Source organism: Mobula birostris, chromosome 2 (assembly GCF_030028105.1).
Source record: "Mobula birostris isolate sMobBir1 chromosome 2, sMobBir1.hap1, whole genome shotgun sequence".
NCBI lineage: Eukaryota > Metazoa > Chordata > Chondrichthyes > Myliobatiformes > Myliobatidae > Mobula > Mobula birostris.
In genome coordinates this window covers 7,380,302-7,442,644 of record NC_092371.1, presented here as the reverse complement: position 1 = coordinate 7,442,644, position 62,343 = coordinate 7,380,302, and the positions used below count along the sequence as shown (strand labels likewise).

General features: G+C 47.3%; 1 protein-coding gene across 1 annotated transcript; it reads left to right on the top strand.

The window, feature by feature from the left end:
* The first annotated feature begins 5,685 nt into the window (after positions 1 to 5,685).
* Positions 5,686 to 48,295, top strand: LOC140194190 (one cut domain family member 2-like). Its single transcript, XM_072251697.1, has 3 exons — positions 5,686 to 6,529; positions 27,818 to 28,075; positions 47,920 to 48,295. Exons 1-3 carry the CDS (start codon positions 5,686 to 5,688, stop codon positions 47,976 to 47,978), a joined length of 1,161 nt encoding a protein of 386 aa, XP_072107798.1. The 3' UTR covers positions 47,979 to 48,295.
* The last annotated feature ends 14,048 nt before the right edge of the window (positions 48,296 to 62,343 follow it).

Here is a 62,343-nt window from a genome sequence, read left to right as displayed (position 1 = left end):
TAAACGTAGTCTGGTGAGTAGATTGTATGTACATTTGTTTTCATGTTTTTCATACATGCAAACAAGGTCAAAGTAATTTATTATCAAAGTACGTGTACGTCATCATACACTACCCTGTGTCATGGTCCGGTCCGTAAAGTCCACTTTCCGGTTCACGGTCCGGTCCGTGGACTCCAGACTCCGAGTCTTCCGGCTGTCCCTTGTTTCAGTTGGGCTTAATCATAGGCACCTGATGCTCGTCTTGGGGCTGGGAATATAAGTGGCCCTGGGTTCGAGTGTGGGTGCTGGTTCGTCTCGTCAGTATCCTGTCCTCACCTCCATGGGGTAAGTCAGGCCGTCTTTGCCGTTACCCTGCGGTTGGATCTGTCTCTTCCCTTCCCCTTCCTTCTGAAGCCTTGCCTGCAACCTATGTCTGGAGCCTTGCCCTCAACCTGTGTCTGGAGCCTTGCCGTGTCAAGATATGAAACTGTCTATCGTTGAGTAAGAACTGTCTCTGTGTCCACGCCCTCGCTAGGTAGGTCCGGCCGTTTGCCGCTACCTAGTGTTGAGAACCGTCTCGTCGTGTTCAGCATTCTGTGTATGAGTCCAGGCCCTACGTCCTGTTCCCAAGGAGGCGTCCAGGCTCTGTGTTCCATGTTCCTGTCTCTCCTTCGACCAAGGCTCTGTTTTCCATGTTCCTATCTTTCAAGACCAAAGCTCTGTGTTCTGCGTTCCTGTCGTCCCAAGTCCAAGGTTCTGAGGTTCCTGTAGTCCCAAGTCCAAGGCTCGGCTGTTCCTGAATACCAAGTCAAGGCTTTGTGTTCTAGTCCTGTCCATGTGCTTAGTCCTGTGCTGGAGTTCCCTCGTCTTGTCCAGGAGTCTCTTGTTCTGTCCTGTAGCCTCGCCTAGTCCTGTCTCCCAAGACCACGTCATGTCTTCGCCTAGTTCTGGGGTCCGAGCCTGAGTCAAGACCCAGGTTCTGGGTTCTTATCCAGTCTCTGGCTCGGAGTCTAGTTCCCAGTTCCTAGTCCTGGTCCCGCTTGCCTCGCCAGTGTCCTAGCCCAAGTCTGTGTTCTTGTCCCAGCTGCTAGCCTGCATCCAGTCACGTCCCTAACTCTAGTCCTGTCCTGTTCCTAGTACCTCAGTGTCCGTATCTTGTTTTTGGGTCCTCTCCCAGCGCCCCCCGTTATGACACCCTGAGATTCATTTACTTGCAGGCATTCATAGAAATACACTAGACTCAATTAAAATTATTTACAGATTGACAATCATCGAATATGAAAAAAATGACAATGTGCAAATAAAATCAGTAGTTACTGTAGTAGTAATAATAATCTTGCTTGGGTTATCAACAAGTTAAAATAAATCATAGTGCAGTAAAGGGAAAACTTTTGACGAAATTTACTTCAAGGTTTCAGAAAATCTGCCAAACAGTGCTCAACAGTGAAAATATAACAAAGGTAATAAGCACTTTTGCTACACCCATATTAACATATTATTTTGACATAATATCTTGGTACAAAACCGATCTAGAAAGTTTACCCACAAAAAAATAAGACCTACATGGCAAATTTTAGAAAACACCATGTACTCTCGAACACGCTTAGATGAACATTGCCTAGGATAGAAGGAGGAAGATCTGAGAAGGCGAGATATTGACAAGGAAGCGTCAAATGCCTGGCTCAGCGTTGGAGATCTCTTCCTAAGGCAGTCAGGTTCCTTGTGGCAATACAGGACCAGGTGGTTAACACAAAAAATGATCAAAAACACATAATACAAGACCAACAAAATAAAGATGATAGCTGTAGAAAGTGACAAGAGAAACCAGAACAATCCAACGCATTACAGGATCACCTAAGTTACAGAGAAAGGTTGAACAAGTTGGGTCTTTATTCTTTGGAACATAGAAGGTTGAGGGGGGATTTGATAGAGGTATTTAAAATTATGAGGGGGATTGATAGAGTTGACGTGGATAGGCTTTTTCCATTGAGAGTGGGGGAGATTCAAACAAGAGGACATGAGTTGAGAGTTAAAGGGCAAAAGTTTAGGGGTAACATGAGGGGGAACTTCTTTACTCAGAGAGTGGTAGCTGCGTGGAACGAGCTTCCAGCAGAAGTGGTTGAGGCAGGTTTGATGTTGTCATTTAAAGTTAAATTGGATAGCTATATGGACAGGAAAGGAATGGAGGGTTATGGGCTGAGTGCAGGTCGGTGGGACTAGGTGAGAGTAAGAGTTCGGCACGGACTAGAAGGGCCGAAATGGCCTGTTTCCATGCTATAATTGTTATATGGTTATATGGTTATAGGATCCTGTCGCAGTTTAACACAATCTGATTACTTACACAGGCACAATGAATTAGCAAATATCATTCACCAAAATCTTGCTTTAAAGTACAAACTTATAAAAGACAAGATACATCAACATAAATACAATCCTGATCCAGTTTTAGAGTCAGGGTCCTGTAATTTATATTATGACTTATCCATTATTACAGATAGGACAACCCATAATAACCACCCAGAACTAATATTAAAAGATAAACAAGCATAAACAACTTACTCAATAGATATAGCCATTCCAAACACACATAACATACAGAAATCAATAAGTGAAAAACACCAGAAATATGCTGAATTAAAAGAGGAAATTGAAAGACAATGGAACATGAATGGAGTATTCGTTGTCCCAATAGTAATATTGTACAAATGGTATCATCCCAAAGTCACTACAAATAGCATTAAACAATTAGGCCTACAGAACAATATTCATATAAATCTTCAGAAAGACACAATACTAAACACCGCTAGAATACTCTAAAGGTTCCTAGTAATTGAGAAATGAGCCTACTTGGCTCTGCCCGTACTTCAGGTTTTACCAGCTTGAGCTGAAACAAAATAGAGGGGTTGATGATAAATGGATTAGCACCGAGAACATGAGTTGTAGAGTCTTTCAAAGTTAGTCCACAGGTTGTGAAATCAGTTCAGAGTTGAGGTGAGTGAAGTTAGCACGCCGGTTCAGGTTGAAGGGTGATTGCTGGTCCCGCACGTAGTGGCGTGGCTCCTGTCCCTCCTTCCCTGTAGCGGCAGGACCCGGCTGGATGTTGGGGATCCCTGGCTAGTTTCTTGTGGCAGCGTTTCTAAATGTACGTACGCATATAGTTGTATATATGTCTGTTTATATAGTGTGCATGGACATTTCTGAATGTGCACATCTGCAAGTGTACATGCATGTTTTAAGCACGTGTGCATGATTACGTGTGCGTGCATACGCATACATGTGTATGTTTATGTGTGTGTACTACACACCTGTATGCGTCAGGGGAATATCTTGGGATCCAAGTCTACAGGCCCTCAGCGATGCCGCGCAAGTTTTGATAAGGTGGTTAAGAAAGCGTCTGAAGTATTTTGTCTTCATCAGCCGGGGGTCAAATCAAGAACCGCGAGGTGATCTTGCACCTCGTGTACAAGATGATAAAAGGCAGAGATCGAGAGGACAGTCAGAGGCTCCCCCTCCCCAGCCCCCGGGCGGAAATGGTTAAAACTGTAACCAACTCTTTGAGGCGACTGGTGGAAATTATAGAATGAATGTCAGAGGTAGGTTTTTACTCAGAGAGGGCCGGGCGCGTGGAAGCGCTACCAAAGGTAGTTTTAGAGACAGATACATTACGAAATTTTAAGAAACTCTTAGATAGGCACGTGAATGAAAGGGAAATGAAGGGCAATGTGGGAGGGGAGGGTTAGATTGATCTTAGAGTAGGTTAAAGGGCAAGCACAACACCGTGGGCCGAAGGGTCTGTACTCTTCAGTTTTCTATGTGTGTAAACATGTTTGTGTGTGGGTTTGTATGAGACAGAATTAGCGCACGAGATACTGACTGATACTAGGGCCGATCTGTGGATCGCGAACCCCGCAGAGACAGGGATGACAGACTGCCGACACAGAGTCCGTGAGAGACTGGTCTGCCGGAGAGAAGCTATCGATCCGCAGAGCATTACATTGCCTTTCACCAACTACAAGGATATATTTGTGGTATTCCTGAAGTATGGGGTAGCTGTGGTTTATTTAAATACAAGGATAAAATTCTGAAGTATTATCGAGAGGGACAACAACCGGCGTCTTAGATCTGGCTTGTGTATCTGTGTGTGTATGTCCGTCTGATTGTCTGTGCGAGCGTGTGCACGTGTATCTGTGTGTGTGGCTGCGTGTGTGTGCGCCCGTGTGTCTGTGCCCATGAGCGTGTGTGTATTTTTGTGTGTACGTGTTTGTCTGTCCATCTGTGCACGCGCATGTATGTGTATGTCTCTATGTCTGTCGGTGCATGTGTGTGCATGTCTTTCTGTTTATGTGTTCGTGTGTGTGTGTGTGTGTGAGTGTGTGTGTGTGTGTGTGTGTGTGTGTGTGTTTCTTCTTGAATGTGTGTGTTCCTCTGTGCGTATCTGTGTGTACACGTGTCTGTCTGTCTGTGTGTTCGTTTGTATGTCCACGCGGGTATATCTCTGTGTGCGTGTCTGTGTGCGCGTATGTGTGTGTATGTGTCTGTCAGTTTGTCTGTGCGCGTGTGTAAGTCTTTGCGTGAGCTGGCGCGCGTATATAACCGTGCGTATGTTTGCGCGTGAACTTGTGTGTGTGTGTGTGTGTGTGTGTGCCTATGTGTGAGCAAGCGTGCGGTGTTTGTGTGTATATAGGTGTGTGTGTGTCCGTGCGCGTGTATGTATGTTTCTGCGTGTATATTTGTGTGTGCGTGTCTCTGTGTGTATGGCTATACGTGTCCGCGCATGTGTGTGAGCGCGCGCGCGCGTGTGTGAGTGCGTACCTGTATTTTGCGCGCGCGCTTGTATGTGCAAAATTAAGAACAAAATTTATTCGCCATATATGTGTTCTTTCGTATTCTACACTTACACGCGCATTACCAGGATTTGTTGTGTTGTGTTGCTCGGGGCGCTCATGCAACAAAACCAACATCCAACAAATATAAAGAATAAAGAATTATACAAAATAAAGTGAGAGGTTAAGGTACGGATACGGAATAAAATGTGCAAAAATTCGGAAAAAACAGCAGATGTCTGTGTGTGTGTGTGTGTGAGAGAGAGAAAGAGTGTGTTGTCTGTGTGTGTGAGAGAGAGAGAGGGAGAGAAAGGGTGTGTTGTGTGTGTATGTGTGTGTGTGCGCGCACGCACGTGTGTCTGAGTGTGTTTGTGTGTGTGTGTGCGCGTGTGCACCCGTGTGTCTGAGTGTGTGTGTGTTTGTGTGTGTGTAGCTGTGTGTCTGAGTGTGTTTGTGTTTGTGTGTGTTTGTGTGTGTCTGAGTGTGCTTGTGTGTGTGTGTGTGTGTGTGTGTGTGTGTGTGTGTGTGCACCCGTGTGCCTGAGTGCGTCTTTGTGCGTTTGTCTGTGTGTGTAGCCGGCCTGACAAGTACCCTTCCTGTTGCTTTAATCGCCAAAATGACGGATTTTCAGAGGCCTGGCATTCAAAAACCCGGAAGTTAACCAGCACTGTCCTCTGTAGAAATCGATGCTCTAGTATCGAGACCTGCGCAGAGAAGGGAGAGCAGGGAGAGAGAGAGACAGACAGACGAGGAGAGGAGAGGGAGGGGACGGGGGGAGGGCAGGGAGAGAGAGAGAGGGAGTACAGAGGAAAGAGACTCAAACCATGAGGAGAGAGGCTCCGATCCAATTAAACCCCCTCTGAAGGCGGTTCTGGTTCTTACAATGGAGACACAGTTGGGTCTGAACGTTGTCAGCGAACCGGCGAGTCGCCAGCATCTTATCCACGCCAGGGAAGTGCTCTGTCCTCCCGACCCGCCTCAGCCGGTGACCGGAGTGGCCTCGGTGTTGGATCCTTGCAACTACCGGCCGGACCTGCCGCTGATGGGGGTGAACTGCGAACCTCCCGGAGCCAACTACGCCCCCTTGACCCCCTCTCTTCAGCCCGCAGGCAGACACCGAGCCCAGAGTCTGCCCGCCAACAATGTTTTCGGCAGCTTCGCCTTCATGCGGGAGGATAGGAGCTTCAATAACTTTTTCGGCTCTTACCCCAAGGATCTGGGTATGGGGCAGTCCCTCTCCCCCATGACCGGCCAGGGTCTTGGCGCCTACGGATTCTGCGCTGGTCCCCTGGGCGTCGAGAAGATCTCCCCTATCTCCTCCGGCGGGTTACCTTCAACCTTCCTGCGCGGAGATCAGGATGCGTTGCCCCAGACGGTCACTTCTGGAGCGGTGCCGCTGAACCCCCAAGAAGGGGGAGCTCATCCCCGACGACTCCCTCCCCGCCGCTCGCCCCAGGGGAGGTCCCAGCCCGAAGCCCCGGGACATTCGGAAGAGATCAACACCAAGGAAGTGGCCCACAGCGTCATGGCGGAGCTAAAGAGATACAGCATCCCGCAGGCTGTTTTCGCCCAGCGAGTCCTCTGCCGCTCCCAGGGCACCCTGTCCGATCTCCTGAGGAACCCCAAGCCCTGGGCGAAGCTCAAGTCGGGGCGGGAGACTTTCAGGAGGATGTGGAAGTGGCTCCAGGAACCCGAGCACCAGAGGATGTCTCTCCTGAGATTGGAAGGTAGGACTCTATCCAGGGGAAGTTATCTGTCCCTTCGCCCGCCCCCACTTTGACCCTCTAATGAGGAGACTAGTATTCGGCTCCATCTAACCACAGCTGGACTTTCTTGTCCTATCCCTCCCTCCCTTCCTACCCGTCTCTTTATCTAACGGCCTTTTGAACCAAACCCCCTGTTTCCACTACTGTCCCAGGTACCCAGCACTCTCTGCATTAAAAGAAAGCTTGCTTCGCGCGTCGCCTTTAAACTATCCTCCCCCTAACCTTAAAAGCATGTTTTCTAGTATTGATCATTTTTACCCCGGGAAAAGATTCTGGCTGTCTACCCAATCTAAGCTTCTTATGGTCTCACTTCAGCTTCCAACACCAGGTTCGTTCAGCCTCTCACAAAAACTCGTATCTAATATTTAACATTTAATACCCATCCCTCTCTATCTATCTATCTATCTGTCTGTCTTTCTATCTATCCATCCATCTCTACCTATCTGTCTGTCTATCTATCCATCTGTATCTATCTACCTATCTGTCCATCCATATATCTATCCACTGATCAATCGATTGATCGATCCACCCATACTGTTATGTCGCCCGTTAATTATATCTTCCTCTTCCACCTAGCCATCCGTCTATTAATCTCTATCTTAATCTTTTTTTACATTTCTATTTGTCTTTGTACTGGCACCTCATCCTCTTTTACATATACTTATGTTGATTTGAAAACGACCGAAGTCTATAACTGAAAAGTAATACTTTAGTGAGGTGAATATTATTTTAATCCAGTTGAAAGACTTTTGAATAGTATGTAAATATAGGAGAGTATATTTTACCCAAGGCTACTTGGCCTCTTCCAGGCATACGTTCCCGAGACCCTCATCAATAGCCCGGAGCCAGGCTAATCGCCCCATCGCGCCGATGCTTTCACCACGGGAGAGCCATTTACCCCAAACCCTTGCAAAAGAATAAAAAATCTGTAATTTCTGAATCACTAGAAGTTGGCGAACTTAACAGTTCACCGTTTGGAAATGAGGGGCCTTGTGCTTTTCCGCTTGCGCCGATTGGGCGGGTTTGCAGCCATTCGGCCATACGCTCTGTACTACTACCCCACTATTTCCCCCTCGTTTTGCACTACATATTTACTGTAATATATACTATATATACTTATTGTAATTTATAGAATTTTATTATTATATACAGTGATGCACTACTGCCCCAAAACAACGAATTTCACTCTGTCTGTCCTTCTGTCTCTCTCTCTCCCTGTCTCCCTTTCTCCCTCTCCCTCTCCAAACCTCAACGCGCCTTGCCTTGCTCACTGCGTTTCGGGATTTATGCTGGCTACGACCTAATCTGGAATCCAGAGTGGCCTGCTGATGGGTTCGGAGAGCGAGGGAAGCCGAGAGGCGGGGATGGACCGGTGCTCAGTTTATCTAAAGGCCGAATTACTTCTCTCCGGTTGACATCAGCGCAGTCCACTTTTAAACTGTTTTCATAGAATATTGATTAGATTTCATTTTAACCCCGAATTTAATGAAACAGCTCTCTTTAACTCTGGAGGCGTACCATTTAATTTAAAGAAATTAAGACCGCCATGTGCATATGCCTTGGTGTGAATTTATCCGCAATCTACTCCAACCTTAACTTAATTTGAGGCCTTGTTCGGTAAAGTGTAAAAGTCCCAGTAAATATCCTTTAATCTCATTTCCAATGCTTGGAATTCATTTCGTTCCAGGCTCCACAGCTTTTGCAGTCCCCCGAAGCTCGTCAAATGCCCTCAGTGGGAAGAGGAAGGATTGTGTTCTAATCAGCATTTACTGCGGGAATTTTCTTTTTTTTTACTGAATAGTTATCTCCCACTCCACCCCGCCACACACACAACAAATGAGGGGAAAATAAACTCATCCATTTTCGATTTTGCATCTAGTGGCGAGACGTCTTAGTGAACTCGCCCACGGCGGCTGTCCCAGCCGGCGAAAGTCGCTACAGAGCGGCAGCGGCCGGATCGCCTCTCGCTCTCCGCCGCCTCGCCTCGGCCAGTTACTTCTCTTTCTGGAGTGTTCTGGGATAAATATTTCCTGATCGTTTCAGTTGTAGTATTGTAATACCGAGTGGAATAGTTGTACACACAAACATACACACACACACACACACACACACACACACATTTACACACACTCACAGACACATACACATATACACACACACTCAGAGACAGACAGACAGACAGACACACACACACACACACACACACACACACACATCTTTATTTTCTCGGGATAAAAATCATTTACGCAAGGACGCAGCGGAGATTGTATAAATGCTTGAAACCTTGAGCAGCGCACACACAAAAATAGGAGGAACTCAGCAGGACAGGCAGCATCTACGGAGGGGAATAAACAGTCGGCGTTCCGGGCTGAGTCCCTTCATCAGGACAAGGGGGTGGAGGTCAGTGTATCACTGAGTGTGCATGTTGCGTGTGTGTGCGTGTGTGTGTGTGTGTGTGTGTGTGTGTGTGTGTTTGTGTGTATGTGTGTTTGTATGTGTGTGTGTGTGTGTGTGTGTGTGTGTGTGTGTGTGTGTGAGAGAGAGAGAGAGAGAGAGAGAGAGAGAGAGAGCGATTGACGAAGTCTCTGATCTATAGATGAATGCCCTCCGATCTTTTCACGTCCCACTACGAAATACAAAGCAGAGAGGTGGTCCTGGTCCACGAGGGCGATAGTAGCATTTAAGAAACATTTAAGCAGACACATGAAGAGACGTGGAGCAGGGAGATAAAGATCGTGTGCGGGTAGGTGGGTTTAGTTGAATTTGCCATCCTGGTCAGCACGGGCATTCTGGGCCGAAGGGACTGTTTCTGTTTTGTACTGCGCTACGTTCTATGGTCGGCAGCGAGTTTATGCAATTTCAATTAAGTTCGAATTAAGTTTTTGTTTCCTAACTTTTCAAGGTATTTAATCATTACTAATACCCCTTTGACACAGGAGATTCTGCAGAAGCTGGAGATCTTGAGTGACACAACATGCTGGAGGAACTCAGCAGGTCAGGCAGCATCTATCGAGAGGAAGAAACAGTCTACGTTTCGGGCCGAGACGCGCTGTTTATTCCTCTCTACAGATGCCGAAAGCCTTGCCTAGTATAATTTTAACCATTCTTGAGATCCTTTTAAGAGACTTGCAATGATTTTTTTTTGTGTGTGAAATGGTTTATTCTCCCACTAGAGGAGTTCGTTATTGACCATTTCCACTCTTCTCAAACTAAAGGCGCGCAATTCGATAGATGTTCAATGTCACAGCAAAGATGTAACTTTCCCTTAAGCTGGGGGCCTTGTTCAATAACTCCTGCCTTATCCCGATCACGAGTGGAAGCAGGGCTACTTTGGAAAGATCGCGCGAACGAATCAACACCTCCATTAAAAATGTCTTTAAAATTCTGCTAACTGGACGGAAGAGAGATTTAAACTATAAGATCCGTGTGATTTGCAATGGGTGGTGTTCTCTGCTTCTAAGTCTCCATGAAGTGCACTCAGTAGCCATTTTTCTAGTTATCCCCCGTGCCCAATAAGGCGAGAACTGACTGTCTGCTCGTGGTCCGCACGCCGCCGTAGCCCGTCCACTTCAAAGTTCGACGTGTTTTGCGTTTAGAGACGCTCTTCTGCTCACCACTGAGGTAACGCGTCGTTATCTGAATTACTGTCGTTTTGCTGTCGGCTTCAGTCAGTCTGGGCATTCTCCTCTGACCTCGCTCATTAACAAGGCGCTTTCACCCAAAGAACAGACGCTCACTGGATGTTTTAGAGTCTTTTTCGCACCATTCTCTGTAAAAACAGGAGACTACTGTGAGTGAAATTCCCGGGTGATGTCTGCGATACTTAAACCACCCGATATGGCACCAACTATCAAAGTCACAAGATCAGATTTCTCCGCATTCTGATGTTTGGTTCAAGCAACAACTGAACCTCTCGACCATGTCAGCATGCTTTTATGCATTGAGCTGCTCGCTGCCGCGTGACTGGCAGAATAGATATTTGCATTAAAGAGCAGGTGTACTTAATAAAATGGCCACTGAGTTCCGATGCTTTATATAATAGTTAAATACTCGTTTAAAATGAGATTGCAGTGATCTACTTTATTACTTAGGAAGCAGGTACCAGATGTTGAATGAAAAGCAGCACGACTACTTTCCTGATGACGGGTCTCGGCCTGAAACGTCGACTGTGCCTCTTCCTAGAGATGCTGCCTGGCCTGCTGCGTTCACCAGCAACTTTGATGTGTGTTGCTTGAATTTCCAGCATCTGCAGAATTCCTGTTGTTTACGACTACTTTCTTCTTCTTCTTAAGCCCGTCAGCCCTAACGGGGCATGGGCCGCCAGCAGCGGCTCGCCTGGGCTGAACGTTTATCGGCCCTGTGGCTTCCGCCTTCACCACATGCGCCTTCATCTTCATCTTCCCGGGATGGGGTCTTCGAAGCTTCTGCTGGCGTTTCTCTAGCTCTGGGTTTTTTACGGGCTGAGGTTGCCAACCCCGTGCTCAACACTCCCCCTTTGACGACTGGGCCTGGGAGCTCCCATGGTGGAGTTAGGACTTCATTAATTAATCATAAAACTCTCCATTCTGTTATTGCATAAACAAATATATACTCAATGCAATGTAGGTACTTAAATAGGAAAATAACACTCTAATCCAATAACCTCGCGAAAGCATATTTTCCAGTATGAAACAGCTGAATTGTGACATATTAGAAGCTGGAAATAAAAAAAAGCATTTTAATAAAACACGGACCTTTATTATGATCAAACAAAAACTGTAAGTTTAGCTAGTGGGACCACTGAAATTATGTAAGGTTACTACAAGAATTAATTACATTTCTCTCCGTTTTATTGCAATAAATATTGTATCAATTTTATAACCGATAATTACAGCTACATTAGATACATAACTGAATAAATAAAAAGGATTAATGAAGTTTGTTTGTAATATACGTTGTAGTAAAATTATTTAGATCCTTTGTATTATGGTTGAAGCACACAAAAATTATTGAATTATTCTTCCAACAACCAGCGAAATGTTTATTTCTGCTCGGGATTTTGACCTTGTAGCTACATTGAACCATTGTGGGTTAGTTATCGACCAGTTGGTATATTGTGGAGACTCTGTCTCGGAAAATCCTTTCAGTCACGTTGCCCGCTGTCTTTATATAGTCCTAGCGTGCCCAATCTCTCCCTATAATTCAAACTCATATTCTGGCAACACCATCTTTCTGCACACTCTCTAGTAAGATGGCCAAAACGGAACACAATACTCGAAGAGTGGTCTTACCAGCCTCTTGTTCGACCGCAACATGACATCCCAGCTCTTACACTGACTGACGAAGTCCCCTTTCACTGCTCTGTCTACCTGGGAACCGTGTACCTGAACTCTTAGCTCTCTCTCATAGTTCACCATCATCACTTTCTGCCGTGTCTTGTGACATCGGCAATCATGGTCTGCTCCTGCTTTCTGCAAACTCAAGGGGCAGCCGTGGGCATTCGCATCGGCGCCGGCTATGCCTGCCTCTACGCTGGCAACGTAGAACAGTCCATGTTGGAAGCCTTCCCCGGTTATCCTCGCCAGCACATTTTCCGCCACGTTAACGACCGCATTGGCCTTGCTTCATGCCCCCACGCTGAGCTGGTCAATTTTTATCAACTTTGTCTCTAACTTCCACTCTGCTCTTAAATTCACTTGATATATTTCTGACACCTCCCCCACCACCCATCTGACACCTTCTCGATCTCTCTGTCTCCATCTCTGGAGACAAACTGTCCAGCGATATCTTTTATAAAGCTACTGAACCCCACGGTTACATGAGGATTTCTGCAGATATGTTAGTCCTGACGAAGGGTTTCAGCCCGAAACGTCGACTGTACCTCTTCCTAGAGATGCTGCCTGGTCTGCTGCATTCACCAGCAACTTTGATGTGTGTTGCTTGAACCCCACGGTTAATTCGACTTTATCTCTTCCTACCCTATCTCCTGTAAAAATGTTCCATTTTCTCAATTTATTCTCCTCCGCCGTATCTGTTCCCAGGAGGCGGCTTTCCGTTCCAGGTCATCAGAGATGTCCTCCTTTAAAGAACGGGGTTTCCTTCCCCCAACTATTCACGTTGCCCTCACCCGCATCCGAATCTATTTCCCGTACATCCGCACTCACCCCATCTCCCCGCCGCCTTAATAGTGATAGAGTTCCCCTTATCCTTACCTACCACCACATCAGCCTTCGTATCGAACGCATAATACTCCGAAACTTCCGCCATCTCCAATGAGACCTTACCACTAAACGTATCTTTACCCCCCCAACCCCCCCCCCCACAGCCTTCTATTCCTCTTTCTGCAGGGATCGCTCCCTCCGCGATTCCACTAATCTCCCTCCCGGCACTTATCCCCGCACATGACCTGAGTGCTACACCTGCCTATATACCTCCTCCCTCACCTCCATGCAGGGCCCCAACAGTCCTTCCAGATGAGGCAGCACTTCACCTACGAATCTGCTTTGGTAATCTATTGTATCCGGTGCTTCTAATGCGGCCTTCTCTACACTGGTGAGACCTGTCTTAAATTGGGGGACCGCTCCGTCGAGCACCTTCACACCATCGGCCACAAGCGGGACCTCACGGTAGCTAAACATTTTAATTCCGATTCCCGTTCCGGTGTATCGTCTATGGCCTCCTCTTATGCCAAAATTCATTTCCATAGATGCTGCCTGACCTGTTGATCTCCTCCAGCATTTTGTGTGTGTTGTTCATGGCCATGATAATTCTTGACGAAGTTTTTCTACCTTCCTTGCCTTCTTCTGGGCAGTGTCTTAACAAGACGGGTGACCCCAGCCAGAAGCAATACTCTTCAGAAATCTTCTGCCTGCCGTCACTGGTCACATAACCGGGACTTGTGATCGGCACTAGCTGCTCACACGACCGTCCACCACCTGCTCCCATGTCTTCCCGTGACCCTGATAGGGGTGCTAAACCCGAGGTGTGGCCTACAGCCTAGCGGAGGGAAGGAGCTCCTTACGCATCCTTTGCTAGAGAGGAACTTCCACACTGCCACCACGCCAAACAGCGCGTGAAGTGGAGAAAATGCTCAAAAAGTCAATTAGGGTGAAGTGGAATGTTTGAAAATGTTTATTTTTTTTTACTCGTTTGTTTAGAGATACAGAGCAGTAACAGGCCCTTCCAGCTCAATAAGCCGGCACCCCTGAATTACACCCAACTAACCTACTAACCCGCATGTCTTGGGAAACTGGAGCATCCGCAAGAAACCCACACGATCTCGGGGAGAACGGACCAACTCCTTACAGCCGGCAGCGGAAATTGAACCCAGGTCGCTGATGCTGTAATAGCGTTACGCTAAGCCTTTACCGTGCCCCCCCAGACTAGTGTCCAGCGTCTTATTCCTTACTTTATGAACTAGATTTGAGAAAATAACGCCGTAGGTTTGATTTTCGTGATCTGCAGAAGACATGTCTGATTTATTTTCAAATCTAAACCTTTTGGATATTAAAGAGGCAGTATCTAGGGTTTCAACCTGAGATGTCGAAAGTTTGTACCCCCCTCCACACCCCGCCCACACATACTGTTCAGTCCGCTGCGTTCCTCCAGCTGATTGTGTGCTGTTCCGGATCCCACCATCTATCTCCAAATGGAACAGGGGTTGGAAAGGTTTGGAGGGATATGGCAAACGCTGGTATATGGGACTAGCTTAAGTAGGGAACTTGTTCAGCATGGACGAGTTGGGCCGAAGGGTCTGATTCCGTGGTCACTGAATCACTGTGACTCTCTGCAATTATTTACGCCTGCAGCCTTCTCTTCTGCCGCACCTAGCCCGAGGAGCTGTTCGGAGGTATTGGTGCTGAACTACAGTGACTGAGCACTTTGGAATCGCAATGTTTGTGAGATATTTGCAGATGTCTGGCGAGTGTGGAAACACTCGGCAGGCTAGGCAGACTGAGCAGTAGTTAATAAATTCCTTTCAAACCTGCTGTCAGCTTACAGCAATGTCCCCCTCCCCCGGCTAATGGCTTTTCATACTTCAAAATTCAAAGTAAAGTTTTGCAAGTGAGTTTGTAGGTTGTGGAATTAGTTCAGAGTTGAGGTGGGTAATTTATTCACGCTGGTTCTGAAGCCATTTCCTGAACCTGGTGGTGTGGGAATGGTGAGGCTCCTGTACCTCCTTCTTGATGGTAGCAGTGAGAAGAAAGCACGGCCTGGATGGTGCGGTCCTTGATGAAGGACGCTGCTTTCCTGTGGCAGCGCTCCAGGGCAATTCCGCTCATCGAGTCTATGCTGTCCACTCCATCTACGATTGTCCTTGTAGCCTATTCTTCCTTCACTCCCCGGATTCAACCCCCCTACCGACATGTGGGTCCAGTTTTTTTTCCAGGTGAAGGGTCTCGAACTGAAACGTCGACTGTCCGTCTCCTTCCACAGATTTTACGTGTTGCCTAAGTTTCCAATACTTGCTGTCTGTCACCCTCTCTCCCGCATTCCACCCCAGTCCTTTTCTCCGAAGGAAAAACGCCCTCAGCCTCTCCTCAAATCTCCGCTACACCTTCTATAGTGGAATCGTGAAGCACAGAAACAGCCCCTTCAGCCCACCCGGTGTCTGCTGACCATTGTGCCTAGATACCTACCAGGACTGGTTTCTGTCTAACATACTTTCAGCACAACAGACTTGCTTTGAAGTTCAGGCAGAGAGCAGGGCAGGAAAGAAAATCATCCGGGTGTTTATTTTACTTGAAAAGTACGCTTTATTCAGAACATACAGTACCGTGCAAAAAGTCCTCGGTGGAGCGGAGAGCGAGTTTGTAAATCTGGCGGGGGCAAAGGGTGTTAGGAATGGCGAGGGAGGTTGTGGGACAGGTGGCAGAGAAGTACTGACAGGGACGGGGAGTGGCGCGTGTGCGGACCCACCCGGCCCTGAGACACCAGGCAAGGTCATTTGATTCCAAACAATTGGTTTATTAATCATTAAACAATATCTGTCTGGTGCTTCTCAATCTCTCCTCTCTCCCTTCCCTTTTTTTTTCCAACCACGATTCCCCTCTCCCTGCTCACTTCCCACTCTCAGTCCTCAACAGAGACCCATATCATAATCAGGTTTATAAGTAAACACATAACTCACATAAGTAAAGAAAGTTGTGTTTCTAAAACATAAAATGACTACAGTACTGGGAACAGTACATTCCCCACAGATCCTTTATATTGTTGTGGTGTCCACGCTTCAGCAAACATAAACAATGACCTCTCCAGCCCAGGTCAATCTCCCTTCTCCCCTCTCTCATTGGACAGAAGATAAACAATCCTGAGAGTAGGGACCATTCGGCTCAAGGACAGGTTTCTCAGAAGCACTATTATAAGACTATTGCACGTTCCTCTAGTACAATAAAAACCGACTGTTGACTTTATAATCGACCTCGTAATGACCTTGCACCTTACTGATGACCTATTCTGCTCTTTCTCCGGACTGTAACTCTATATTCTGCATTCTGTAATGGTTTATTTGTATGATAAAATTATCTGTAATGTAAAACAAAGTTTTTCACTGTACCTCGGTACATGTGACAATAATAAACAAATTCCATTGCCCAGTTTCATTCCGTCCCTCACCACGTACTCCTGTGCCCAGTGTTGTTTCGACATGGCAGACAGATTCTTTGCACTTGTTAAGATTTTGTGCATCGGCTTAAATTGTGTTGATCTTCGGTGACCTTCAGCGAGCCATACAGCATGGAAACAGGCTCTTCAGCCCATCGTGTCAACGCAGACCAAAGTGCCTACCGATGCTAACCCATTTGGCCGCATTAGGTCCATATCCCTCTAAACCTTTCCTATCCGTGTCCTTGTCCATATCCCTCTAAACCTTTCCTATCCGTGTACCTCTCCGTATCCCTCTAAACTTTTCCTATCCGTGTACCTGTCCATATCCCTCTAAACCTTTCCTATCCGTGTACCTGGCCATATCCCTCTAAACCTTTCCTATCCGTGTCCTTGTCCATATCCCTCTAAACCTTTCCTATCCGTGTACCTGTCCGTATCCCTCTAAACCTTTCCTATCCGTGTACCTGTCCATATCCCTCTAACCCTTTCCTATCCGTGTACCTGTCCATATCCCTCTAACCCTTTCCTATCCGTGTACCTGTCCGTATCGCTCTAAACCTTTCCTATCCGTGTACCTGTCCGTATCCCTCTAAACCTTTCCTATCCGTGTACCTGTCCGTATCCCTCTAAACCTTTCCTATCCGTGTACCTGTCCATATCCCTCTAACCCTTTCCTATCCGTGTCCTTGTCCATATCCCTCTAAACCTTTCCTATCCGTGTACCTGTCCGTATCCCTCTAAACCTTTCCTATCCGTGTACCTGTCCGTATCCCTCTAACCCTTTCCTATCCGTGTACCTGTCCGTATCCCTCTAAACCTTTCCTATCCGTGTACCTGTCCGTATCCCTCTAAACCTTTCCTATCCGTGTACCCGTCCGTATCCCTCTAAACCTTTCCTATCCGTGTACCTAGCCTTTTAAAAGGTGTTAATGTACTTGTCTCAACCATTTCCTCACGGTTCGTCATTACACGGACCACCCATCAACATTATCTCGTTACTCATTTTTTCCCAGTAGTATTCATTCATTATGTAGTTTACAGTAATTTTGTGTCTTTGCACTGTACATGTTTTCTACCTCCAAAACTAATCGAAAGAAAAATACGGGAAAGCAGGAGATAACTCGTATACGTTTAATTTCATTTTACTTTAAGTGGATGCGCACGTTTGACGTATGGCGTAATGACGTATGACTCAGATACAATCCGTAATGAATTATGGTAAACAGTAAAGAATGCTTAATTAAACAAATTATTTGCAACATTACTGAAATATTAAATACACGAAACCAGTAACATCCTCGTTTTTGCACCTTCTGCAGCGTAATAATTTCCGATCAATGCGTGTACGTAGGGCTGTCCCATTCAATAAAATCATGATTGATCTGACTGTAACTTCAGCTTCTCCATCCTCTGGTAAATTCTCGCCCCCTCGTCCACCACAAGTCGATCACCCTCGGCCTTCAGAGTATCCAGCAGCACTGTTTCCACGGCCTTTTGAGAACGAGGACTTTCTACTTTTCAATAGAGATGAAGTTCCCTTATCTCCTTCTTAAATTGGTACCGGTTTGTAACTGATACAGCGAAAAGCTTCTGACCGTGTGCCATCCAAACATATCATTCCGTACATTAGTACATCGAGGTAGTGCAAAGGAGAAGAGGGCGCAGACTAGAGTGTAGCAGTTAGGGAGAAAGTGCAGCGCAAGCAAACAAAAAAAAAAGCGCAAGAGCCAAGACGAGGTACGGCGGGAGATCAAGAGTTCATCTTCTACCGTATAAGAGGTCTGTTGAAGAGTCTGATAACAGTGGGATAGAACCTGTCCTTCAGTCCGCTGGTATGAGATCTCAAACTTCTGTTGGTGGGAGGCGGTGGGGTGGGACGGGAGGTGCTGTTGGAGTAGCCCGTGCAAGTTGCCGAGGTGCGTATTGCAGAAGGAATATATGGTATTGAAGGTAATGTTACAGCTATATAAGACCTTTGGGCAGACCCCACTTAAAATACCCTGTGTTCAGTTCTGGTCACCTCATTACAGGAAGGATGTGGAAACTATAGAAAGGCTGCAGAGGAGATTTACAAGGATGTTGCCTGGATTGGGGAGCATGCCTTATGAGAATAGGTTGAATGAACTCGGCCTTTTCTCCTTGGAGTGACGGAGGATGAGAGGTGACCTGATAGAGGTGTATAAGATGATGAGACGCATTGATCGTGTGAATAGCCAGAGACTTTTCCCCAGGGCCGAAATGGCTAACACGAGGGGGCATAATTTTAAGGTGCTTGATAATAGGTACAAGGGGACGTCGGAGGTAGGTTTTTCACACAGAGTGGTGGGTGTGTGGAATGCACCGCCAGCGACGGTGGTGGAGGCAGATACAATAGGGTCTTTTAAGAGACTCTTAGATAGGTACGTGAAGCTTAGCAAAATGGAAGACTATGCGTTAGGGAAATTCTAGGCAGTTGCTGGAGTAGCTTACATGGTCGGCACAGCATTGTGGGCCGAAGGGCCTGTAACGTGCTGTATATTTCAATGTCCTATCACTTCAGGCTGACCCCGATCCATCCCAATCTTAACTGAATTCCCTTGGTAAGGGGAGGCACAGTGGCGCGGAGGGTAGCGCCGCGGTCTCGCGGCTCCAGAGATCTGGGCAGGATCCTAACCCCCGGCACACGTGTGTGGAGTTTGCCTGTTCTCCCAATGTCTGCGTGGCTTTCCCGGGCGCTCCGGTTCCCTCACTTCCCAGTGACATGCGGGGTCGGCCATTGTAAATCCATCACCCTTCCCACTCCCCCCCCCCCATGAGTGTGTTTGTGTGTGTGATGTGTTAGGGTGAGGGTAGAATCTTGGAGTGGTTGCGGGGTAAAATGTGTCGAAAGTAAAATGCGGAGGGGGTCCAGTGTAAATAGGCAGCACGGACTCGATGGGCCGACGGGCCTGTTCCCGTGCTGTGCCCCTCGAAAACTCGCTACGAATTTAAAACGAGCTGTTCCCCCCGGGAACGACTGTCCCTTGATGGAAACGTTTGCTCCTCAGTCAGGATCTGCCGAGACTCTTTCGCAAGCAGCGATTTATAGCTGAAACGGTTTGCTGGTTTGACTGGTGCAGGGGGTGTAATCGCTGGCAATAAAATAACGTCTAGTGCTTCCTCAAGGGAAACTTGATTAAGAGAGCGAGGAAGTGAGGTGGCAGCTTCTGATTAATGTTGTGGTCTCGGGATTTCCTGCGTTTTCTTGGCCCTGATTTATCGCCTCCATAATGTGCCGGGGTCTCCCAGCGCTTGCTGTCTCTGCAGGACATTGGGCTGACAAGGAGAGGGACTGGGGGTTTGAAGTGGGGTTAAAACTGAATAGTTCAACACCGGCGGGGGGGGGGGGGAATGAAGGCAGAATGTGGTGGGGGTGAGGAGAGGGGAGGGAAGTCCGTTCGATGAAATCTTCTTCAAGAGCAACTTCAGCGCGGAGGTCTCCTATAGATAGACGGAGTCTAGAACAGCCTCAGAATACATGCTCGTCCCTTTAGAACGGAGGTGGAGAAGGAATTTTGTTCAGCCAGAGGGTAGTAAATCATTGCCATGGACGACTGTGGAGGCCAGGTCATTGGGTATATTTTAAGTGGGGTTGATAGGATCTTGATTAATAAGGGCTTCAAAGCTTACGGGCAAAATGCAGGAAGATTGGGTTACGAGGGATAATAAATCAGCCATGATGGGATGGTGGAACAGACTCAATGGGCTGAATGGCCGAATTCTGATCCTATGTCGTATGGTTTTATCGGCCGGGTTGAGCAGAGGAATTCCGAACTGAGCTCATCCCACCTCTGACATCAGGATCTAATAATAGGCATCCGTTAGTCTCATGGGACCATGGATTTGCGCCTTGGAAGGTTTCCAGGGCGCAGGCCTGGGCAAGGTTGTATGGAAGACCGGCAGTTGCCCATGCTGCAAGACTCCCGTCTCCACGCCACCGATGTTGTCCAAGGGAAGGGCATTAGGACCCATACAGCTTGGCACCGGTGTCGTCGCAGAGCACTGTGTGGTTAAGTGCCTTGCTCAAGGACACAACCCGCTGCCTCAGCCAAGGCTTGAACTAGCGGCCTTCAGATCACTAGATGAACGCCTTAGCCACTTGGCCACGCGCCAAGGGAGCGGTCATTTGACACTGAGGTGTGAGTGGCAAGTTCTTCTCCCGGAGGACACCGAATTTCTGGAACTCTCCACCCCGGACTGTCGTGGAAGACGGGTCTTTAAAAGGAAGGGAGATACGTAGTTGGAACATCGGGGCGGGGGCTGGAGGGCGGTGGGGAAATCTGAGAGAATAGGAGATCATGCCTGGTCCAGATTATCTGTGATCATATCTCCTACTCCCAATGTCTTGTACTCCAACGAGTTAAGCCTGTCTTTTCCCCAGGGCAGGGGAGAGGGCACATGAGAGAGGTTTAAAGGGGCAGGTTTTACGCACAGAGGGCGGTGATCGATGAATCGAGCTGCGAGAGGAGGTGGTAAAGGTGGGTGCAGTTACAAACAGAGGCAGGTGTGTGAATAGGAAATGTTTGGAGAGATACGGGCCAAGCGCGGGCAAATGGCACCCAGTTCAGTTAGGAAACGTGGCCTGAATGAGCCAGACGGGTAGAGGGATCATTTCTCCGCGACACTCGCCCCACACACCATCCTTTTCACAAACAGCATCCACCCCCCCCCCGCCCCACCCCCAGGATGTACACCTGCTGCTTGTGGGATCTTGCAGTGCGTAGACCGACCTCACCTCTGTCGCGGGAGAGAGGGACGAAAGGAGACTAGGAGGTGCGACCGAGGCTTCCGGCACTTTCGCGGGGAGAGTCGCCACGCTCGGAGGGGCCGGATCACCCGAGCGAGATGACCCACCAGCGAGGGACTGTTTGTGGTTGGTGGCGCACGGGCCTGAAGGAGTGGTAGGAACGTGAAGGGAGGCGGTGGAGGGGGGAGGCGGGTTGCCACCCCCTCTCACACTCCGGGTAACGCCACAGCGGGGCCTGGCGTTGCAATCGGTGCCGCGGACCAAGTTCCATTCTGCCAAGGGTTCACGTCCTTGGAACCGGCACCGCGCCCCCTCCCACTTCCCCACACCTGTGAGGTAATATATGGGCTGCTTTTCTCAGCGATGATTAAAGACTCACCTTTGCCCGCTGCCTCGATTTCCACGCACCTGAGGTTTTGGCAGAATATAGTATTAATGGTAAGACTCTTGGCAGTGTGGAGGATCAGAGGCATCTTGGGGTCCGAGTCCATAGGACACTCAAAGCTGCTGCGTAGGTTGACTCTGTGGTTAAGAAGGTGTACAGTGTATTGGCCTTCATCAATCGTGGAATTGAATTTAGTAGCCGAGAGGCAACGTTGCAGCTACAGTACGTAGGACACTGGTCAGACCCCACTGTGCTCAGTTCTGGTCACCTCACTACAGGAAGGATGTGTAAACTATAGAAAGGGTGCAGAGGATAATTACAAGGATGTTTCCTGGATTGGGGAGCATGAGTGAACTTGGCCTTTTCTCCTTGGAGAGACGGAGGATGAGAGGTGACCTGATAGAGGTGTACAAGATAATGAGAGACATTGACGGTGTGGATAGTCAGAGGCTTTTTCCCAGGGTTGAAATGATTGCCACAAGAGGACACAGGTTTAAGGTGCTGGGGAGTAGGTACACAGGAGATGTCGGGGGTATGTTCTTTTAGTCAGAGAGTGGTGAGTGCGTGGAATGGGCTGCCGGCAACGGTGGTGGAGGCGGATACGGTAGGGTCTTTTAAGAGACTTTTAGATAGGTACATGGGGATTAGTAAAATTGAGGGCTATAAGTAAGCCTAGTAATTTCTAAGGTAGGGACATGTTCGGCACAACTTTGTGGGCCAAAGGGCCTGTATTGTGCTGTAGGTTTTCTATATTTCTATGTTCTATGTACCCGTGGCAACAAATGCAAGTTTATTGCAAGTACATGTACGCACGTTACAATTAAAACCTTACTTGCAGCAGCATCATTAAGGTAAGGGGTGGGAAGTTCAAGGGGGATATTAGAGGAAGGTTTTTTACTCAGAGAGTGGTGGGTGTGTGGAATGCACTACCTGAGTCAGTGGTGGAGGCAGATACACTAGTGAAGTTTAAGAGACTACTAGACAGGTAAATGGAGGAATTTAAGGTGGGGGCTTATACGGGAGGCAGGGTTTGAGGGTCGGCACTACATTGTGGGCCGAAGGGCCTGAACTATGCTGTACTATTCTGTGTTCTATCACAGGCACGTAGCATCAACTAAGCAGCAGCATTACATAAATATATATTGAACATTAATTATGTATATACTTTTCCAGTAAAGAACAGAATTAGAACAAAAATATCTACTGTAGTGCAATGTGGCCTTGGTGTTGTTATACAGAGGTAGTGACTAAGATTGGTTCAGGATTCGCATGGTTGAGGGGAGGTAGCTGTTCCTGAACCTGGTGGTGTGGGACTTCAGGCTTCTGTACCTCCTGCCCTTTGGGAAGCTGTGAGAAGATGGCCTGGCCCAGGTGGTGGGGACCTTTGATATTGGATGCTTCCGTTTTGAGGCTGGGTCTCCAGATAGAGTGAACGTGGATTTTTCCCGTAGTGGGGCATTCTAGACCAGAGGCACAGCCTCAGAATACAAGGATATCCGTTTAGAGCAGAGATGATGAGGAGGAATTTCTTTAGCCAGATGGTGGTGAATCTGTGGAATCCATTGCCACAGACCGCTCTGGAGGCCAATTCATATACAAAGCGAAGGTCGATAAGTTCTCGGTTAGTAAGAGCGTTAAAGGTTATGGAGCGAAGCTGGGAGAATGGGGTTGAGGGAGAATAAATGAGCCATGATGGAATGGCGGAGCTAACTCGATGGTAGAATGGCCTAATTCTGCTCCTATGTCTAAATGGTCTTACAGGCTCCTGTATTAGTATGGATGGTGGGGGAGGGGCGTGCCCGTGACGTATTGGGCTGAGGTCACTCCTCTCAACACTTTTCCCCATCCCCTTCGTGTTCCCAAGCTCAGGTATGAAAACTTGTGTTACTCTGAGTCATAGAGTCCTACAGCATGGAAACAGACCCTTCAGCCCATCTCGTCAATACCGACAAAGCTGCCTTCCTGAGCTAGTCCCATTTGTGAGAAACGCTGGTGAACATAGCAGGCCAGGCAGCATCTATAGGAAGAGGTACAGTCGACGTTTCGGGCCGAGACCCTTCGTCAGCACCACAATTCCTGCGTTCTCCCGCAATTTTTATGTGTGTTGCTTGAAATTCCAGCATCTGCCGATTTCCTCCTGTTTGCGTTTCCAGTCCCATTTGCCCGCTATCGGCCCACGTCCCTCTAAGCTCGCCTATCCATGTATTTAAAAACCTCTTTGTTTTTCTGACAGCTCATTCCACAAACCCACCACCCTTTCTGTGAAAATATTTCCCCTCTCCTGTGTAACTGTACAAAGCCGCTGTTTATTCAGGGTACACACATAAAAGTTGCTGGTGAACGCAGCAGGCCAGGCAGCATCTCTAGGAAGAGGTGCAGTCGGACGTTTCAGGCCGAGACCCTTCGTCAGGACTAACTGAAGGAAGACTGCACCAGCAACTTTTATGTGCGTTGCTTAAATTTCCAGCATCTGCAGAATTCCTGTTGTTTGCGTTTATTCAGGGTGACGGTCACTCTGCAGCTGTACAGAATCATTGTTTATTCAGGCTGAGAGTCACTCACTGTGTAACTGTACAGAGTTACTGTTCAAGGTGTGACATTACCTGTTAATAAAGGGGGTTTAGCTCCCTCTCGTGGCATCCGAGGTTATCCTCGTCAGATATTGAGGACGAATGTCCTTTAATCAGACTAGCCTGCTATTCTAGCTCAACACGGTGTTAGTAACTGAGTTGTGTGAAGCCCTGCCTATCATGAGATCGGCAATGGCATCTGGCAGTAAACGCAACCCTGACAGGGGACGAACATCAAATTGGGTGTGCAGTGGTTATGGGTGTTCCAACTGTGGAAGGATACATTGTGTAACTGTACAATCACTGTTTATTCAGAGTGAGGATCACTGTGTAACTGTACAGAGTCACTGTTTATTCAGAGTGAGGGTCACTGTGTAACTGTACAGAGTCACTGTTTATTCAGGGTGAGGGTCACTGTGTAACTGTACAGAGTCACTGTTTATTCAGAGTGAGGGTCACTGTGTAACTGTACAGAGTCACTGTTTATTCAGAGTGAGGGTCACTGTGTAACTGTACAGAGTCACAGTTTATTCAGAGTGAGGGTCTGTGTAACTGTACAGAGTCACTGTTTATTCAGGGTGAGGGTCACTGTGTAACTGTACAGAGTCACAGTTTATTCAGGGTGAGGGTCACTGTGTAACTGTACAGAGTCACTGTTTATTCAGAGTGAGGGTCACTGTGTAACTGTACAGAGTCACTGTTTATTCAGAGTGAGGGTCACTGTGTAACTGTACAGAGTCACAGTTTATTCAGAGTGAGGGTCTGTGTAACTGTACAGAGTCACTGTTTATTCAGGGTGAGGGTCACTGTGTAACTGTACAGAGTCACTGTTTATTCAGGGTGAGGGTCACTGTGTAACTGTACAGAGTCACTGTTTATTCAGAGTGAGGGTCACTGTGTAACTGTACAGAGTCACAGTTTATTCAGAGTGAGGGTCACTGTGTAACTGTACAGAGTCACTGTTTATTCAGAGTGAGGGTCACTGTGTAACTGTACAGAGTCACTGTTTATTCAGAGTGAGGGTCTGTGTAACTGTACAGAGTCACTGTTTATTCAGGGTGAGGGTCACTGTGTAACTGTACAGAGTCACAGTTTATTCAGAGTGAGGGTCACTGTGTAACTGTACAGAGTCCCTGTGTATTCAGGGTGAGGGTCACTGTGTAACTGTACAGAGTCACTGTTTATTCAGGGTGAGGGTCAGTGTGTAACTGTACAGAGTCACTGTTTATTCAGGGTGACGGTCACTGTGTAACTGTACAGAGTCACTGTTTATTCAGGGTGACGGTCACTGTGTAACTGTACAGAATCACTGTTTATTCAGAGTGAAGGTCACTCCCTGTCTAACTGTACAGAGTCACTGTTTATTCAGCATCAGGGTCACTGTGTGACTGTACAGAATCTGTTTATTCAGGGTGAGGGTCACTCGCTGTCTAACTGTACAGAGTCACTGTTTATTCAGCGTGGTGATCACTGTGTAACTGTACAGGAATATAAGGTATTAGGCTCTTGGGCTCTGTTGAACTGTTGGATGGAGAAAGCCTCCTCAAGGAGGGTTATGAAGACTAGATGATTTATTTGTTATGAAAGCTTGGGGAATGGGGAGGCGATGAGGATTTGAGGCAGAGAACCTGTGGCCAGGCCGAGATCAGCCATAGTCATATTGAACGGCCTGTCATTCTTGGAGGGGCGGACTGGCCTATTCCAGTTCCTATTTTATCGTGGTTTACCTCCATCCTCATAATGGGAGCTATCTGGTGGATGGAAGCTGTAGAAAGAATGTCCACGTGCGTGAAACAGCGGGGTGTTGATTCTGTGCGTGAAACATCGGGATGTTGATTCTGTGCGTGAAACAGCGGGGTGTTGATTCTGTGTGTGAACCAGTGGGGTGTTGATTCTGTGCGTGAAACAGTGGGATGTTCATTCTGTGCGTGAAGCAGTGGGGTGTTGATTCTGTGCGTGAAACAGTGGGGTATTGATTCTGTGCGTGAAACAGTGGGATGTTGATTCTGTGCGTGAAACAGTGGGATGTTGATTCTGTGCGTGAAACAGTGGGATGTTGATTCTGTGCGTGAAACAGTGGGGTATTGATTCTGTGCGTGAAACAGCAGGGTATTGATTCTGTGTGTGAAACAGTGGGGTGTTGATTCTGTGCGTGAAACAGTGGGGTGTTGATTCTGTGCGTGAAGCAATAGGGTATTGATTCTGTGCGTGAAACAGTGGGATGTTGATTCTGTACGTGAAACAGCGGGGTGTTGATTCTGTGCGTGTTTTTTTAAGGATTATGTAATCTGGTTTTATTGTAAAAGGTGTGGACAGTCTGATCCAAAAACAAAAAAATGGTTAAAACTCTCAGCAGGTCAGGCAGCAGCTGTGGAGGGAGGAACAAAGTCAGTGTTTGAAGGCGATCACCCTCCATCAGAATTTGCATAGTGGTTGGCGTGACGCCATGACAGCTTCGGGCGTCGGAGTTCAGATTTCAGCGCCGTCTGTAAGGAGCTTGTACGTTCTGCCCCGTGTCCACGGGGGTTTCCTCTGGATGCTCTGGTTTCCACCCACACTCTAAAGATTTATAGATTAGCAGGTCAATTGGTCATTGTAAATTATCCTGTGATTAAGTAGGTGAGTTTCTGAGTGGCCCAGCTCATTGGGCCGGAAGGGCCTGTTCCAGAATGTATGTCTCTGAGTAAATTAAATAAAATAAACAGAACTGGGGAGGAGAGAGCCGCCGAGCAAGCGTGTGTATGACAGAGAGGAGAGAGGGAGAGAACAAATTAGTACTAATTAGTGGAGCTGTTCTAGTAGGAATGGGTAGAACAAAGAGAATTCCGATGACAGGGTGGGGCCAAGGTTGCTGTGAGGGTAGGTTGTCAGAGAGTGATAAAATTCTACACAATAGACGTCCATCGGACACGCAGGTGGGGCTGAGAATAGAAAATGGGCAAGGTGAATTTCATTGTTAAGGTCAAGTCTCTAATTGCTACTTAAATTGGTTTATTATTATCCCGTGTGTAGCAAGATGCCCTGAGAAGCGTTGCTTTGCATGCCGGTACAGATCGGGAAATCAATGTAGTATAAGAGCAGAATGAAGTGTTACCTTGGCAGTGAAAGTGCAGTGGGAACGGACGATAAGGTGCAAGAGGTAGATATTGAAGTAAAAGATTCTTCACTCGGAGGGTGCCGCGTCTGTGGAACGAGTTGCCAGTGTAAGCGGCGGAGGAGGGTTCGATTGCAGTATTTAACAGAAGTCTGGTTAAGTTCATGGATGGAAGGGGTATGGTCCAGCTGCTGGTCAATGGAACTGGGTTCAGCGTGGACTAGATGGACCGAACCGCCTGTTTCTGCGCTGTAATAGTCTATGACTATACTCAATGGACATTTTATTAAGTACCTCCTGTAACGTGGTTCGTGGTCTTCTGCTGTAGCCCATCCGCTTCTGGAGATGCTTCAGAGATGCTTTTCTGCAAACCACTGTTGTAACTCGTGGTTACTGCTGCCTGCTTGAATCAGTCTGGTCATTTTCCTCTGACCTCTCTCATTAACCACAGAGCAGCCACTCACTGGGTTTGTTGTTGTTGTTGTTGTTTGTGCCACTCTATGTAAATCCTAGAGAACGTTGTCTGTGAAAATCCCTGGAGATCAGCAGTTTCTGAGATACTCTACACCGTCTGGCACCAGCAACCCTTGCATAATCAAAGTCACTTTGGTCACATTTATTCCCCATTCTGATATTTGATCTGAGCAATAACAACCTCTTAACCAGGTCTTCATGTTTTTATGCATTGAGTTGCTGTTAGATGATTGGCCGATTACCTTATTACAGGTGTATTTAATAAAGTGCCAATGAGTGTATGTGACCATAATAAGCCAACTAACCAATTTTTGGTTCAATGTTCTCTTTGTTTTTTGCATCCCACCCTCACCGCATCTCTGTCCCGTCACCAAAGCCTGCAGGCGGAAAGGACATGAACAGACCAAAGACGATCACCATCGCTTGCCCAAGAAGCACCGGCTGGTCTTCACCGATGTCCAGCGGCGGACCCTGCTCGCTATCTTCAGGGAGAATCCTCGCCCCAACAGAGAGCTCCAGGCCAGCATCGCCCGGCAGCTCGGACTGGAGCTCTCCACCGTCGCCAACTTCTTCATGAACTCTCGACGCCGCAGCCTGGACAGGTGGCTGGAGGAGGATGCCCAGGGTTCCTCTGGTACCCCTCATTCGTGAGACTCAGGGTGGTGGGCCTTGGGGATGCGGGGTGGGCGGGGGGATGAGGAGGAAACGACAATCAGGAAATAAGCCAAAGATGTCCAAACCCCTAACATGCATTCCAGCTCTCACCCAAAATTCCAAACCTTTTTCTGCTGGGTGGGTGGCACGGGGGACCTCTTGATGATGGAAAGAGAGTTTGAGCTGTCACAAGCGGCTGGAAGAAATATCGATCTATATTCTCTGAAATTTAGGAGAATATGGGGTGACTTTATTGAACCATATAAGATCCTAAAAATATGGAGATGGTTCCACCAGTGGGAGAATCTCCAACAAGTGGTCAGAGTTACAAGATTAGAAGAGGACTTAATTGAGATTTGTAGCAATTTTATCGTGCAAGAGGATGAAGAATCTGTGCCCAAGTCATTGACACAGGTTGCTGTGGAGGCCAAGTCATTGGGTATGTTTGAAGCGGAGATTGATTAGGTTCTTGATTAGTCAGGGTGTCAAATGTTACGGGGAAAAGGCAGGAGAATAGGGTTGAGAGGGATAATAATTTAGCCATGATGGAATGGTGGAGCAGACTCGATGACCCAAATGGCCTAATTCTTCTCCTGTGGTCCAGCGGGGAATTTCTGGAGGGTTTTGGAGGAAGGTTCATTGAAGAGGAGGGAGATACATTGTTGGAAGATCAGGAGGAGGGGGGAGGATTGAGGGCTCTGGGCACTGGAACAGAAGATAGAGGTATAAAAATTATCATAGAGGCGTACGAAATGATTGAGGATATAGATAGGGTAAATAAAAAGGACTTTTCCATTGAGGTTGGGTGAGAATTGAAATAGAGGGTGAAAGGTAAAATATTTAAAGGGAACCTGAGGGGGATCTTCTTCCCTCAGAGGGTGATGAGAGTGTGGAATGACCTGCCAGCGGTAATGGTGGATGTGGGTTTGATTGTAACACCTAAGGGAAGCTTGGAGAAGTACATGGATGGGAAGGGTAGGAAGGGTCATAGCGGGTCGATGGGACTAGGAAGAATAACAATTCGGCACAGACTAAATGGGCCGAAGGGCCTGTTTCTGCGCTGTAGTGACCGATGACTCTATGATTCAGATCAGCGCTAATCATATCTCCCGCTCCCGGTGTCTGTTATCCCAGTGATGTAAACCAATGTCTCCACAGTCTTTTTCCCAGGGTAGGGGTGGCTAAAACTAGAGCGCATAGACGAAAATTTAAAGGGGACCTGAGGGCAGGTTGTGCACACAGAGGGTGGTGGGAGGTGGAACGAGCTGCCCGCGGAGGTGGTAGAGCCGGCTACGGTAACAATATAGGCACATACGTGGATAGGAAAGGTGTAGAGGGATACGGGCCAATCGCGGGCAAATGGGACTTGCTCGGGTAGGCACGGCCAAGCTGCATAGCTGCCGACTGGCCAGAAAGCAAGGAGAAGTACCATTGAGTGTGGTATGTGCAAAGGGGGCGGTAAGCTTTCTGATCTCCCAGGACCTTAGAACGTCCCGCCGGAGTACACCAGAGACACAAGAAGGCGTAGGTGCTGGAATCACGCGAGGTGCCGGAGGAACTGAGCGGGTCGAGCAGCGGGTCTATGGGAGGAAAATGGACTGACTGAAAGAGTAGAGGAGAGAAAGCCGATACAAAGAGGTGAATAAGGAGGGTTGCGGGAGGTGCTGCGTAACAGATGAATTCAGGCGAGGAGGGTCCTGTCGGATAAGTGGCCTCACGTGGGGGAGAGAAGGGTGGAGGTGTGGGGAGGGTTTGGAGATAATTGAATCCGATAAGAAGGCCAGGTGATTGGGCGACACGGTAGGGAAGCTCGGGCGTCGGGGTGTCGTGGTTCAATCCGGCGGCGTCCTCTGTCAGCAAGTCTGTGCCTTCCTCCCCGTGCGCACGTGGGTTTTCTTCGGGTGCTCCCGTCTCCTCGCAGAGTCCAAAGACGCACCGGTTAGATGGTTAATTGGTCATTGTAAATTGTCCCGTGATGAGGCTGGGGTCAAACCGGAGGATTGCTGGGCAGCGTGGCCCGAAGAAACGGAAGGTCTGTTCCGCTCCCTATCTCGAAATAAACACGCAATAAGTTGGTCCTGACGAAGGGTCTCGGCCCGAAACGTCGATTGTACCTCTTCCTAGAGATACTGCCTGGCCTGCTGCGTTCACCAGCAACTTTGATGTGTGTTGCTTGAATTTCCAGCATCTGCAGAATTCCTCGTGTATAAGTGAGAGATGGCGGGGCCTCTGGTCTGGAGACTGTCAGCTCTGGGAATCTCTGAAATTCTCTGTCCCGGGAAGGTTGTGGAGGGTATATCACGGGGAGGGGGGGGGTTAAAGAGGGGGATAGGGGAGGAGAGAGAACGACCGAAGCGGGAGGGGTCTTTGATTATGCTGCCCGTCTTACTGAGGAAGCAGGAAGTGTAGAGAGAGCAGAATCCTAATGAAGGGTCTCGACCCGAATGCATATTCGTCCCCATAGATGGAGCCAGACCTGTTCCGCCGGCACTCTGTCTGTTTGGGTGGACAAGCCCATGGAGAGGAGGCTGGTTCCCGGGATGAGAATCACAGACCTTGGGAGATCAGTGTGATCGGGAGTTGGCGCAAAAAGGGGGTAGAGGCCTGGAGTATAGCGGCCACGGTTGTGTCGAATTGCATAGGCAGGCTTATGGGCCGAATGACCTACTTCTACCCCCTTGCGAGTTGGACTCCTGGGACCGCTGTCTACTCTGCGCAGAATTTCCTTCCATTACCGTTGCCGAATAGAGTGAAACTCCGATCATCTGGGTCCCTATTCCCACTGTATTCAGTGATTACAGCATCACATCATTACAGCATCACGTCATTACAATATCACGTCATTACAATACCGCAGTACAGTATTCCACCAGTCAACGGCTTCAAGGCAGTCACCTCTTCCAGGGTCGCATTCAATTGGCTATGGTGCCCACCACTCCCGGAAATCCCCCATTGTACCCGTGGACACCACAATGGAAACCAGATTCTACCTACTCCATCTATTCCCCCCTCATAATTTTGTAAACTGTTTGTAAACGTGTTAATAGTCATAGTCATACTTTATTGATCCCGGGGGAAATTGGTTTTCGTTACAGTTGCACCATAAATAATAATTAGTAATAAAACCATAAATAGTTAAATAGTATTATGTAAATTATGCCAGGAAATAAGTCCAGGACCAGCCTATTGGCTCAGGGTGTCTGACCCTCCAAGAGAGGAGTTGTAAAGTTTGATGGCCACAGGCAGGAATGACTTCCTATGAGTCTCTGCGTTGCATCTCGGTGGAATGAGTCTCTGGCTGAATGTACTCCTGTGCCCACCCAGTAAATTATGTAGTGGATGGGAGACATTGTCCAAGATGGCATGCAACTTACACAGCATCCTCTTTTCAGACACCACCGTCAGAGAGTCCAGTTCCATCCCCACAACATCACTGGCCTTATGGATGAGTTTGTTGATTCTGTTGGTGTCTGCTACCCTCAGCCTGCTGCCCCAGCACACAACAGCAAACATGATAGCACTGGCCACCACAGACTCGTAGAACATGCTCAGCATCGTCCGGCAGATGTTAAAGGGCTTCAGTCTCCTCAGGAAATAGAGACAGCTCTGACTCTTCTTGTAGACAGCCTCAGTGTTCTTTGACCAGTCCAGTTTATTGTCAATAACTGGAACCTTCGTACCACGTGCTCCTTCTCCGGGGAGACCCGGGCACGGATGTAACCGCGGAAGAGAGGCAGGCATTTGGCTCGGGAGTGGCTACTTCGGCCGGACTCAGGAACAAACCGGTCAGGCATCCCCTGACCGACCCACCTCCGCCTCGTCCACGCACCAGGTGACCGTAGGTTAGGACCGTGAAGCCGAAGTGCGGCCAAAAATCGCAGCTCCTTCAAATAATCCAGGCCCTTGGTAGCGCTAGAGGATTAGTGTCACGCCTAATGACGCCAAACATCATTTAATTTTGTCCTGGTGAAGGGCTCGACCTGAAACATTCGGCTGTTTATTGCTCTCCATCGATGCTGCCTGTCCTACTGAGTCCCTGCAGCACCTTCAGAATCTCCTGTGTGTATAATCTTATTTTACTTTTCCTTCTACGTAGATGCAATTTAATGTGGATAAATGTGAAGTTATCCAGTTTGGTGGCAAAAACAGGAAAACAGATTATTATCTGAATGGTGGCCGATTAGGAAAAGGGGAGGTGCAACGAGACCTGGGTGTCATTATACACCAGTCATTGAAAGTGGGCATGCAGGTACAGCAGGCGGTGAAAAAGGCGAATGGTATGCTGGCATTTATAGCAAGAGGATTCGAGTACAGGAGCAGGGAGGTACTACTGCAGTTGTACAAGGCCTTGGTGAGACCACACCTGGAGTATTGTGTGCAGTTTTGGTCCCCTAATCTGAGGAAAGACATCCTTGCCATAGAAGGTGTACAAAGAAGGTTCACCAGATTGATTCCTGGGATGGCAGGACTTTCATATGAAGAAAGACTGGATGAACTAGGCTTATACTCGTTGGAATTTAGAAGATTGAGGGGGGATCTGATTGAAACGTATAAAATCCTAAAGGGATTGGACAGGCTAGATGCAGGAAGATTGTTCCCGATGTTGGGGAAGTCCAGAACGAGGGGTCACAGTTTGAGGATAAAGGGGAAGCCTTTTAGGACCGAGATGAGGAAAAACTTCTTCACACAGAGAGTGGTGAATGTGTGGAATTCTCTGCCACAGGAAACAGTTGAGGCCAGTTCATTGGCTATATTTAAGAGGGAGTTAGATATGGCCCTTGTGGCTAAAGGGATCGGGGGTGTGGAGAGAAGGCTGGTACAGGGTTCTGAGTTGGATGATCAGCCACGATCATACTGAATGGTGGTGCAGGCTCGAAGGGCCGAATGGCCTACTCCTGCACCTATTTTCTATGTGATATCGTGGTTTAATACATCATGGTTACACGTCGTTGGATAAACTACATTTGCTAAAGAAGTCGTCAGGCACGCTTGCCTTTGTGAGCTGAGGTACCGATGTTCAAGCTTCAGGAAATTACGCTGCAGCTTTTTAAAACTCCGGTTATGCCAGATTACATTCAATTCCGGTCGCTCTCCGTTATAGGAAGGGTGTGGGAGGTTCGGAGAGGGTGCAGAAGAGGGTCACCAAGACGCTGCCTGGATTTGAGGCTATGAGCTATAAGGACAGGTTGGACAAACTTGGGTTGTTTTCCGATAGGCGGCCGATATTTTTTTTCCCCAGGGTCGGAATGCCTAATACCAGAGGGCGCGAGCTTGCGTTCAAGTTTAAAGGAGACGGGAGGGACATATCTTTACCCAACGAGTGGTCGGTGGAGGCAGATGGGACAGAAGCGTTAAAGAGGCTCTTAGAGAGCGGCGTGTGGACCATGTGCAGGCGGAAAGGGATTAGGTGTCGCTAGTTTAATTCGGAACAGCATCGTGGACCGAAGGGCCAGTCCCTGTGTTCTGTGTTCTGTAATCCCTGCGAGTTAAACTGGAGCGGGGAATAAACAAGTGCTGGATGCCGGCTGCGGCTGGAAACATTCCCATATTCCCGATTCTTGGAATTCCGAATCCCAACCTCGATTCCAACTGCGTAACTGACCCACAGTCGGGGCACCGGTTCACACCCTGGACCCGTCAGAATCATAAAGCACGGCAACAGGCCGGATTATCTCAGGCTTGTTGAATGTCAAATCCATTTGTACTGGCTACTTAATCCAGGCATCCAGAGATGCAATATTGCGGTTCACTGTTCAAGCAAATGTGCCTAACTTTTATGTGGAAGGGAATGTTTTTTGTTATTGGAATACGAATATAGCCCATATCCCGCTAAACCTTTCCTATCCGTGTGCCTGTCCATATCCCTCTAAACCTTTCCTATCCGTGTGCCTGTCCATATCCCTCTAAACCTTTCCTATCCGTGTACCCGTCCGTATCCCTCTAAACCTTTCCTATCCGTGTACCTGTCCATATCCCTCTAAACCTTTCCTATCCGTGTACCTGTCCATATCCCTCTAAACCTTTCCTATCCGTGTACCTGTCCATATCCCTCTAAACCTTTCCTATCCGTGTACCTGTCCATATCCCCGTAAACCTTTCCTATCCGTGTACCTGTCCATATCCCTCTAAACCTTTCCTATCCGTGTACCTGCCCGTATCCCTCTAAACCTTTCCTATCCGTGTACCTGTCCATATCCCTCTAAACCTTTCCTATCCGTGTACCTGTCCGTATCCCTCTAAACCTTTCCTATCCGTGTACCTGTCCATATCCCTCTAAACCTTTCCTATCCGTGTACCTGTCCGTATCCCTCTGAACCTTTCCTATCCGTGTACCTGTCCGTATCCCTCTAAACCTTTCCTATCCGTGTACCTGTCCATATCCCTCCGAACCCTTCCTATCCGTGTACCTGTCCAGGTATCTTTTAATGTTATTATTGTACCTGCCTCAACTACTTCTTCGTTCCATATACCCAGCACCCTCAGATCTTTTGTAGATTTCTCCCCTCTTACCTTAAATCTATGCCTTCTAGTTATTGACTCGCTTTCTCTGTGCATTCACCCAGCCTGTGCCCCTTGTGATTGATATCCCGATAGTTTAGCACTCAGTCTACCAAGCCCCAAAGGAATTGGAATTGGGAATCTTAGCTGAGCTGGGAATATCGGTAGGCATGGATTAGTTGATATCAAAGGCCTGTTTCGGCACTGAATTACTCTATAATGTGGGAATCAAATTAAAGAGGCTAGGCGTGAGGAGGTTAGTTCACTACAGGGGGATGGGAACCAGTGCAGAGAGGCAGAGGGGTGTAAAGTGAGGGTAGAAACAAAAAGTACTTTGGAGAAAAGTACAAGTGGCAGGCCGACAAATCCAGGGCAAACATTAAAAAGGGCCACTTTTCAGCATAATTGTATAAGGGCTAAGAGAGTTGTAAAAGAGCGCCTGAAGGCTTTGTGTGTCAATGCAAGGAGCATTCGTAATAAGGTGGATGAATTGAAAGTGCAGATTGTTATTAATGATTATGATATAGTTGGGATCACAGAGACATGGCTCCAGGGTGACCAGGGATGGGAGCTCAATGTTCAGGGGTATTCAATATTCAGGAGGGATAGACATGAAGGAAGGGGAGGTGGGGTGGCGTTGCTGGTTAAAGAAGAGATTAACGCAATAGAAAGGAAGGACATAAGCCAGGAAGACGTGGAATCGATATGGGTAGAGCTGCGTAACACTAAGGGGCAGAAGACGCTGGTGGGAGTTGTGTACAGGCCACCTAACAGTAGTAGTGAGGTCGGAGATGGTATTAAACAGGAAATTAGAAATGTGTGCAATAAAGGAACAGCAGTTATAATGGGTGACTTCAATCTACATGTAGATTGGGTGAACCAAATTGGTAAAGATGCTGAGGAAGAGGATTTCTTGGAATGTATGCGGGATGGTTTTTTGAACCAACATGTCGAGGAACCGACTAGAGAGCAGGCTATTCTGGACTGGGTTTTGAGCAATGAGGAAGGGTTAATTAGCAATCTTGTCGTGAGAGGCTCCTTGGGTAAGAGTGACCATAATATGGTGGAATTCTTCATTAAGATGGAGAGTGACATAGTTAATTCAGAAACAAAGGTTCTGAACTTAAAGAGGGGTAACTTTGAAGGTATGAGACGTGAATTAGCTAAGATAGACTGGCAAATGACACTTAAAGGATTGACGGTGGATATGCAATGGCAAGCATTTAAAGGTTGCATGGATGAACTGCAACAAATGTTCATCCCAGTTTGGCAAAAGAATAAATCAAGGAAGGTAGTGCACCCGTGGCTGACAAGAGAAATTAGGGATAGTATTAATTCCAAAGAAGCAGCATACAAATTAGCCAGACAAAGTGGCTCACCTGAGGACTGGGAGAAATTCAGAGTTCAGCAGAGGAGGACAAAGGGCTTAATTAGGAAGGGGAAAAAAGATTATGAGAGAAAACTGGCAGGCAACATAAAAACGGACTGTTTAAGCTTTTATAGATATGTAAAAAGGAAAAGACTGGTAAAGACAAATGTAGGTCCCCTGCAGACAGAAACAGGTGAGTTGATTATGGGGAGCAAGGACATGGCAGACCAATTGAATAATTACTTTGGTTCTGTCTTCACTAAGGAGGACATAAATAATCTTCCAGAAATAGTAGGGGACAGAGGGTCCAGTGAGATGGAGGAACTGAGCGAAATACATGTTAGTAAGGAAGTGGTGTTAGGTAAATTGAAGGGATTGAAGGCAGATAAATCCCCAGGGCCAGATGGTCTGCATCCCAGGGTGCTTAAGGAAGTAGCCCAAGAAATAGTGGATGCATTAGTGATAATTTTTCAAAACTCGTTAGATTCTGGACTAGTTCCTGAGGATTGGAGGGTGGCTAATGTAACTCCACTTTTTAAAAAAGGAGGGAGAGAGAAACCGGGGAATTATAGACCGGTTAGCCTAACGTCGGTGGTGGGGAAACTGCTGGAGTCAGTTATCAAGGATGTGATAACAGCGCATTTGGAAAGTGGTTAAATGATCGGACAAAGTCAGCATGGATTTGTGAAAGGAAAATCATGTCTGACGAATCTCATAGAATTTTTTGAGGATGTAACTAGTAGAGTGGATAGGGGAGAACCAGTGGATGTGGTATATTTGGATTTTCAGAAGGCTTTTGACAAGGTCCCACACAGGAGATTAGTGTGCAAACTTAAAGCACACGGTATTGGGGGTAAGGTATTGGTGTGGGTGCAGAGTTGGTTAGCAGACAGGAAGCAAAGAGTGGAAATAAACGGGACCTTTTCAGAATGGCAGGCAGTGACTAGTGGGGTACCGCAAGGCTCAGTGCTGGGACCCCAGTTGTTTACAATATATATTAATGACTTGGATGAGGGAATTAAATGCAGCATCTCCAAGTTTGCAGATGACACGAAGCTGGGCGGCAGTGTTAGCTGTGAGGAGGATGCTAAGAGGATGCAGGGTGACTTGGATAGGTTGGGTGAGTGGGCAAATTCATGGCAGATGCAATTTAATGTGGATAAATGTGAAGTTATCCACTTTGGTGGCAAAAATAGGAAAACAGATTATTATCTGAATGGTGGCCGATTAGGAAAAGGGGAGGTGCAACGTGACCTGGGTGTCATTATACACCAGTCATTGAAAGTGGGCATGCAGGTACAGCAGGCGGTGAAAAAGGCGAATGGTATGCTGGCATTTATAGCGAGAGGATTTGAGTACAGGAGCAGGGAGGTACTACTGCAGTTGTACAAGGCCTTGGTGAGACCACACCTGGAGTATTGTGTGCAGTTTTGGTCCCCTAATCTGAGGAAAGACATCCTTGCCATAGAGGGAGTACAGAGAAGGTTCACCAGATTGATTCCTGGGATGGCAGGACTTTCATATGAAGAAAGAATGGATGAACTGGGCTTGTACTCGTTGGAATTTAGAAGATTGAGGGGGATCTGATTGAAACGTATAAGATCCTAAAGGGATTGGACAGGCTAGATGCAGGAAGATTGTTCCTGATGTTGGGGAAGTCCAGAACGAGGGGTCACAGTTTGAGGATAGAGGGGAAGCGTTTTAGGACCGAGATTAGGAAAAACTTCTTCACACAGAGAGTGGTGAATCTGTGAAATTCTCTGCCACAGGAAACAGTTGAGGCCAGTTCATTGGCTATATTTAAGAGGGAGTTAGATATGGCCCTTGTGGCTACGGGGGTCAGGGGGTATGGAGGGAAGGCTGGGGCGGTGTTCTGAGTTGGATGATCAGCCATGATCATAATAAATGGCGGTGCAGACTCGAAGGGCCGAATGGCCTACTCCTGCACCTATTTTCTATGTTTCTATGTTTCTATAACCTGCTCAATCACGGGCAAGTCATTGTCTACATCTAACGCAGAGGTTGATAGGTTCTTGATCAATACGAGCGTCAAAGCCCAACGGATTGAGAGGGAAAATAAATCATCCATGACTGAATGACGAGGTAAACTCGAATGGCCGAAAGCCTAATTCTGCCCTTTAGCTTTCTGAATTGATGGTAGTTTTACTCAAGCTTTCGAGTCCCGGTAACGTCCTCATAAATACCCTCTGCACATTTTCCGGTGAACCAAAAATGGAGTGCGGGAGCGGCCTCACCAGCGTCTTTGTACAGCTGCGCCATAACGGTGCTACTCCTACACTCAACGCCCTGACGGATGAAGCCCAGCGCGACCTTGCACCGTCCTGAATCTCTCCGCTTCTGGGCGAGGTACTTCTGAACCCTTTGCCTTTTAGAGGAATCGATCGTGTGGATAAGCCAGTGACATTTTCCCGGGGGTGGGAATGGCTAGTATGATGGGGCAGGCATACTTTTATTATGATTACAGGGTGGCATACGGGAATATCAGAGGTAAGTTTTTTCACAGAGAGTGGTGGGTGTGTGGAACGCGCTGCCGGGGGTGGTGGCAGAAACAGATATATTAGGGGCATTTAAGGAACTCTTCTGAATGATAGAACAATGGGAGAGGGAGGGTTTAGATTGATCGTGGAGTAGGTTGAAAGGTCATGGGCCGAAGAGCCTGTACCGTGCTGTAATGCTCTTTGTTCTGTTGGTACCACCGCCTTCTTGCTTTTAGTTCGGTCTTTGAAGGGGAAGTGAGTGGTTTGGTTGCCGTGACACCATTGTGTGTGCTCGCTCCCGCGGAGGTTCCAAGGGTCCAAGTGGAAAGCTGCCAGGCGAGATTACACACCTCCGCTCCCTTCCTGCTGCCTCGTTGTGGGAGGAACCCGTGCCAGTTCATGGGCAGGTGTCAGCGTTACCTGCCAAGGGACCGTGGGGCTGCGGGGAGATCTGGGCATCCTGGTAAATAATTTGCAAAAGGGATCAAGTGCCGTGAGCACTGTAGGAAAGCTAGCAAAACGTTGGCTGTTCCGCCGAGGTGGCAACTTGAACACAAAAAAACAGTTTGTGCTTCGTCAGAACCTGAATCAGGCTTATCACCACTGTCGTGAAATTGTTGTTCTCAGACAGCAATACGGTTCAAGACTTTAAAAATACTGTAAGTTACAAAAACAACTGAATGGTGTAAAAGAAGGATAGTGAGGTGGTTTTCATGGGTTCGTGGACCGGTCAGAAATCTGATGGCGGAGGGGAAGACTCTGCTCCAAAAACGTTGAGTGTGGATCTTCAGGCTCCTGTACCTCCCCCCCCCCAATATTTTTAAAGTATGATTTAGTGGCACCCCTCTTCCCCCGACCTGTGAATGACCAGCGGACCAACGAGGAAGTCCCCTAACCCAATCGACCACCCTCTCCGCTCTGGGTGCCCGAAGAACGGGAGTGTACTGCTGAGGTGCGGGCAGAATTTGAGGAGCAGGTACTCACAGAGTACCTCCTCACACTCCTCACTGCAACTCCTCACACTCCACGTATACCAGGGTGTCTCCAGGAATACAGGTTATGTACAAGCAGAAGAATATAGACCAGTTCAACACGGGCCCTTCGGCCCACGGTGTTGTGCCGACCTTTCAACCTGATCCACAATCAATCAATCTAACCGTTCCCTCCCACAGAGTCCTCCATTGTTCTATCATCCATGTGCCGATCTAGGAGACTCTTAAATGTCCCTACCCCATCAGCCTCTACCACCAATCCCAGCAGAATGTTCCATGTACCCACCACCCTCTGTGTAAAGAGCCCAACTCTAACATCTTCCCCAAGATGTCCTCCATTCATCTTAAAAGTATGCCCTCTGTTAATGGCCATTGTCACCTTGGATCTCAATCTATGCCTCTTATCATCTTAAACACCTCTATCAAGTCATCTCTCATCCTCCATTCCTCCAAAGATGAAAAAACAGCCCAAAGATAGAAACCTATTTTAATAAGACGTTCTCTAATCCAGGCAGCATCATCCTCTGCACTCTCTCTAAAGTGTCCACATACGCCACACTATACGCCTTCTTAACTACCCTATCAAGTTGTGTGGCAACCCTTGAGGGATTGATGGATTTGGACCTCTTTTCCAGGGCTTCCCAAACTGAGATCCACGGACCCCATTCTTGAAGGCACTGGTGAGACGGAATCTGGGGTAATGTGATCACTACTGGTCTCCTCAAGGATGTACGTCGGAGGTAGTCCACTCAACATGATCTCCTGCCTGCTGAGATGTCTGATGCTTGAGCCAGTTATGGTTAGCGTCACAGCCCGACCCTGTCTCATTCTGTACCCTTGTCAGTCCCAACACTCTTGACAGTTTACCAGTGAGATTACACTGGTTTCTCCCTCTCTCTATCTGTCATGTTGTGGTAGTTGGAACACAGTGTTTGTTGACAGTTAGCATGGTATAGGCTGCCTAGTAACCCCCAATTTAATCGTAACCTAATCACGGGACAATTTACAATGACCAATTAACCTACCAAATGGTATGTCTTTGGACTGTGGAAGAAAACCAGAGCACACGAAGGAAACCCACGCGGTCACAGGGAGAACGTACAAACTCCTTGCAGCTAGCCGCGGGAGTTGAACTCCAGTTGCTGGAGCTGTAAAGTATTGTGGAACCACTACATTACTGTGCCTCAGGACCTTGTTGCATTGGAATGGATTACAAAGACTGCAAATCCATAACATAGATACTGTCTAGCATGTCTTGCTGCGTGTGAGAGGCAAACTGGTCAAGGTTTCAGATTTGAAACGTTGGCCTCTTCTGTCCTAATGCACATCTCCTACCTCCCCTTTCAGCAGGGATCATTCCCTCTACAACGCAGTCCTCCACTTTCTGTTGCAACTGAGCATTGCCCACCTCTCCGTACTTTTCCATGCAACTGCAGGAGATGCAATGCCTTGTTCCTTCCAACCATCCAGGGACCCAGTCTTTTCAAGTAGACCAGCCATTCACTTGCACTTTTTCAATATACTGTTTGTCCTACAAAGGGAAAATTCAACACCAAAGATATTCTATTCTCTGGGAGATATGTGAGGGTCTAGAACAGATCTTGACAAGTGTGTGAGTGTGTATGTTTGTTTAAAATCTACTTTTGCCAGATTTAATCCTAGTATAACTTGATTTGTTTGTGACTATGCTGAAGGAAAAAAATGAACAATAAATATGATTTAAGATTCAAGTCCAGTTGTGTTGTTTTATGTACTTTCAAGTCAGGTTGAGTTTCAAAGTTCAAAGTAAATGTATTATTGAAGTACATATATGCCACCATATATTACCCTGTGATTCATTTTCTGGTTGGCATTCACAGTAAATGCACAGCTCTTATAGATACGTAAAAAGAAAAAGATTGGTTAGGACAAATGTAGGTCCCCTACAGGCAGAAACAGGTGAATTGATTATGAGGAGCAAGGACATGGCAGACCAATTGAATAATTACGTTGGTTCTGTCTTCACTAAGGAGGACATAAATAATCTTCCGGAAATAGTAGGGGACGGAGGGTCCAGTGAGATGGAGGAACTGAGGGAAATACATGTTACTAGGGAAGTGGTGTTAGGTAAATTGAAGGTATTAAAGGCAGATAAATCCCCAGGGCCAGATGGTCTGCATCCCAGAGTGCTTAAGGAAGTAGCCCAAGAAATAGTGGATGCATTAGTGATAATTTTTCAAAACTCTTTAGATTCTGGACTAGTTCCTGAGGATTGGAGGGTGGCTAATGTAACCCCACTTTTTGAAAAAGGAGGGAGAGAGAAACCAGGGAATTATAGACCGGTTAGCCTAACATCGGTGGTGGGGAAACTGCTAGAGTCAGTTATCAAAGATGTGATAACAGCACATTTGGAAAGCGGTGAAATCATCGGACAAAGTCAGCATGTATTTGTGAAAGGAAAATCATGTCTGACGAATCTCATAGAATTTTTTGAGGATGTAACTAGTAGAGTGGATAGGGGAGAACCAGTGGATGTGGTATATTTGGATTTTCAAAAGGCTTTTGACAAGGTCCCACACAGGAGATTAGTGTGCAATCTTAAAGCACACGGTATTGGGGGTAAGGTATTGATGTGGATGGAGAATTGGTTAGCAGACAGGAAGCAAAGAGTGGAAATAAACGGGACCTTTTCAGAATGGCAGGCAGTGACTAGTGGGGTACCGCAAGGCTCAGTGCTGGGACACCAGTTGTTTACAATATATATTAATGACTTGGATGAGGGAATTAAATGCAGCATCTCCAAGTTTGTGGATGACATGAAGCTAGGCGGCAGTGTTAGCTGTGAGGAGGATGCTAAGAGGATGCAGGGTGACTTGGATAGGTTGGGTGAATGGGCAAATTCATGGCAGATGAAATTTAATGTGGATAAATGTGAAGTTATCCACTTTGGTGGCAAAAACAGGAAAACAGATTATTATCTGAACGGTGGCTGATTAGGAAAAGGGGAGGTGCAACGAGACTTTGGTGTCATTATACACCAGTCATTGAAAGTGGGCATGCAGCTACAGCAGGCGGTGAAAAAGGCGAATGGTATGCTGGCATTTATAGCAAGAGGATTCAAGTACAGGAGCAGGGAGGTACTACTGCAGTTGTACAAGGCCTTGGTGAGACCACACCTGGAGTATTGTGTGCAGTTTTGGTCCCCTAATCTGAGGAAAGACATCCTTGCCATAGAAGGAGTACAAAGAAGGTTCACCAGATTGATTCCTGGGATGGCAGGACTTTCATATGAAGAAAGACTGGATGAACTAGGCTTATACTCGTTGGAATTTAGAAGATTGAGGGGGGATCTGATTGAAACGTATAAAATTCTAAAGGGATTGGACAGGCTAGATGCAGGAAGATTGTTCCCGATGTTGGGGAAGTCCAGAACGAGGGGTCATAGTTTGAGGATAAAGGGGAAGCTTTTTAGGACCGAGATTAGGAAAAACTTCTTCACACAGAGAGTGGTGAATCTGTGGAATTCTCTGCCACAGGAAACAGTTGAGGCCAGTTCATTGGCTATATTTAAGAGGGAGTTAGATATGGCCCTTGTGGCTAAAGGGATCAGGGGGTTTGGAGGGAAGGCTGGTGCAGGGTTCTGAGTTGGATGATCAGCCATGATCATACTGAATGGCGGTGCAGGCTCGAAGGGCCGAATGGCCTACTCCTGCACCTATTTTCTATGTTTCTACGTAACACAATAGAATCAATTAAAAGCTGCACACAGCAATCATTGCGTAAAAGACAGCAACCTGTGCAAATCCAAAAAATTTATAATAATAAATAAGCAATAAATATCAAGAATGTGAGTTGTAGAGTCCTTAAAAGATAGTTGATAGGTTGTGGAATCAGTTCAGTGTTGGGGTGAGTGAAGTTATCCCCACTGGTTCAAGAGCCTGATGGCTAGGGGTAACAACTGTTCCTGAACCTGGTGTATGACACGTGTGCCTTCTTCCTGATGGCAGCCGTGAGAAGAGAGCATGGCCTGTGTGGTGGGGGTCCCTGACGATGGATGCTCCTTTTCTTGTGACAACACTCCATGTAGATGTGCTCAATGGTGGAGAGGGCTTTACCCGTGATGGACTGGGCTCTATCCACTACTTTTTGTAGGCTTTTCCATTCGGGGCATTGGTGGTTCCATACCGGGCCGTCAGTACAGGTACAATGAAAAATTGGCTTGTAAAAGACAGTGGAAAGAAAACTTGCAAAACATTAATGCAAGCACACACACGGCAACATGAAAAGGTGTTGGTGGAACTCAACAGTCAGGCAACATAAGACATAGGAACAGATTTAAGTAATTTGGCCCATCTAGTCTACTCCACTAATGGCTGATTTATTATCTCTCTCAACTCTATTGTCCTGCTTTCTCTCCATAATAGACAATAGACAATAGGTGCAGGAGTAGGCCATTTGGCCCTTCGAGCCAGCACCGCCATTCACTGTGATCATGGCTGATCATCCACAATCAGTATCCAGTTCCTGCCTTCTCCCCATATCCCTGGACTCCACTAGCTTTAAGAGCTCTGTCTAACTCTTTCTTGAAAACATTTCTCCACAGCCTTCTGAGGCAGAGCATTCCACAGATCCACAACTCTCTAGGTGAAAAAGTTTTTCCTCAACTCCATTCTAAATGGCCTACCCCTTATTCTTAAACTATGGCCTCTGGTTCTGGACTCCCCCAACATTGGGAACATGTTTCCTGCCTCTGACGTGTCCAATCCCTTAATAATCTTCTATGTTTCAATCAGATCCCCTCTCATCCTTCCAAATTCCAGTGTATACAAACCCAGTCACTCCAATCTTTCAACATATGACAGTCCCGCCATCCCTGGGAATTAACCTTGTGAACCTCCGCTGCACTCCCTCAATAGCAAGAATGTCCTTCCTCAAATTCGGAGATCAAAACTGCACACAATACTCCAGGTGTGGTCTCACCACGGCCTTGTACAACTGCAGAAGGACCTCTTTGCTCCTATACTCAACTCCCCTTGTTATGAAGACCAACATGCCATTAGCTTTCTTCACTGCCTACTGTACCTACTTTCAGTGACTGATGAACAAGGACACCCAGATCCCGTTGTACTTTGACATCCTTACTAATCAAGAGCCCAACATTGTCGACTTTAAATATACCCAATGATTTGGTAATGAATTCCACAGATTCACTACCACCTAGTTAATGAAATTCATCTCTCATCTCTGTTCTGAGGCTGTGCTCTATGGTCCTAGACTCTCCCATTATTGGAAACACCCTCTCCACATCCACTCTATCCTTTCAATCTTTGGTAGGTTTCAATAAGATCCCATATTCTTCTAAACTCCAGTGAGTACAGCCCAGAGTCATTGAACACTCTTCATAGGCTAACTCTTTCATTTCCAAGATCATCTTGTCAATGACCTCTGGACCATCTCCAATGCAAGCAATGAGACCTGGGTGTCATTGTACACCAGTCATTGAAAGTAGGCATGCAGGTACAGCAGGCAGTGAAAAAGGTGAATGGTATGCTGGCATTCATAGCAAGAGGATTTGAGTACAGGAGCAGGGAGGTACTACTGCAGTTGTACAAGGCCTTGGTGAGACCACACCTGGAGCATTGTGTGCAGTTTTGGTCCCCTAATCTGAGGAAAGACATCCTTGCCATAGAAGGAGTACAAAGAAGGTTCACCAGATTGATTGCTGGGATGGCAGGACTTTCATATGATGAAAGACTGGATCAACTAGGCTTATACTCATTGGAATTTAGAAGATTGAGGGGGGGAGATCCGATTGAAACGTATAAAATCCTAAAGGGATTGGACAAGCTAGATGCAGGAAGATTGTTCCCGATGTTGGGGAAGTCCAGAACGAGGGGTCACAGTTTGAGGATAAAGGGGAGGCCTTTTAGGACTGAGATTAGGAAAAACTTCTTCACACAGAGAGTGGTGAATCTGTGGAATTCTCTGCCACAGGAAACAGTTGAGGCCAGTTCATTGGCTATATTTAAGAGGGAGTTAGATATAGCCCTTGTGGCTAAAGGGATCAGGGGGTATGGAGGGAAGGCTGGTACAGGGTTCTGAGTTGGATGATCAGCCATGATCATACTGAATGGCGGTACAGGCTCGAAGGGCCGAATGGCCTACTCCCGCACCTATTTTCCATGTTTCTACGTTTCCATATCCGCATGCTTTTATGCATTGAGTTGATGCCACAAGGTTGGCTGATTAAGTATTTGCATTAATGAGCAGGTGTACAGGTCCACCTAATAAAGTGGCCATTGATAATAAACCTGATTGAACTGAACGTGAATGTACCTGGGGAAAGCAGACCTGATGTTGCTGTGCCATTACAGTTCCCTGCCTCTCTCTCATTCTCCACTCGCTTCGCCCCTCAGATCTCAAGCTGGTTCCAAAGGAATGATTCCCAAACAATGATTCCCAAGGTCATGGGCACAAATCAGACCATTTGTAGAAGCATTTACCATACCAGTTATGACAGCAAACCCTCCCCACCACTGCCAACAGCTAACGGGGGCTCAAGAAGTCAACATCTCTCATCAAGGACCCCACTACCCTGGCTATGCCCTCTTCTTGCTGGAGGAGCTCAGCGGGTCAGGTGACATCTGTGGAGACAGAGCGAAAGTCGAGTTCTCAGCTCAAGACCCTGTAACAGGACTGATAGTGGAGAGGGGAGATATGCAGCAGAAAGAGTGGGGGTGGAGGAAGTGGCGAGACAGGGGCCATAGGGTGATACATGGATCCAGGAGAAGCGAAGGATAATGAGCAGCTGGGACAAGGTGAGGTGGAGGGAGTGGAGGTGGGCAGGAGGGGAATGGGAAAGTAGAGATAAGCAGGAGCATAGCAGGGCTACCAGACCTGGATTCTTGAAGCAAGGGAGGTAATACTGGGAACCACAGGGATCAAAATCAGGTTTATTATCATGTCTTATATGCTGTGAAATTTGTTGTTTTATGGGATCAGTTTAGTACAACTACATAAAATTACTATAAATTACAAGGAAAATCATAGTGCAGGATAATGGAATACCAAAGGAATTCCATGGACTGTTCAGAAATCTGGTGGCAGAGGTAAAAAGCTGCTCTAAAACATTGAATGTGGGTCTTCAGGCTCCCTCATGGTAATAACGAGAAGACAGCATGTCCTGGATGGTGCGGGTTCTTACTGAGGGATGCCGCCTTCTTCAGATACCTCCTCTGAAAGACATCTTTGAAGGTGGTGTGGGTTCTGCCTGTGGTGGTGTGGGTTCTGCCCGTGGTGGTGAGGGTTCTGCCCGTGGTGGTGTGGGTTCTGCCCGTGGTGGTGAGGGTTCTGCCCGTGGTGGTGTGGGTTCTGCCCGTGGTGGTGAGGGTTCTGCCTGTGGTGGTCTGGGTTCTGCCCGTGGTGGTGTGGGTTCTGCCCGTGGTGGTGTGGGTTCTGCCCGTGGTGGTGAGGGTTCTGCCTGTGGTGGTCTGGGTTCTGCCCGTGGTGGTGAGGGTTCTGCCTGTGGTGGTCTGGGTTCTGCCCGTGGTGGTGTGGGTTCTGCCCGTGGTGGTGTGGGTTCTGCCCGTGGTGGTGAGGGTTCTGCCTGTGGTGGTCTGGGTTCTGCCCGTGGTGGTGTGGGTTCTGCCCGTGGTGGAGCTGGTTGAGCCTACAGCCCTCTACAGCCTCTTGTGATTTTATGTGTTGGAGGCTCCATTCCAGGGGGTGATGTAACCAGTTATAATGGATTAAAGAACATGTCTTATACAGGAAAGTTGAGTGAACTAGAGCTTTTCTTTGGAGCGAGGCAGAGAGAGAGGTGACTTGACAGATCTGTCTCATCACACACTTACAGAGTTAAACACAGAGTGAAACTCCCTCTACACTGTCCCATCACACACGCCCGGGGTCAGACACAGAGTGAAACTCCCTCTACACTGTCCCATCACACACGCCCGGGGTCAGACACAGAGTGAAACTCCCTCTACATTGTCACATCACACACTCCCGGGGTCAGACACAGGGTGAAGTTCCCTCTACACCGTCCCATCACACACGCCCGGGGTCAGACACAGAGTGAAACTCCCTCTACACCATCCCATCACACACTCCCAGGATCAGACACAGAGTGAAGTTCCCTCTACACTGTCCCATCAACCACTCCAGGGTCAGATACAGAGTAAATCTCCCTCTACAACGTCCCAACACACACTCCCAGGGTCAGATACAGAGTGAAATTCCCTCTGCTCCGTTCCATCACACACTTCGGGGATCAGACACAGAGTGAAACTCCCTCTACACCGATTTATCACAGAATCCCAGAGCAGAGGCACAATTGCTCTGCCATTTTTGGCTGATCTTTTTGGTTTTTGGACTCAAGTAGGTGCCTGGTGCCTAGATTGTAAATCACTCCCAAAGTACTGTTTATTATCCAAGAACCATATTCTACCTTGAGATTCATTTTTTTTTCTTTATTTATTTTATCTAGAACAGGCCCTTCTGGCCCACCGAGCCTTTTGCCCAGAAACCCAGCGATTTAACCCCTAGCCTAAGCACAGGACAATTAACCTCCTGACCGGTATGTCTTTGGCTTGTGGGAGGAAAACGGAGCGTTCAGTGCAAACACACGCGCACATGGGAAGAACTTAAAAACTTTCTTATGGAGAGCAACTGAATTGAACTTTGAACTCTGATAATAACATGGTGCAAACTGCGACACTACTGGGCCGCCCTTCTTGGAGGCATTCACAGCTAAAGTTAAGAAATGCAAAAGAATTTACAAAACTATACGCATCAAAGAATGACAAAGAGCCAATGTGTAAAGGAAGACAAATTGTGCAAAGAAATGACATAATGCTGAAAACATGAGTTGTAAAGACCTCTTGAACGTATGTCTGTAGGTTGTAGAGTCACGTGTTGGTCAGAACCTTAACACCCGAGGGTGTTGGCTACCAAACCTCTCAATGGTCAACATCATCGTCATGTGCGGATCGTAGAGCATAGGCTACATGAGTGCTCTTGGCAATTTTTTCTACAGAGTGGCCTGCCATTGCCTTCTTCTGGGCAGTGTCTTTACAACACGGGGTGACCCCAGCCTTTATCAATACTCTTCAGAGACTGTCTGCCTGGCATCAGTGGTCTTGTGACATGCACCAGCTGTTCATATACCATCCACCACCTGCTCCCATGGATTCACATGACCCCGGTGGTGGTGGGGGAGCTAAGCAGTCATTACACCTCGCCCAAGAGTGACCTACAGGCTAGCAGGGGGAAGGAGCGCCTTACACCTCCTTTAGTAGAGACGTATCTCCACCCGCCACCCAAACTCGCTTGATGGCACGGAGTGAAAAATGCACCAGTGGGTTACATTAGGAGTAATAATAAAATGCAGCTCAACATGTGACCTCAGTGTTCCATTAGATGGTCCATGTAGATAATCTCGACGCAAAGGCTGTGAGACATAGATCTATAACCTGAGCATTAAATGTCTTGATAGTGAGGTCCCTCCTCAGTGCAGTGCCCCACACTGACGCAGAAGTTCAAAGGAACATCTTGTTATCTAGGATCCACAAACTTATCAGAAACTTTTCCTGGTTCCCTGATAAATTTGTATAATGTTTGGAGACCTATTGACCCTCATAGAGATATTTAATATAAGCACAACACGCTTGTTCTTCAAATCGTGCAGATGGCCCCTGAACATTTGTTCAATTTTTCTTCTCTGGAGAGTAATCATTAACACACCAACGCCTCGGTTTTCAACTCCTTGACCCTGTGGCAGTTCACTCCAGGTTCTCATTCCTCTCCATGTTTTGATCCGTCCTCCGGCCCGTACATCCCTCCCTGTCTCTGTAAACCCTTCTGGCCCCTACACCCGCCCCACCTCTGTGATCTCCTGCATTCATGACAAAGCTCTGTAACCCGCCCTCAGACAACGACACCTCTCCCTGCCTTTGTAACCTCCACTGGTCCCTACACCCCTCCCTGTCTCTGTAAACCCTTCCAGCCTAAACATCCCTCCCTGTCTCTGTGACCCCTTTTTAACCCCTATACCCCTCTTGTCTGAGTGACTTCCTACAACTCTCATCTCTGTAACCTACTAAAGCTCCTCCTAAACTCCTGTATCTGACTCCGGGAGGTGTGGAGGAAGCTTTACTCTGTATCTGACCCTGGGAGTGTGTGATTGGACAGTGTGGAGGGAGCTGCACTCTGTGTCTGACCCCAGGAGTGTGTGATGGGACGGTGTAGAGGGAGCTTCACTCTGTGTCTGAACCTGGGACTGTGTGATGGGCCAGTGTGGAGGGAGCTTCACTCTGTCTGACCCTGGGAGTATGTGATGTGACAGTGTAGACTAGAGGGAGCTTCACTCTGTGTCTGACCCCGGGAGTGTGTGATGGGACGATGTAGAGGGAGTTTCACTCTGTGTCTGACCCCAGGAGTGAGTGATGGGATGGTGTGGAGGGAGTTTCACTCTGTGTCTGACCCCGGGAGTGTGTGATGGGACGGTGTAGAGGGAGCGTCACTCTATGTCTGACCCTGGGAGTGTGTGATGGGATGGTGTAGAGGGAGTTTCACTCTGTGTCTGACCCCGGGAGTGTGTGATGGGACAGTGTAGAGGGGTTTCACTCTGTGTCTGACCACGGGAGTGTGTGATGGGATGGTATAGAGGGAGCTTCACTCTGTGTCTGACCCCGGGAGTGCGTGATGGGACAGTGTAGAGGGAGCTTCACTCTGTGTCTGACCCTGGGAGTGTGTGATGAAACAGTGCAGAAGGGAATTCACTCTGTGTCTGGTCCTGGGAGTGTGTGATGGGACTTCACACTGTGTCTAGGTTTCAATGTAGCACTGACAGCTGGAGTCAGGCCCAGGAGACTTTGGGAGACAACATGCCCGTGTGCTAACCAACTCCATCACGTTGCCTGCTTGGTGCCAACTCATTCTGATGATCAGTTATTAACTTCTTCCCCACCCTGAGGTATCCTTGGGTCCAGATAGCTGATGATTAAGAGAGTTTGTCATTGTTTTCTTAGGTGAAGAATCAATACACCTAATTTAAGTGGTGACAATGGTGTATTGCCAAAGGAATTAGTCAACCTTACTGTCAACCTGACTGAGCAAACAAAGATAAGAAAATACTTAGTATTCAATCTACTTTGTGTTGTATTGTTGGGAACTCTGGAGTTTATTGAACAGGTAGCTACACCCTGCCCTGTTCTATAAACTAGGATGGGTGTGGGAGTGATTTATTAGAACATCACTGGGGATCAGGAACCTGAGCTTCTGAAAAAGAGAGAGGGGGGGTGGGAGAAAGAGAGAGTGAAGGGAGAAGTGCATCAAATAAGTGATTCTGCCAGTGCTAGAAATCCAAAGAGACACACACAGATTGGTGGAGGTCAGGAGAAGAATAAACAGTCGACATTTTGGGCTGAAACCCTTCATTAGGATTGATAAAGGGTCTGAATGGATTAATGAAGGGTTAATGAAATCCTGATGAAAGATCTTGGCCTGAAACATCAGTTTTTTCCTCTTCACAGATGCCGTCCGACTTGCTGATTTCCTCCGGCACTTTGCGTGTATAACTCTGGATTTCCAGCATTTGCAGAATCTCTTATGCTTAAGATTACGGTCGGTTTAGATACTGTCAAAGGGAGGAACCGTGCTTCCATTAAAATGGAGGGTTAAATCCGGGCAGACATGGGTTTTAGAGACCTGGGGCAAAGTGCGTAAGTGGGGTGTGAAGTAATTATGATCCAGCGTGGCACATGAGCGAGAGGGAGGGGAACAGAAGAGGGTAAAGTGCCGGGGGGGGGGGGGGTGGAACAGGGGAAGAGAACCAGAGAGGAGAGAGATTGAAAGTCAGAGTGAGAGTCAGGAGAAGGAGAGAGGGAGGATGTGAGAGGAGGATGGAGTGAAAAGGGTTAGGAGTGAGGAGGGGGGGAGTGAGAGGTGTAGAATGGGAGAGAGGGTGGTGAGCGAATTGGATAGATGTGGGATTGAAAGAGGGGAAGGAATGAGAGAGAGGTGGCAGTGGGTGAGAAGGGGGTAGATGGGAGAGAAGGAGGGGTGGGAGTGAAAGGAATGGGAGGAGATGGGTATGGAGGACACGGGTGGGGTGGAAATAAGGAGGTGAGTGCATGAGGCTGTGTGTGTGTGTGTGTGTGTGTGTGTGTGTGTGTGTGTGTGTGTAAGTGGAATTGAGAACAAGGGCATCTCACCCCCACAAGACTGAACAGCAGTGCAAGTTAGAGCTGCCCACACTTCCTAACACCTTAAGGAAGGCAGATAAGAAGTGGTCAGGAGACAATTAAAACTTAGAGACAGGGGTGGGTCCAATACACGATCTTGTACCCCTCATGTGGTAAACCATATATATATGTTGTAACTGGGTTACCTGTCTGGACACGCCCCTCTGCTGACTGCCCTGTGGCTCCTCCCACAGATCCCTGAATAAAGACGATTGTGCCATTGCTCCTCCTCCCTCAGTCCAGGGGCAGACACTCAGCATGTTGGAAGTCACATTTTACTGCTAATAAATTCTTTCAGTATGATTATGAAGACACGTAGTCCTCTATATTGTCATTTAGTAATGCATGCATTAAGAAATGATACATTATTTCCTCCGGTGTGATATCACAAAACACAGGACAGACCAAGACTGAAAAAAACTAACAAAACCACATAATTATAACATATAGTTACAACAATGCAACAATACTGTAACTTGATGAAGAACAGTCCATGAGCACAGTAAAGTTCAAAGTTTCTCAAATGTCTCACATCTCACGCAGACGGGAGAAGGAAGAAAAACTCTCCCTGCCATGCCTGACCACAGTCTGACTCTGAGTCATCCGAAAACTTCGAGCTCTGATCAGCTCTCCGACACTGAGTACTGAGCGCCATGTCTGTCCGAACGATTCTACCTCCTTCTCGGTCGCCAAAAGCAGGCAAGGCTGGGGATTTTGAGGCCTACCCTCCGAAACATTAACAACCACACAGTAACGACAGCAGCAAACAGGCGTTTCAGAAATTTCTCCAGATGTTCCTCTGTGTTTCACGTCCATTCTCCATCAAATCAGAATTGTAAACGGCCTCTATTTAACAGATACGATATCATTTTCACCGGAGAGCTGTGCACACGTGTGGTGCGCTGCCATCTTCTCCTCGCGCCGATAGAGTAGTACTTACTCTACTTCCAGTCTTTTGGAGTTATTGATGGTTCATCATCTCATTCCTACAACTCCCCTGCCTAAACCCCCACCACCCTCACGAGGATCTAACTGGAAAGACAGAAACCACCTCCCTCCCACCCCTCAAATCTGGAAGGCAGCAGAAACCAGGGCCCGGGAAAAGGCTGACCCAAGGCATCTTCAGGCTGACTTACAACACCCTTGACCCCGAATCTGAGAGAATCTTTAGCCACATATTGATATAATTGCTATTTATTCGATTCACATTGATGCAATTATGAGAAGGTACGACAGTGGCTATATATGTCATTAGAAGTTTGAGGAGCTTTGGTATGTCAGCAAAGATTCTAGCAAGTGATGTACCACAGAGAGCATTCTAAGTGGTATGGAGAAGTCACTGCACAGGATCAGAAAAAGCTGCAGAAGGTGAAAAACTCAGCCAATTCCGTCATGGGCACTAGCCCCCACCTCACCAACCCCCAGCATCCATCATTAAGGTTCTCCATCACCCAGGACAGGCTCTCTTCTCATTGCTACCATCAAGGGGAAGGTACAGGAGCCTGAAGACACACATTCAACATTTTAGTAACAGTTTCTTCCCCTCTGCCATCAGACTTCTTAATGGACAATGAACCCATGTACACTATCTCAGTGTTTTTATTTTTTTGCTCTCTTTTTGCTTATCTATTTAATTCATAATTATATATATAATTGCAATTTATAATTTTTTATTATGTATTTCAATTTACTGCTGCCACAAAACAACAAATTTTAAGACATGGAAATAGAAACCCTACAGTACAATACAGGCCCTTCAGTCCACAAAGCTGTGCCAAACATGTCCTTACCTTAGAAATTACCTAGGGTTACCCATAGCCCTCTATTTTTCTAAGCTCTATGTACCTGTCCAGGAGTCTCTTAAAAGACCCTATAATATCCACCTCTGTCACCGGCAGCCCATTCCACGCACTCACCACTCTCTGCATAAACAACTTACCCCCAACATCTCCTCTGTACCTACTGCCAAGCACCTTAAAACTATGCCTTCTCATGCTAGCCATTTCAGCCTTGGAAAAAAGCCACTGACTATCCACACAATCAATGCCTCTCATTATCTTATACACCTCTATCAGGTCACCTCTCATCTTCTGTTGCTCCAAGGAGAAAAGGCCAAGTTCACTCAACCTATTCTCATAAGGCATGCTCCCCAATCCAGGCAACATCCTTGTAAATCTCCTCTGCACACTTCCTATGGTTTCCACATCCTTCCTGTAGTGAGGCGACCAGAACTGAGCACAGTACTCCAAGTGGGGTCTGACCAGGGTCCTATATAGCTGCAACATTACCCCTCGGCTCCTAAACTCAATCCCACAATTGATGAAGGCCAATGCACCGTTTGCCTTCTTAACCACAGAGTCAACCTGCGCAGCAGCTTTGAGTGTCCTATGGATTCTGACCCCAAGATTCCTCTGATCCTCCACATTGCCAAGAGTCTTACCATTAGTACTACATTCTGCCATCATATTTGACCTACCAAAATGAACCACCTCACACTTACCTGGGTTAAACTCCATCTACCACTTCTCAGCCCAGTTTTGCATCCTATCAATGTCCCGCTGTAACCTCTGACAGCCCTCCACACTATCCACAACACTCCCAACCTTTATGTCATCAGCAAATTTACTAACCCATCCCTCTACTTCCTCATCCAGGTCACTTATAAAAATCACAAAGAGTAGGGGTCCCAGAACAGATCCCTGAAGCACACCACTGGTGACTGACCTCCATGCAGAATATGACCCGTCTACAACCACTCTTTGCCTTCTGTGGGCAAGCCAGTTCTGGATCCACAAAGCAATGTCCCCTTGGATCCTATGCCTTCATACTTCCTCAATAAACTTTGTATAGGGTACCTTGTCAAATGCCTTGCTAATATCCATATACACTACATCTACATCTCTACCTCCATCAATGTGTTTAGTCACATCCTCAGAAAATTCAATCAGGCTCATAAGACACAACCTGCTTTTGACAAAGCCATGCTGACTATTCCTAATCATATTCTGCCTCTCCAGATGTTCATAAATCCTGCCTCTCAGGATCTTCTCCATCAACTTACCAACCACTGACGTAAGACTCACTGGTCTACAATTTCCTGGGCTATCTCTACTCCCTTTCTTGAATAATGGAACAACTTCCGCAACCCTCCAATCCTCTGGAACCTCTCCCATCCCCATTGATGATGCAAAGATCATCGGCAGAGGCTCAGCAATCTCCTCCCTTGCCTTCCATAGTAGCCTGGGGTACATCTCATCCGCTCCTGGTGACTTATCCAACTTGATACTTTCCAAAAGCTCCAGCACATCCTCTTTCTAAATGTCCACATGCTCAAGCTTTTCAGTCCACTGTAAGTCATCCCTACAATCGCTAAGATCCTTTTCCTTAGTTAATACTGAAGGAAAGTACTCATTAAGAACCTCTGCTATCTCCTCCAGTTCCATACACACTATTCCATTGTCACACTTGATTGGCCCTATACTCTCACATCTTATCCTCTTGCTCTTCACATACTTGTAGAATGCCTTGGGATTTTCCTTAATCCTGTCTGCCAAGGCCTTCTCATAGCCCCTTCTGGCTCTCCTAATTTCATTCTTAAACTCCTTCCTGCTAGTGTTATAATCTTCTAGATCTCTATCATTACCTAATTTTTTTAACCTTTTGTAAGCTCTTCTTTTCTTCTTGACTAGATTTACAACAGCCTTTGTACACCACAGTTCCTGTACCCTACCATCCTTTGCCTGTCTCATTGGAACGTACCTATGCAGAACTCCATGCAAATATCCCCTGAACATTTGCCGCATTTCTTCTGTACATTTCCCTGAGAACATCTGTTCCCAATTTATGCTTCCAAGTTCCTGTCTGATAGCCTCATATTTCCTCTTACTCCAATTAAACTCTTTCTTAACTTGTCTGTTCCTATCCCTCTCCAATGCTACAGTAAAGGAGATAGAATTGTAATCACTATCTCCAAAATGCTCTCCCACTGAGAGATCTGACACCTGACCAGGTTCATTTCCCAATACCAGATCAAATACAGCCTCTCCTCTTGTAGGCTTATCTATATATTGTGTCAAGAAACCTTCTTGAACACACCTAACAAATTCCACCCCATCTAAACCCCTTGATCTAGGGACATGCCAGTCGATATTTGGGAAATTAAAATCTCCCACCACGGGAACCCTGTTATTATTACACCTTTCCAGAATCTGCCTCCCTATCTGCTCCTCATATCCCTGTTTCTATTGGGTGGTTTATAAAAAAAACCCCAGTAGAGTTATTAACCCCCTCCTGTTCCTAACTTCCACCCACAGAGATCCAGTAGACAATCCCTCCATGACTTCCTCCTTTTCTGCAGCTTTGACACTATCTCTGATCAACAGTGCTATGCCCCCACCTCTTTTGCCTCCTTCCCTGTCCTTTCTGGAACATCTAAAGCCTGGCACTCAAAGTAACCATTCCTGCCCCTGAGCCATCCAAGTCTCTGTAATGGCCACAACATCATAGCTCCAAGTACTGATCCACGCTCTAAGTTCATCTGCTTTGTTCATAATACTCCTTGCATTTAAATAGATAGATCTCAAACCATCGGTCTGAGCGCGTCCCTTCTCAATCACCTGCCTATCCTCCCTCTCACACTGTCTCCAACATATGGCACCACTGTGCACATGGCAGAAAGGCAGCATCCATCATCAGGGACCCACACCACCCAGGCCATGCTCTCTTCTCGCTGATGCCATATAGGATGCCACCAGGTTCGGGAACAGTTATTACCCATTCAACCAACAGGCTGTTAAACCAACGTGGAGAACTTCACTCACCTAATCACTGAAGTGTTCCCACAACCAATGGATTCACTTTTAAGGAATCTTCATCTCTTTTTCTCAATATTTATCCCTTATTTATTTACTATTACTTCTTTTTTTCTTAGTTTTTTGTATTTACAGTTTTGGTTTTTTTGCACATTAGTTGTTGTCTGCTCTGTTGTTTGTGGTCTTTCTTGCATTTACTGTGAATGCCTGTAAGACAATGAATATCAGAGTTGTATATGGTGACTTATTTGTACTTTGATTCTAAATTTACTTTGAACTTTGATATTGAAACTGATTCTGATAATGTGGTGACAATTTGAAAACACTTGAGACAGGCTTCCGGATGCCACCTTCAGCTGCCAGCAGATGGCAGATGAGAGCCAAGGGCAGAACACCGCTGTCAACCTTTGTGCCCACTGTACCAGAGAGAACAAGCCATTCTGCCCAATAGGCAGCTCCTACCCCGAACCCACAATACCCTGCTCTACACGAGGCAAAGCTGGTTTATTTTCCCTTAAATGTCGATCTACTCCCCCCTCCCCATCAAAGATTCAGATGATGTGACATGTTATTGTGGACATTAATAATTGCAGTTTTTCATTCCAAATGTCTAAGATCAAAGATCATTGTTATTCATCATTACATGTGTGAGGAAATCTGCAGTGGTGTGCTAGTCAGGGCGTGACATGCAACAATAAACAACAACAAGTCAACAATAGTAAAGAATAAAGACATATGAGTTATATAAAATCAGAGGTTAAAGTACACATATGGAATGAAACGTGCATCAACACCAGCATGTGTTTACAATGTAAACAGCATTATAAAATGTGGTTTGAAGTGTACACGGTGCAGTGCAGTGAGGTAAAGTGCTGGGGCAGTGGGGAGGGGTAACTAGAATGGTTGATCAGATTAACTGTCTGGGAGAAGAAATTTTTAAGACATTGTGAAGTTTTTGCTTTAATAGCCTTTAAATTCATTAAATTGGGGCGCCATAGTAGCACAGCAGTTAGCGTGATGCTATTACAGCTCAGGACATCGGAGTTCAGAGTCCAATTCCGGCATCCTCTGTAAGAAGTCTCTGTACATTCCCCCTGTGGAACGCGTGGGTTTTCTCCGGGTGCTCCGGTTTCCTCCCACAGCTGAAGGCATACCGAGTCGGTTCATTGTTCATTGTAAACTGCCCCGATTTGGTTAGGGTTGTCAGGGGATGCTGAGGCAATGTGACTTTATCTCTCAATAAATAAGATATATATAAATAAATATCTGGATTTAAATTTCTCCTGGTGGTATTGGGACTCAATTCTCTGGATGCCCATCACACATACACTCCTGCCACTGGTTCCCCTCCAACGCCTGTCCACACCTGCCTTATTTGGTCCCATGCTCCATTCCCTCTCCTATCAGATACCACCATCTGCAACCCTTTGTCACATCCACCCATCACCTCCCAGCCTCTGTCGACATTCCCATTCTTCCTTCCTCCATCTGTCCGACACCCTTCCTCACCTGGAACCACCTCACAATCCCCCCATCTTTTCCCTCTCCTCCTTAAGCTATTTCCCCAGTCTTCCAGTCCAGATGAAGTCTTGACCTAAAATGTTGCTATTTCACTCCACAAATGCTGCTAGACCCATTGTGTTCCTTCAGCCCCAGCACCCCTCCCTGTCTCTGTGACCCCTTTCAGTCTCTGCACTTCTTCTCGCTTCTGTAACCCCCTCCAGCCCCTACACCCCTCCCCACCTCTGTAATCCCCTCCAGCCCCTACACCCCTCCCATCTCTGTAACCCCCTCCAGACCCTACACCCCTCCCTGCCTCTGTAACCCCACACAGCCCCTACACCCCTCCGTCTCTGTAACCCCCTCCAGCCCCTACATCCCTCCCTGTCTCTGTAACCCCCTCCAGCCCCTACACCCCTCCCTGTCTCTGTAACCCCCTCCAGCCCCTACACCCCTCCCTGCCTCTGTAACCTCACACAGCCCCTACACCCCTCCCTGTCTCTGAAACCTCCTCCAGCCCCTACACCCCTCCCCAGCTCTGTAACCCCCTCCAGCCACTACACCCATCCGTGTCTCCCTAACCCTCTAGCCCCTACACTCCTCCTCATTTCTGTAACCCTCTCTGGCCACTACACCCCTCCCGATCTCTGTGACCCTTCTGGTCCCTACACCCTTCCCCATCTCTGTAACCCCCTCCAGCCCCTACACCCCTCCCTGTCTCTGTAATCCTTTCTGGCCCCTGCAGCCCTCTGTCTCTCAAACTCCCTCCCACCTCTTCCTGTCTCTGAGACCCCCTACAGCCACTACACCACTCCCCATTCCTGTAACCCCCCCTCCAACCTCTACACCCCTCCTTGTCGGTAAACTCCTCTGACCTCTACACCTTACCTGCCTCTTTAACCCTCTCTGGCTCCTATACCCCTCCCAGTCTCTGTAAGTCCATCTGGCCGCTACACTCCTCCCAATCTGTGACCCCTCCAGCTCCTACATTCCTCCCCCTAAACCCCCACAACCCCATCTCTGTAACCACCTAAACCACTCTTGCCTAGCAGTATGACATTATCACATTCCAAAGGGTTTTTGCTCACTGGGTAATGGCCCAGTAAATTAACCGGTAGGGATTCAGGAATATTGAGTACTATTAATTGCTTTTCCATCTCCAAATTCTAGACCTTGTTAATATAGGACAAGGTAAGCTCTGTGGATGAGCTGGTTTAATTCCCAGTGTCAATGAGATACTTTTAAAACCAACCACAGGGTGGATAAGAAGTGGTATCCTCAATCATCTCTCTTACCAATTCATTCTTTTTAGATCTTGGAGTGATGAATATTGGCACAATGACACAGAGGGTAAAGTTGCTGCCTCACGACCCCAGAGACTCAGGTTCGATCCCTGCCTCCGTGCTCTCTCTCTCCCTGTAGTTTGCACGTTCTTCATCTGACTCCGTGGGTTTCCCAGGTGTTCCGGCGTCTTCACTCAGCTCAACGATGTGGAGTTGTTGGGTTAATTGGTAGCTGAAAATCACCCCCTATTCTGTGGGTGAAGAGTAGAATCTAGGGGAGTTGGTGGGAATGTGGAAAATAATAAATAAATGGGATTAATCCAGAATTTCTGTAAGATGGTGACACGCTCAGGCATAACAGCTTCTACGGGGGTCAACCAAATGTGCTATTGTCTTTTTTAAACGTATTTTTTAGGATCACAAGACCCTGCTGGACATTAAGAAAATGTTCTGCAGGTCTACGCGATTAGCAAGTTGCTTATTGGCAGAGAGACTGAAGGAGCTGGACCTGGCGTGGACCGTGATGCTGCCAGCACCAGGGAGGAGTTCGGAAGAATCAGCTCACGAAGGCGGTGTGCAGTCTAACAGCGAGCGACGGTCTTAGTCGTGTTTCTTGTGGTTGTAAGATGCTGTTGGACGTTGTTAGTGTGGAATGCTGCAAGCCTGGTTCGTGGGTTTTGGAAGACGGTGCGGGAGGCTGCATGGCCTCAGCTGACGGCAAGGACCAGGCCTGAAGCTGCAGTGTTGCCTGTTTACAGCCGCCCAGGAGAGCCGGAGGCGATGTGCTTCACCGGAGGGCCGGCGGCACTGTGATGCAGCATCCATGCTGCAGTCGGTGCTGCTACCCAGTATTCGCTCAACCGAAGACAAGTTGGATTGTTTGACCGCAGACTGCTGCAACATTCATGGACTCAGAGACTTGAACCATATTTTTTTTGTGTTTTACTGCTATTTTATATCAGTTCTCTACCTTATATGTGCCTTGTGCTTTGTATGACTGTGTGCATGTTTTGCACCGGAGAAATAATGTTTCGTTTGGCTGTATTCAGGTAAGGTTGAATGACTATTAAACTTGACCTTGAACTTAGCTTTAAGATGAGAGGGAAAAAGTGTAAAAGAGATTTTTTATTTAGAGATACAGCACAGTACGAGCCCCTCCAGCCCAACGAGCCCACACGCCCAATTACACCCATGTGACTACTTAACCTAAAAACCCATACGCTTTTGGAAGGTGGGAGGAAACCGGAGCACCTGGAGGAAACCCACGCGGTCACGGGGAGAATCCACAAACTCCTTACAGTGGTGGAAATTGAACTCAGGTCCCTGGTGCTGTAATGGCATTACATCAACCACTGCGCTATGGCATTGCCCCAACGGATCTGGAAGCAAAGTTCAGAATCAGTTTTATCATGTGTCATTAAATTTATTGCTTTGTGGCAATAGTACAGGAAAAGACAAAAAATTACTGTAAGTTACAATAAAAATAAAATAAATGAAAGATACAAACGTACAAAAACTTTGAAAAAACACAAAATACATACAAAGGTTAGGGGTTACAATTAACAATATACAATACATGCTATATTAACAATTGTATTATAAATACTATTAATGATTTCAAATTAAATATATTATCACATAAATATATTATATAACAGATACGTCACTATATACAACCCTGAGATTCATTTTCTTGCCGATGTACACAGTGAATCCGATAAAGACAGCAGAATCAATGAAAGACCACACCCAACAGGATGGACGGACAAACAAACAATGTGCAAAAGACAACAAACTGAGAAAATGCCAAACGAACAATCATACTGTCCCCCACTCCCCCCCACAAAATCACTCAGAGTCTTCCCCAGCCAGAAGACTTCGATGAAGCGTGAGGTCGACACTCTGAGGACTAGATCAGCAGTCCGGTGACCAGGTTGGCATCGCCTGATGGAGACAAAGAGGTAAGAGGTCCAGGTACGATCTCTGGGAAGCCATCTCGCACTCAGTGTGGTAATTCCGGACCAGACTTGAATCACTGAAAGATGCTCAACAGCTGGGGCAGGGCTTGGATGCATCACCTCCAACAAAGTGAAACCAAGCGACAGAGGTGACCAGTCCTCGCTCCCAGAGGAGCTCAGGACGTCTTCTAAGCTTGCTTTGACCGTCGAAACACAGAGGAAGCTCCACCAACTCCCACAGTCCCCAATGGTGTTGTTGAGGCCGAAGTGAGAGCATCCTTCAGGAGGCTGAACCGACTGGGGTGGTACATTGTTGAGTACTGAAGACCCACCTTGATCAACTGGCTGGAGTCTTCACCAATATCTTTAGCCTCTCGCTTTGGCAGAACGAGGTGCCCACTGACATCAAGTGCGTTTCAACTATGCCCAAGATGAGCATGGTAACCTGCCTCGGTGAACTGATGAAACACCATGAACTCCTGCCTGAGAGGCAACTTGAATCCACTTCAATTTGCCTACTGTCACAACAGGTCCATAGCAGATGGCATTTCTTCGGCTCTTCACTTACCCCTGGAACATCTGGACAGTGAAGATTCATGTATCAGGATGCCCTTCATCGGCTGCAGCTGGGCATTCAATACTATCATCACCTCAAAACTAATCAGTAAGCTTCAAGACCTTAGCCTCAATACCTCCTTGTGCAACTGGATCCTCGATTTCCTCACTTGCGGATCCCAGTCAATTCCAATTGGCAAAAAACACCTCCTCTACAATCTACACACATCAAAGTTGCTGGTGAACGCAGCAGGCCAGGCAGCATCTCTAGGAAGAGGTACAGTCGACGTTTCGGGCCTGACGAAGGGTCTTTGATGTGTGTTGCTTGAATTTCCGGCATCTGCAGACTTCCTCGTGCTTGCGTCCTCTACAATCTCCATCAGCACAGGTGCACCATAAGGCTGTGTGCTTCGCCTCCTGCTCTTCTTGCTTTGCACTGTGAGGCTAAGCACAGCGCAATGCCAATTTAAGTTTGCAAACAACACCACTGTTGTTGGCTGAAACAAAGGTGGTGGCGAATTAGCATATAGGAGGGAGACTGAAAATCTGGCTGGGTGTCA

Excerpts from the sequence above, each read along its gene's own strand:
- LOC140194190 (XM_072251697.1), top strand. The coding sequence starts at position 5,686 with ATGGAGACACAGTTGGGTCTGAACGTTGTCAGCGAACCGGCGAGTCGC. Across the intron at positions 6,530-27,817 it reads GTCTCTCCTGAGATTGGAAG|CCTGCAGGCGGAAAGGACAT; the intron begins GTAGGACTCTAT and ends CCGTCACCAAAG. Across the intron at positions 28,076-47,919 it reads GGATGCCCAGGGTTCCTCTG|AACAGGCCCTTCTGGCCCAC; the intron begins GTACCCCTCATT and ends TATTTTATCTAG.